The following is a 60,948-nucleotide window of genomic DNA, read 5'->3' on the forward strand; positions in this document are numbered from 1 at the left end:
AGGAAATATGCCAAGTAGAAACATTGAATGGTTGATTCCTCGCTTATATAATCGAATTCCAAATTATTATTTTTTCAACTTCAAGTTCTTTTCTCGTCTTGCATAAAAAATTTCTTTGTTCTTATTAGAAAAGGCTCCCTTGCGATAAGGTTTTACGCATAGAGTTAGCTGCTTTCCTTATCTCCGTTGCTCTTAGTTCGTCTAGTGCATGTTGACACCTAATTTTGGCTCGACGTGCTTAAAATTAACATTTTGGGGGGCCCTGATTCGTTAAAGAGCACGAAATACATTTTTACATATTTTTATATTTTTTGACAATTTATTGATGATTATCCTTATTTTAGGAAAATTTTCAATTTATTGTCATTTTACAAGAATCATTATTTTGCACATGTACAGCGTAATATGACCATTTTTTTTGTGCAATTAATTGTTTCTTAATTTTATAGCAATACATTTTTTTTATCCTATACATTACTATTTATATTTTTATACTTACATTATTATTTATATATGTATTAATCAACTATATTTTAGTACAGCCCGACAGTATAAAAAAAAATCGGAGTAATTAATTTTTAAACGCAGAGTAAAATTTGATAAAGTCAAGGTCTCATCATTTAAAAAAAAAAAAAAAAAAAAAAAGTTGATTGAGGTGATGGGTTGGGGACAAAAGGGTATGGCTTCATCATTATTTTTTGGACAAAAAAGAGGGTTTGTTCACATTTTAAGGGAAAGTGGGGGTTGATTTAATCTTGGGATCCAACGCACACTTCCACACACTACACGCTCCAAACACTTCAACACTCAGATTTTGTTTCCCTCTCTTTTGAAAACCCTAAACATTTTTCTCCCTCCCCCACTTCCAACAGCCGCAGCCGCCACATCACGCCGGAGCTCCGAGCTCCGGCGACGCACCCAACTACACCACCATCTTCCTCCCATCGCACAGCCCCCTTTCGTCACCCTCACCGCCCCTCGACGCCGGAGCTCCAAGCTCCGGCGAACGTCTCCACCACCAGCCACGCTCCACCAGCCCACTCCGCTCCCCCACCTCACTGCCCTTTGCTTCTCTCGCCACACCACCACGACACCTCCCCATTTTCTCTACACAGAGATAGCTTCCATTTTCCGCTAAAAAAAAAAAAAACCACCAAGGAGTGAAATTCTCCTGCTTTATCTAGATGCATCTTGACTTTTGAGATTGCCCATGTTAGTGTTTTCTCCCTGTTTTATTTGGATTGATATAGTACTTCCTGGTCATGTTCGAGTAGAATAACCTATGTGTTGTATTGAACATATTAGTTGGTATTTTTATTTTGTTGGCTTTAGTTGGTATCTGGCTTGTCACTGTTTATCATAACACTTTATTAGCCTTCTCTGCATTGGCTATCAAAGAGCCTATGAGTATTGGACTGGAAAATCTGTTTACCAACTTTACTTTTTGAGAAGCGTGAATGTATTAGGCATTTGGAATTTCACTCTACTTCAGAAGGAAGAAAAGTAAGATCAGTGCAATTTGAGGCTATCCATAATGTTATCAAGGATCTGTCTTTGAATTTGTTGAAATGGCCGATGAAGAAATTTCCGTCGATTTCCAAGGCCTTCCATGTACAAAGACGGGTTTTTTATTTTAAGTTTATTCATTATTTCTTTAATTCTTCCGATAGTTATTTATTCTCTTACTAACATTTTTTATTAAGTCTCATGCAGGTATCTGAAGTTATTTTTTGAAAGATGACACTCAAAAGAAGTTCAAGTAGCTTCTTAAATTCTTTGTTTATATTTTTTTTTACATTCTTAAATTATGCAAGCATAAAATATAGTGAAACTTTACTTTTTAGGGTGTAGGCTAGTGGTATTTATTTATGATTTGCTTAGGTGATTTAAATTTTATGTGTTTTAGATAAATTAATATTAGACAGTTATTATTTTTGTAGTTAATATTCTTATAGTTATCATGTTTCGCTAGAGTTTTAATTTAGTAGTTTAGCACACTTAAGTAAATAAATAGGGTAATTTGCCTCAATATTTAGGTTTTAAAATGTACTCTCATAATTAATTGATTAGGTGTACATACTTAGCTAGTTAAATTAGTTAACACACCTTGCGTGCAGAATAATTTCATGTCCATTCCTTACACCTTTTCACATACTCAAGCTCTTAAGTTGTAGATAACCTTTTTAAATAATTGTTTATATCACATATGTTTAACTTTTTTTTTTTCATTCAAAAGCAAATCGTTCATTGTTAAGTAAATACCTTTATAATGTATTCATTTAAAGCTAAAATTTTTAGTCACTGTAATTGCGCACTTTATTTACTTGTAAATTATCACGTAATACGAATTTTTATACATATGTAAATACTTACACCTTTCACTACATAAACATTCATGTTAGTTATTCTTAGTCTAAATTCTATTAATTTTTGTAAATAATAATCAAGCCTTTTACACATCCCTCGTATAGTTAAATTGGTCCAGTCGGGAACCACATTTGTGGATTCTTAAGGATGCCTAACACCTTCCCTTCGGAATAATTTGAACCCTTACCTAGAATTTCACTTATTTTCGTAGATCATGTTAAGCTGCATATATTAATAATTTATAGGTACCCTAGTATACCTTAAATGCTAGGTGGCGACTCTATACATAATTAACTATTTCAGAGCTCCATAAGTTGTGCTTTGTTTAGCCTTTGGTAAAAATGGGGTGCAACAGTGCATGCTTTCTAATTGCTTTCTTTTCCCTTGGTCTAGGCATGCATGAGTATTTTGCTTTTTTTTTATGTTGCTTGCCCTTAGTTCTTCTAGCGCTTTTCGATTGGGAAGACCTATCTCTAACTAAATGCCAAGCTAGTTGAATCCTTTGCATAAGTCAAACAAGTTCTACCAAATCCAAGATCTAAAAAAGAGCTTTCTTGTTCTAATAGTTGTCAAGCTAAATTGGACACTCTTCGTACCGACCAATGTATAATGGGGGTCTCATAACATTCATGTCAAATTGAATTTGAAACTGAATATTAATTTATTTCAATTCATAAATCTCTAAAGCACTTGATTATGATGAGACACAAATTAGTTCTTAGAATAGTTGCTATGGAAATTTTGGTGAACTTGACGTTTTCTAGAACGTTAATAAATTAACGAATGATGAGTTCAAAGAGGATCACCTGGAAGAGAAACACCTTATAAAAAAGTCGGGGGCTAGACTTACAGTATTAAGTTATGGATTCATTGGAACACAGTATCTTTGGCTCGGAAATAGTTAATTTCGAACCTAATAAATTAAATGAATTTTACGACAATTTTGAATTAGAACAGATAAATTTCAAATCCTGGATCGTTTTGTACCTATGATAAGCTATATAGACCTATATTAAGTTTTGCTAGCTTTCGAGAGATTGGACCAAAAAGAAGCCTATGATGTAGCTTATTTTAAGCCTAAGGGGCAAGAAATGAAGAGAGTTATCGTGAATATAAAATACTACCATGAGATATATCATCTTCTATAATTAAGAGGCTATATTACCAAAATTCTATATGAAAGGATTGGATAGTAAATTTATATTCCCCGTTAGTGTCACACGTTTATAGTAAAATGATTATATGGTTGTATAAGAATATCCAAATGACAAATTATTTGACTTATTGGAAACAATATTTTGAGACTTAGAATCTTTAGATATCGTGATCAAACTCTTTTGTTATAAAGCGTCATACCATTTTGTATATGGGTCATGTTCATTCATATGTATGTCTTGTCCTTTATGTAACAATATTAAGTGACCTAACATATATGAGTCAACATATATTTACAGAAATAACATATCATCAATAGAAATCAATGTAAAGTACATGTAGTACTCACCATCATTGAAACAAAAGAAGCATAAAAAAGCACAACACTTATATTAAGAATTTAAAATGCATGTTTTTGTCCCATGCTTCGATAAATATCATTATTTGGAGATGATTAACACGAGGCACTAGCTGAGTTATCTGCGTCCTCTGATAGGGATTGTGATGATGATGAAGCTTCATTTTTCAACAGCTCCAAATAAGGATTCATGTTAAATTAGCAGCATTTAATCAAGCTTCAAACTTGGTTACATCATCTACACTTAATTTGTCGATGGATTCCCGTCACTTTTTGTCTAGTCTCATTTACATATTTCATCAATAAAAAGATAGAATAAAATCACATGCCCAATTAATAACAAGGTAAACGGTAAAATGACTTAACAAGCTATCCAATTGAAGCATCACATTACCAATAATATTTCATAGAGGTGAACTAATAAGCTAGTTCAAATTAAATTATCTTGTGAAATAGCGAAGAATTGTTTTCTATATTAATTGGAATTAAGTAATTCCTTTTATGGTGGTTGATAGTAAAGATATCCTAATAATAAAAAAAGTTATCAATTCCATGCAATTATGTTAATTCATTAGATCAAGAAACCGTATTTTAATCACAAATTTATTATTAAAATTTTGATAGGATATCGTAAAAGTTCTTAATCTTCGAATATACAAGTAGAATGAAGAAAAACTAATATTAAAAAGGTAAGTAAAGACATATACTTCTTAAAAACTTTTTACTTTTAAATCATACGAAGAAAAAATAATTGCTGGGAAAAAATGTGATCTGTTTAAAACTATGCCCCGGGAATTTTTTATAAAATTTACATTTACTTTCATTTTCTAGGTTGTGCAAATATGTATTTAACTTGTTGAAAAGGTGCGTGATACTTCAATTTTATGTTTGGGGGTTGAAGAAATAGTTTGGAGTGGTTGCGTAATGTCATTGGAGAGGATAATCTAAGTAGAACATGACCAAATTAAGAAAATGTACAGCTCTTATATATATAGATGAAAATTATTTTTTATGTATATATATACAGTAGATGTTGAACCCCTTTGGCTTCTTCGTTTGTCTGTTTTTTTATATTTTTGAACCTTTTAGTTAAAATCCTGATTCCGCCACTGCTCTTAATATAGGAAGTATTTGGCTATGATTGCGGATTTTTTTTTATATACCTCGAAATCTAGTTCCCAACATTAAATGGTTTTTTATTTGAATGTTACTACAATAGTTATCGCCATGTCTTCTATTTCATTCATTCTCCTAGGCTTCCCCGCGACTCCAACTAGAGGTTTATACCGAATGATCATTTCCAACAAGGACACTTGTAGCTTATTTGTCCAAATTTTCAAAATATTTGTCAGAAGTTATTTTCGAAAAAGTACTTTGAAAAGTAGCTATTTATAAAGAACTGTTGCCAATATTGAACAATAATTTGTGTTTGATCAAGGTTCCAAAAGTTTTTTTGGGAAAACTATTCCTTTTACCTTCTGAAAAATAGTTTTTGCTACTACTCAAAAGCAATTATTTTTTTCTTGAAATCTTGACCAAAAACCTTTTTTTTCTAAAATAAGCGCTTTTAAGCACTTTTGACTTTCCAGAAATTTGGCCAAACAAACTATTAGTATAAAATGATATATACCCATGTTAATTTACTCCAAGTAAGCATTGCGCATTTATAATAAAATGATTATACGATCGTATAGGTATATCCAACTGACGAACTGTTTTAACTATTTGAAATAAGACTTGAGACCTAAAATTCTCCTTTAAATATAATGATCAAACTCTTTCGTCATAAAGAGTTAAACCATTTTGTATTTGAGTCATTTTCCTTCACACATATCTCTTGCCTTTATTTTTTCACATAACCATTTTGACATGACGTGCTTCCAATATGATCCAAGACACATTGAGAGGTCGGCATGTTGAAGAACATAAACTATAAATTCATAAAACAATATTAAGAGATCTAACATGTAGAAGCAACAAATACTGATACACATCAAGGTATATAATACAAATTCATAATACAATATTAAGAGGTCTAACATGTAGGAGACAACAAATACTAATAGACATTAATATCTTTAATAGAAATCAGTGCAAAGTACTTGTAGTCCATACCATCATTGAAGTAAAATAACAAAAACGAAAACATAAAAGCACACATAAATAATATAAGTTTAAAGAATCTTCCTATTGCATAGGGCTTCGATAAATAATATTATCCAAAGATGATTTATTCACGAAGCACTAGTAGTCGGATCCTGTGGTGGGGGCTGTGAGGAGGATGAAGCTCCATTTTCTAGCTGCAACTCAGCGATATTTAACCAAATTTCAAAGTTGATCATATCATCTGCACTGAACTGGTCAGGGGACTCCCACCATCCTTTATCTCTAGTCTTATTCATTTGTTCTAAGGAAAACATTTTGTTTTTTGCAGCCTTTTCTCTTGTATCAAATTCAAGAAGCCTATCGTTGTTTTGATTTATATTGTTACGTGCATTTGCAGCAACGAGTTTCTCACCTTCACTTAATTCTATTGTGGGATTCATAAAACGATCGATAACTGCTTTAGGAGTTGGAGAAATAAAAGAAAATGGTTTACCAGCAGGGGAAGAAAGAACTATTCCCATGTCGACATCACATTCTCTAACAATTTCACTTGCTTTTTTATATAAGCTTTTACGACGTTTAGAGAATGTGGAATATAGGTCGGCTTCTTTTTCTATTTTCGCTAATGGAATTTTTTTACGCCCAGCAGTCTGCTTACCCTCCATGCTAGAATACAATAACTAATTTATTGATCAACTGATTTTAAGAAATGTGATTTACAAAAAAGAACGGTATATCATCAGTATTTATACTCATAGATTGATTTTTTACTTTTTTTTAAGTGGTAATTGAATTTCTAGCCAAATATTGCAATGGAAAGTAATCTTTCCTTCAAATTGAAAGTTTAGTTGAACATTTAAATTGACTTGATACCCAAAATAGGAGTTTTAAGTAAGTAACATCAACGAATCTGAAATTTAAAGTTAAATAGGTAAAAATTTAACACAATAAATGAACTTTACCAATTAGTAATCAATGTGAATATAACCTGATGGAACAATAGTTACGTGTCAAAATCTTTCAATTCTTTTACAGTAACCAAATCAAATTCTACATTTGCACAAATAGAAACAAATTAAATATACCATTTAACTTGAAAAGGAAAATGTATTAATATACTTTAAGTTTTAAACATAAATAGATCCTTCACATGAATTAACATTTATATAATTTGGAATGACCTTGAATTTAATTAAAAATTTAACTTGAGTATTAAATGTTTTAATGAATAACTATAATGAAAATTAGACTTTCACATTAAAAGTAAGCAAATTTACAATTTAACTTGCACAAGAAAGTATTTTAACGTGCTTACTGAAATGAGAGAAAAAAAATCAGATTTTATGATTAACATTTTTTTGGAAATGCATTAACATCAATTTAGAAGTTGAATCTTAACTTGAAAATAATAATAATAATAATAATAATAATATATATATATATATATATATATATATATATATATATATATATATATATATATATATAACGAACTAATCCGTTTAATTTTGTATCAACAATGCAGATATGAAGAGAAAAATCTTGATAGTTTTCATCATTAATAAGATAGAATAAAATCACATGCCAAATGGAATATCAAAGGATTAACAATAGATTAACTATATTATTGCACTAAAATTTTCTTGTTTGTCAATTTCATAAAGAATTAATAATTGGGAAATCGCATTAACCACTTTCAATTAAATAGTTATGCAATCATGTAAAATTTTCCATTCAAAAATCATAAAATCAACCTAGTTAAATATCCCTTCTATCACGCAAAATAAAAATAAACTAAAAACATCACACTACCAATAATATTTTATAGAGGTGAATTTATAAGCTAGTTTGAATAAAATTACTAATATAATGGTCAAGACAATTATTTTCTGCACTAATGGGAACTAAACATTTAAAAATCCCTCTATATTGATTGATAATTTTAAATGTATCTTAATTTTATTTTTATTATTGTAAATTCCATGCAAACATGTTAATTCACTGGATCTAGAAACCGTATAAAATCACAAATCTATTAGTTAAAATTTTGATACGATATTGAAAACGGTTTTAATCCTAGAATGCAAGCGAAATAAACTAAAACTAACATTAAGAAGGTAAATAAAAGAATTGTAAATATGTACATATGGATAAATAATTACAATGGAATGTGCGCACACACACACTTGAGATTAAGAAGATATTTTGACCTTCACGATCTATAAAGTAAAAAAATAAATCAGTGAACTTGGTAGAGAATGTGACATCGACATTGGAATATTTCTTTCTTCGCCAACTGGTAGTCCATTTTATTTTGTTTCATCCAATGACCAATGAAGTCGTTGATCTTTTTATGAAACCTATTGTAGAATTAGGTGAAAGTGTCGAACTCGTTGCTTCACATGCATGGAATCATGTTGACCAATGCAGTGATAGTGATAGGCTTAAAGAGTTTGACACAAGAAAATAAGTTACAACCTGTCAAATGCTTTTATTAGAACAAGTCATTGAGATTAGACAGATAGGTTGGTGGGAATCCGTCGACAAATTCAGTAAAAGTGACGTAACCAAGTTTGAAGCTTTATGATCTTATCATCACTTTCTTGTCTGCAAATATGAATGGCTACCAAAAACCAAGTAAATAAATTTAAAGATAAACAAAATGTGCAAATATAGAGATTTAACCGATAAAAATAACTTTGTGCTCTTGAATAATGCGATTTTAGTTCATTCTTTTAGAGAAAGACGCAACTTTTATAGTGCAGATACACAACAAATCAATGATCAATTTGCGGACGAATATATATATATATATATCAATATGAAAGATAATTAATGATCAATTTGCGGACAGCTATATATCTAAAATATTAAAAAGAATATAATGTATCTAATATTGGATTACAAAAGCGTCAACCTAATTATCTTTCATATTGATATTCTTGATGGACTCATGAAGTAACTTAGTATAGTGCAATACTAATAAGTTTGCTATCTTATCGTGATCATGAAATGGCCTCGTTGGATTTACAAAGTTTTATTATTAGCTTAGTTTATAGTTTTTTTCTAAATTTTTATTACTTATGGATTTTAGTCTTTCAGAGATGCTTTATTTTAGTATAATCTATATGTCACGTCCGAAAAATGAGATGAGACATTAGGTATCAAGTACCGTCAGTTCTCACTGAGTGAACCAATGTCATGTGAATTCTACTTTTTGAGACTTATCCACATGCAACATGTTATTAACCGTTCCTTTTTAATAAGAGATAAGACATACAAAGTCAGTCACACGCTTGAACTATGCGGGGTCTTATTAGCCCCTAAACTATTTTTTCGTATTTTTTAGCCCCTTAATTAATGACTAGGTAAAGAAAACAAGCCAAAAAGGTGGGATCTTGTGTCTTTTATTCCATTTTATACTCTCAGACTCAAAATCGTCTGGACCCTCTTCCATCTCTCAACCCCTTCGTTCTTTCACAGTTATTCGGTCAAAATCTCTTCTTTTACTTTTTTTTATTTATTTTGTGAATCAATATTACCCACTTGTATACTCAAGTTTATATTTTTATTTGTAGTTTTAATTTCGTGAAAACTTGAAGAGGTCCGAGGATTATTTGATGTTACATAATTGAGTAGTCGACCTAAAACTGAAAGAAATAGAGAGTTAAATTTATAATAAATAAGCTTACCTCTTTAAACGAACAGGAATGTCTAACAACAGTGAAAATGTTGAGCTTCAATGCTCCTTGCCAATGGATAAAATGAGAGGGGGAGGGGACCTTTTTTACAAAGACGATATTAGCTTTTGGTTTGGCTTTGGACCCTTACGTGCTAAATATAGGTTTTAAGTTGGTTTATACACACTCTTATAACGTGCATTGACCTTCCAGCCAAAGTCATTACTGAAGGGGGCAAAAAGAATTTAAAAAAAAGGTAAGTTCGAGGGGTTCATAGGACATGGACCCTCACATAATTTAGATGTGTAACTGACAATTTCACTATAATTTAAGTGTATTTTCATGCCGTAAATCCCTTTTTAAAGCGGTAATCTCTTTACAAAAACATAACATGAAGTAAAGCTTCTTTTTTAAATAAAGCATCAACATAGGCAATGGTTCTTAATGGCCTAACATCATCATCATCATCATTAAGTATGACATAAATATAACTCATTCACAATACCATGTGAGTATTGAGTACTCATCATTCAAAATACAACTAAAGAATCATATGTAGAGCCTATATGACATTACGAATGAAAAAAAAAAGTACGGGCTTAGTCCGACTATAAAAAAGAGTAGGAGTATCTTACATGCTCCCATGCAGTGGCGGAGCTAAGTAGTCTCCAGGGGTTCATCCGAACCCCCTCGGCCGAAAAATTACACTATATTTACAAGGTTAAAATTATATTTTTATATATATATAGTAGATGTTGAACCCCCTTGACTTCTTCGTGTATTTATTTCTTTATTATATATTTGAACCCCCAGACGAAAATCCTGGCTCCGCCATTGCTTCCACGATCAAAAAAATGTGCTCACCAAAATAAAGGACGCATGCAACATAAAAATGGAGCCTGAGTACTTTATAAATACTCAATATGCACTATAGTCAAACCACCTCATGATGGGGAAGAGTTATATAAAAACATTTTGCATGCATGGGTGAATTCATTTAAACATTTCATGAATTAAACCTTTCAATTCAATCGTAAAGACTTTCATTATATAGCACAAGAACTTTTATATTGCATAATCTTTATACCAAGTCCAATCAGTACGTCATTCGATAACTCATTTTATTTACAACATACAGTGATAGAATACGCCAAGATACCATCCACGAAGGCTGGCATAGGGGCGCGGATTTAGAGGGTGTCAAGGGTGTTTACCCGAATGCACTCGGCAAAAAATTACATCGTATATATAGAGTAGATTTTCCGTGTCTACTTACATATATTAACTTTCGAATATCTTGAACAAACGAAAAATGTTAGCTCGAGTGGTCTAGGGTATTCAAAATTGTCTCTAACGTCCTATAAGGACAATATTATTTTTTATATTTAGCTTTTATTATTTTTACCGAATCACCTGAGTGAAAATCATGGATCCGTCACTGATGGCGTACATCCCCGACCAGCTAAGCAAAATACATCAAGAATCCAAGTTGACCGATATTTCTCCCGACAGGCTAGGCCAGCTACAAGTAATAGACAAGGAGTTTTTTTTTTTTTCATAATTTATGGCCTTCGGCTGACACCCTTTCATTTACACCAACAATACCACCAAAAGATCGATTATAAATTATCATCAAACCTTTCATATAACGCAATTAAAAGCCATAATGCAACATGAAAATATCATTTAGCTCATATGAAGAACATAAGTTATAATATACCCGGTGTCAGGGGCGGAGCTAGCCCTTCGGGTGTGGGTTCGGTCGAGCCTAGTAGCTTTCGTCCGAACCATATATATATATATATATATATATATATATATATATATTAAACTTTTTGTCAAGTATGTACAAAGTATTAATTTAGAGCCCTGTAACTTTAAAGAAATTATAACTCCGAACCCACAAGCTTCAAATCCTGGCTTCGCCTCTACCCGATATAATCCCACAAGTGGCGTTTGAGGAGCAAATTAGCTTGTCCCTCACACGCATGAAATCTCGTTCAAATCATTATTTCGAAGTCATGGAGTATATATGAAAACTCATAAAATAATTTATGTCCAATATTCCTCGACTTCGCTCTATAATAACTTATGTATACTCCAAATACTCAACAACGAGCCAAATGTGTTCAAAATATCATAATTCAATTAATAAATAACAAATCACATTGAGAATATTCAACATAACCCATCTAATGCCAAGGTTTGGCTACAAACCACTTAATCATCCGATTCTTCTCTAAATTCATATTTCAAGTCCAACAATTCGGTTTATATCATTAATTATTCTATTGAAGTTAGTGAGGTTACTCAACTAACCAAATTCACTATTCATTTTCTTCTCCGTTTAACACTAAATTCAACAATACTCATTTCATGAACTTGTATAATACTCCAATCAAATGGTACTTTCTACATGAGTAGCTAGACTAATCATCTAGTATTTTGACGGAATCTGAAAGAATAATTCTAGGAAATTACTGCTCTTAATCTGGAGATACTAGTAATAAATCGAGAACTCACCATCGTTAGAAATTAATACAACGATATTGTAGAAACGGCATTTTAACTAAACTATCCTTAATTAATAAGAATCTTACTTACTTATTGTCTTGAGTAAATAGGGATAAATTTGAAAAACTAAAGTTAATTTCTTTTTGATTATGTAAGTGACCGACACTTATTTTGAATCAAAATAAAAAGGTTAAGTGAACACTTATTTTGAACCCTAGGGAGTAATATGGTAACAGAGTTTGATAAAACAATACTCGTAAATATTCATTTTAGAATATCTTAAATGAATGAACAAAAAAAGTATATGGATAAAAACTTACTCAAACTCAGTGTTTACACCAAACCAATGGATATATGACATGTATATGAGTATATACAACTATCTCTTAACCATGATTAACTAATTAATGTATGTATTCACTTCATTACATCACTTAATCATGGTAAATTACATTGATTTAGTGTAAACACCGGGTATGAATAAGTATTACCGTCCATTTTGTAGCCTTTGTGCCAATGACACGATTTAATTTGCATGTTCAGCTCTTGTAATTGTATAGGGGCGGCTAATTGACAGTAAACTAGTTTTGTACTAATAACTGTAGTTTTATTGGCTGTGAGCTGTGACAGATCATTAATCTTTTTGTGGTTATCACTTCTATTAGTTATAAAAAATTAGACATAAGAATGTCCTCGGGTTTTGGGAATGAAAGGTAGAGAGCAGTTTCCATTTTTATGGAACCTACTGTGTTTGAATAAACCATCTAGTATTTTACCTCCCAAATAGCTTTGAGTTATCTAGTTTTCTTCTCAATTTATGTGTTCCATTACAACGAACAACATGTTGCCTGTGGCAGGTATTGGAGGGTGATTGTTGGGTAACGCCAATAACCTGTCTAAGGTGAGGTCTGATGATGGACCGAGAATGACCCAGGTCGGAGTTATGGTCGAACATGACGCTTGCTTCGTGAGTTTGGTATAAAAATAAGAATACGCCATTGCTATCAATTGTAACGTTTGGCAAGAGTGCTTAATTCTAATAACGCAATGCCAATATGAATTAGTCAGACCCAATGTGAATACCAAACACGACGTGAGAAACCAAAACCAAAAATAAATCTGTAAGAATGTTGATCGTGAAGGGAAGAGCTTTGAGGAGTGTGGCATGACCAATGTTGAGAACACAAAAGGCGAGTCCGGAACTTTTGTAACCCAAAAAAAAAAATTGGAACCAAACTAACCCATTAAAAAAAAAAAAAAAACCAAACTAGGCTTCACACACAGATTCTGTACGTGAAACCCTTGTCTAAAAACCCGACCCAACCTTTATTCTTTCTCTTCTCTTTCTCAAAAATTAAGGTTTTTTGCGTACTTTGACCGAAGATTAGTCACGTTTCAAAACACCGGAATATAAATATTTTATATAGAACTTAATATTTTTTTATTGTACAATAATATCGGCACATTACATCAAGTATACATATACATTTTGATTGTCGTTTTAGGGGTTGTAAAGTGCTCCGAAGTACGTTTGAAAACTTGTTATATTTAGGTTTAAGTGCCATATTTTATAGGGTGCGGATTCTTTTATGTCTTTTTTATTTTGTTATTGTATTGTGTAATCCGCAATTTTTGAATGTGCAAAAATAAATATAATATTTAAAAATAATTCATCCAATACGAGAGGTTCATAATAATTGAAAAATATTTCATTCCATTAGCAACGAAATACATCATTAAATTACAATAGACTTAAAAAAAAACAAGTTCTAGACACTCTTCTACTTCCAGATGTGCTGCCACCACGAGAGTTTTGCCCACATGAACGCTTATCATGCCCAAATTGCTTACATGTCGAGCACTTGCGAGAGTAAGTCTTTTCGCTAACATCCATTTGATTGTGATAACGGGTTAGCTTGTTTTTCCCCAATTTACGGACATGGTTCTTGTTCGCAATCATAGAAAACGGCGCGGGTGGCCAATAAGCTTGATCACCAAGGGGACGGAATTGGCCCGAATATGCTTTAAGGTATTTTACGACCTTATATTCCTCCGCCACATAATCATTTACATTTCTAGCCATTCTCTCAAAGCACCTGACTGCATGAGATGGCATGTGGTACGTTTGCCACTTACCACAAGTGCATGATTATGTACGCTCAGTAACGATATGTTTGTTTCCTCCTTTATCGTCGCAATAACCCGTTCTAACTTCATACACTCGTTGAACGACGTCATACTCAGTCATTTGGTGACCCTCTGCCTTTCTTCTATAGTGCTCCATTTTTTTGTAGGGCTTTGGCATCCATGTTCCCTCGTCAGCTAATATAGCTATAGCATGCCTTGTCCTATCCGCAAATCGCTCCACGACCTGCCTGAAAGTTAGTCTTACCATTGCGGTGACAGGTAGTCCTCGAGCAGATTTGAGGAGTCCATTGAAAGACTCCGAGCTGTTCGTTGTGAGCATGCCCCATCTCCTTCCTCCATCAGCATAAAGAGTCCATTTTTCAACTTCTAATTTCATCAACCAAACATATGCCTCTTCACTCACTTTCCTTAGCAGCTCCATTTTTGCAGCCCATTTTCTTTGTTGATGCTGCATCGCAGCCCCCCACGTCAATTTATTTACAGTGCCATTTCCAAACTTTGTTTGCAAATTAGCCTTTAAGTGCCTTAAGCAATATCGATGGTAAGCATGTGGAGGCTGCCACCCTTCCAGAGTACGCATATTGTGCAATATGCCTTTATGACGATCTGATAGGACACATATGCCGTGACGACCCTTAATAACATGAGTTTGTAGATGAGTCAAGAACATCCCCCATGTCTCGTTGCTCTCGTTGGCGGCAATTGCGAAAGCAAGAGGGAATATTGACCCATTAGCATCCATACCTACTGCAATTAGGAGCTTAATGTCATATCGGCCATACACATGGGTCCCATCTATCGATATCACATTCTTGCAGTGAGCAAAACCATCAATACTTGGTTTGAATGCCCAAAACATGAAGTCGAAAATTCTGCCCTCTAAAAGCCGCCACTGTACAACAGTGTCAGGCTTAGCATGTTGTAGAGCCGCCATATACCCCGGCAATGCCTAAAAAGAGGATTCCCAAGTTCCAAAGATCGTTTCAAAAGCACGTCGACACCCGAGAAATCCCTTTCTCTTGCTTATTATTTTACCATATTTTGAATGGACCATGCCAATACAAGTTTCGATAGGCATCCTGCATAAGTTTAAACAAACAACATTTAGCAATGATATTTTAATTGCTATGAGATATATAATGTAAACGATCAAATAAATTACCTTGGAGTTTCCTCAATGTGTTTAAGTAACACATAAGCAATCATGTTTATATCTAGATTACAATGATCTGCTCAACTTTGTCCCATATCACAAGTGTGCTTCGGGTGGAATTTTGTGATTTCCCACAGACCATCCGGCTTAGCATTTCCCCGAAGCAACCACCGACAGCCTTGAGTATATCGCCTACAAATCAGCCTCTATACCGATCTGTTTGAGTCATCAACCTTAAACTCCCTCATACCCTGTACACAATACATTCTGACAACCCGTTGCAACATCTTTTTTTATGTGAACTGCATTCCCTTTGCAATGACGCATTCATCAGTCATGGAATTTTTTGTTCAATCCACGTTTTTTGGTGACTTTGATAATCATCTCTTGTGAAGACAAATGCATCCTCACGACCTTGGAGACTGTCAAGATATGGAATATAGTCAGAATGCCATTGCATTGAGCTGTCAGGAATTGGGTTTTCAGCTATCGGAAGTGGTACGTGCTGTTGAGTTGGTTCTGGTTGGTTTTGGGGACTACAATGCGTATCTTCATCCCCTTCACTATCTTCATCATCGGTTACCTCTGCATTATTAGTTGGTTCATCGCCATCACTCTCTGATGTATCCATATAACTTGGACAATCAGCGCCATCTAAGAAAGGCCTCCTCCTACGCGATAAAAAGCATATGTTAAATTTCAAATTCACAAATATATATATATAGCATCTAGGTGATGAATCTACACATACTGATTATGATCATGGTGTGGAGAATGATCAACTCCACCAAACTGAGAGGACTGCCTTTCATCCACAGTTGGTACCACTGGCGAGTTTTGATAATAATTGTCACACCCCATTTTAACCGCGGAGAGTTAAAGTTAGAAGTATGACGTATTGGTGATTCCTGTTTTTGTTTGTGTTTTAAGGAGTCGCCAATACGTCATACTTCTAACTTTAACTCTTCGCGGTTAAAATGGGGTGTGACAGCCTAGCGACTCTGCTGGGGACGTGGTGTGCGGCGGTGAGCGGCGGAGAGGAAAAGAAAAAGGAGGAGAGGGAATGAGGTTAAAGAGAGAGAGGGAGGCGGAAAGAAAGAGAAAGAGGAAGGGGTTAGGTTTAGGGGGGAATTGGACCGGGTCGGGTAAAATTTGTTGGGCTGGATCGGGTAGATTTAGGTAATGGGCTGGTAGGGAAATAATGTGGGCTGATTTGTTTGGGTAGGGAAATAATGTGGGCTGATTTGTTTGGGTAGGGAAATAATAGATTGGTCCGAAAAATGTGTGTCCTTCCATCTTTATTTTAATTGTTCTTGGGCTTTTAACTAAATAACAAGTACAATGATAATTAGTGATTAATATGTAGAAAATAAAGGATTTAACAAAGTGTTGTCTTTTAATTAATTTAACGAGTTTCAAACCCAAAAAATGAAACGATGACTAACCGTTTAAAATTTGTGATAAAGTAATGCTAATAATGTTGAAAATAAAAGTAATGATATTAATAGTAGTAGCAATAAAATATTGTGAAAAAAAATAAAGTATTTAGCTCGTCAGTAAATTTAAAAACCCGAGTAAATTAAATAAAAGAGGGACAAAATTGGGTGTCAACAGATGCCCCTCTTCGACCGGAGATGATGTAAGAATTTTCGGGCGAAGAAGTTGACGTAGTAGCCAATTTTGTTCCGACCGACAAACATGAATTTTAGAAAATATGGGTTAAGAGAATTGGTGGAAAATATTATGAAGGCAGAAGGAATTGTGGTCGAACCTGTTGAGCGAATGTTATTTATGGATTTATAACTTTGCAAGGGTTGGGGACAGGTGACGAGAATGGAACATATGTTTATAGCCTCCTAATTATAAATGTGGTGCACAACACACCTATAAATAGGACTCTACTAGACAAGATGTAAATTCTTCAAAAAATAATGCCCCAGTGTTGAGTTATGGAGACACTGGGGATGTAGAAAGGAATATGAGATTGTGAAAAGAGTAGATTTAGTAGAGTTTTAGCGGAGGATGTGAAAGAGAAATTAACCTACGTATCACGTATTTGTGGACATAGGCGGAATTGAGTTCGAGAGTAGATCCGCGACCTTTGCTTGTGAGTTTGATATTCCTCTTCAGCAAATTTGCCCCAGTTCACTGCGTAAGATAAAGTTCCACGTTGTGTTGCGTCTATGCAGGTTGTACTTTCTGCCGAAACTGAAATTCATGTCAAAATTAGTAATAAAGTTGAAAGCGTAAAATTATAAAGAGTGTAAATGATAGTAAATATGAGTGCGGGAATGAAGATGAAGCCGTGTGGCCAATGTTGTCTCTGGTTGTCTTCAGAGACTTGAATGAATGCACGATGTTTATGTTGAATATCTCCAGTTGTATTTGAAGACTTTAAATGATAATAAGGCCTCCGACTGTCTTCCGGGACTCGATGATAAATGATATCTGCGGAATTTAAGGTAAAGCCGTTAAAATAGGTAAAGTAGATGATGAAATAAAGAAATAGAGTAAGGAGTAAGTATGTAGCCGTTTGGCTTATGCAGGTGAGGCCGTGTAGCCATGCGATGTCTCCGGTTGTATTCGAGACTTGATGATATGTCTCCGGTTGTCTTCGGAGGCTTAATGATACGTCTTCGGTTGTATTCGGGGACTTGATGCTATGTCTCCGGTTGTCTTCGGGGACTTGATGATATGTCTCCGGTTGTCTTCGGGGACTTGATGCTATGTCTCCGGTTGTCTTCGGGGACTTGATGCTACGTCTCCGGTTGTTTTCGGGAACTTGATGATAGGTCTCCGGTTGTCTTCGGGGACTTGATGCTATGTCTCCGGTTGTCTTCGGGGACTTGATGCTATGTCTCCGGTTGTCTTCGGGGACTTGATGCTACGTCTCCGGTTGTCTTCGGAGGCTTAATGATACATATGCCGTGTGAGGCATTTAAAGAAATGATATCCTATTAAAGGCGGACGAGCCTAAAATGTCCTATTTTAGGGTGGACGAACCCAAGCATGTCTCCGGTTGTTTTCGAGGACATGATGCATATGCCGTGTGAGACATTTAAAGAAATGATATCCTATTAAAGGCGGACGAGCCTAAAGTGTCCTATTAAAGGCGGACAATCCTAAAGTGTCCTATTAAAGGCGGACGAGCCTAAAGTGTCCTATTAAAGGCGGACGGGCCTAAAGTGTCCTATTAAAGGCAGACAATCCTAGAGTGTCCTATTAAAGGCGGACGAGCCTAAATGATGTGCGTTTGCGAACAATGATGTTGTCCCTTTATCGGGCATTTGAAAGTAATAATGCAATGCGATGCGGTGCCCTTGCAGTGCGGGCATTTGAAAGCAGCAGTGCATATGCAGTGCGATGCTTTTGAAGAAATGATGTCCTATTAAAGGCGGACGAGCCTAAAATGTATAGTTATTCTCGGGGTGTGATATTGATGCCTCCAGCGGTCTTGGGAGATGCCTTCAGCTGTCTTTGGAAACTTAACAATGATTCCTGCAAAGTTCAGAGTAAAATGGTTAAAGTTGGTAAAGTATATGATAAAATAATTGATAAAGTATGGAGTAAAGTGGTGGAATAGCCGTCTGGCTCATGATGTTGATGGTATCGTGACAGGACAAATTTAGGACACGTAATCCTGATTTAATTCGCCTTCAATCTCGTCAACCTACAAAAACAGGTGTATAAAGTTATAAAATTATTTTGATAAAAAATAAATTAAAAGATAAGGTTGGAAGTAAAGCCGTATGGTTTTTGAGGCGAGGCCACAATGGCCCTGATTGATAGACTTGACTGTTGATCTCGCGATTTTAAGTTCCTGCACTCAAAGAAAAAATCTTAGTTTGGGAGGGGGAAGTTGATTCGTGTTGACTCGAAGCTTGACGTTGTTGGCTGCTCCATTCGTCTTATTTGTTTGGATCTTGTGACCTCCGTTCAAACCTTGGTAGATGAACAGTAGTGAAAATGATTGAAAGAAAGTGTTTCATTCAAAAAGTGTATATGTAAGTGTATATATAAGGAAAGATATATATGTAAGTATATGTATATAAGGAAATATATATGTGTAAATATATGTATGTAAGTTGTAAAATATTTCTACCAACTTCAGATTGTGACACTTCTAAAGTAATTGGTCTATAATACTTCCTATCTGGTAGCCTCAATCTTGTCGATGCCCAACCGTTCTTTTATCTATATATTTTCAAAATATGCCCCAGTTTTGGGTTCAGAAGGGTATGTTAAATTTATGTTGTGGTGTGACCGAACCTTGTATAGGTTGCCTACGTATCCCTCCAAGGGAATCAGGTCGGAACGTAGTTCGTATATATAAACGGTAAAAGGTTTGTTGGATCTGTATGTTGATAGTATACGAATCCCGCCGAGGGAATCAGGCCCTGTGTAATGATTTTATTTTTTTTAGATTTTCTGTTGTAGCGCAACCGAACCCTATGTAGGCTGCCTACGTATCCCGCCCCGGGAATCAGGTCGGAACGTAGTTCGTACGCATGCAAAATCTTTTGATTTTTTTTTTTTAAAAGCAACCGAACCCTATGTGGGATGCCTACGTATCCCGCCGAGGGAATCAGGTCAGCGTAGTTCGCAAGCATGCAAAAATGGGAAAAACTCTAACCTAGTATGACCGAGTCCCTATGTGGGCTGCCTACGTATCCACCAAGGAATCAGGTCAAGCGTAGTTCGTAAAACATAAAATGGTCTGAAGTTTTCTAATAAAGGGACCGAACCCGATGTGGATTGCCTACGTATCCCACCAAGGGAATCAGGTCAGCGTAGTTCTGTTATATAAACGGTAAAAGGTTTGTTGGATTTTTATCTAGGTGCGACGGATCTGTATGTTGATAGTCTACGAATCCTGCCAAGGGAATCAGGCCCTATGTGGTTTTCTTTGTGTAATAATTTTTTAGATTTTCTGTTATAGCGCAACCGAACCCTATGTGGGCTTCCTACGTATCCCACCTCGGGAATCAGTTCGGCGTAGTTCTGTTATGTAAATGGTAAAAGTTTGTCAAATTTCTACTTAAATATGACTGACCCGGTGATTCCTATCAAATTTCGCAAGCATGCAAAAATGGGAAAAACTCTAACCTAGTATGACCGAGTCCCTATGTGGGCTGCCTACGTATCCACCAAGGAATCAGGTCAAGCGTAGTTCGTAAAACATAAAATGGTCTGAAGTTTTCTAATAAAGGGACCGAACCCGATGTGGACTGTCAAATTTCTACTTAAGTATGACGTATTGGTGATTCCTGTTTTTGTTTGTGTTTTAAAGAGTCGCCAATACGTCATACTTCTAACTTTAACTCTCCGCGGTTAAAATGGGGTGTGACAGCCTGGCGACTCTGTTGGGGACGTGGTGTGCGGCGGTGAGCGGCGGAGAGGAAAAGAAAAAGGAGGAGAGGGAATGAGGTTAAAGAGAGAGAGAGAGGCGGAAAGAAAGAGAAAAGAAAGAGAAAGAGGAAGGGGTTAGGTTTAGGGGGGAATTGGACCGGGTCGGGTAAAATTTGTTGGGCTGGATCGGGTAGATTTAGGTAATGGGCTGGTAGGGAAATAATGTGGGCTGATTTGTTTGGATAGGGAAATAATGTGGGCTGATTTGTTTGGGTAGGGAAATAATAGATTGGTCCGAAAAATGTGTGTCCTTCCATCTTTATTTTAATTGTTCTTGGGCTTTTAACTAAATAACAAGTACAATGATAATTAGTGATTAATATGTAGAAAATAAAGGATTTAACAAAGTGTTGTCTTTTAATTAATTTAACGAGTTTCAAACCCAAAAAATGAAACGATGACTAACCGTTTAAAATTTGTGATAAAGTAATGCTAATAATGTTGAAAATAAAAGTAATGATATTAATAGTAGTAGCAATAAAATATTGTGAAAAAAAATAAAGTATTTAGCTCGTCAGTAAATTTAAAAACCCGAGTAAATTAAATAAAAGAGGGACAAAATTGGGTGTCAACAATAATCAGCTGCACCGAACTGGGAATTATTATAATAATTAGCTTCACTGAACTGAGAATTATTATAATAATCCACTCCACTGTGCTGAGAGTTCTGATAATAATGACTTGATCCACTAAATTGAGATGACTGTCCAATATTACTCGTATCAGGTCTATAACCCCTACAAAGATTTAAAAATTGTTATTTACCAATACATATAATAAACACGTGCCACTGCACAAAATAATAATATAAGAATGCATATTTACCAAGTTTGATTATATTGTTGGGTAAGATTTTCCAGCGGCACCTGGCCACTCAAAATACCCCCGTAAGAACTAAAATCTCCATACGTGTTAGCTTGACTGAGTTGTTGTTGCGGGACCTCTCTGGGTATCTTTTCAACATACATCTCCAGAACATTAAGGGCGACTAAATGTTTTAATTCTTCTGGCGCATTCAAATAATCCTTTAAAGAGTCATCATCATTGATACAATGCCTACCATAACGCACTATACCATTGGAAACTGATTTTGGATATCTGCCTGTTATAGAGATTTCATACTCATCTGGACTAATCTTTATTTTTTCACATATTTAAGTGACTAGTGATTCATAAGACATTTCAAGTGGACATTTAACATGAACGTTTGATCTTTTATTATAACGAACTGTACTATTGTCATCAAAGATAATACCATCCCAATGTATTGAAACCTTAACTGGTGGAATATCTTGAGCCATTTTTTGTATGACTTAAGATAGGTTTTTTTGAATGAATTTAAGAGACTTAAACTTATGAAATGGATGAGTTTTTACCTCGTCCAACAATCTTCTTAAATAGATTCATATTCACCCCTACTGCGCACAAGAACATTGCGTAATATGAATTTAATTCAAATAAACGGTCAAAAATTCACATTGTGTTGTCCAATCGGTCCTTTAGGTGTCATAAAAAAGCTGAAATTGGCATGCATGATGTGTTGTCAAATCATGTCCTATTGCGCACAAGAACATTGCGTAATATGAATTTAATTCAAATAAACAGTCAAAAATTCACATTGTGTTGTCCAATCGGTCCTTTAGGTGTCATAAAAAATCTGAAATTGGCATGCATGATGTGTTGTCAAATCATGTCCTATTGCGCACAAGAACATTGCGTAATATGAATTTAATTCAAATAAACGGTCAAAAATTCACATTATGTTGTCCAATCGGTCCTTTAGGTGTCATAAAAAAACTGAAATTGGCATGCATGATGTGTTGTCAAATCATGTCCTATTGCGCACAAGAACATTGTGTAATATGAATTTAATTCAAATAAACGGTCAAAAATTCACATTGTGTTGTCCAATCGGTCCTTTAGGTGTCATAAAAAAACTAAAATTGGCATGCATGATGTGTTGTCAAATCGTGTCCTATTGCGCACAAGAACATTGCGTAATATGAATTTAATTCAAATAAACGGTCAAAAATTCAGCATTGTGTTGTCCAATCGGTCCTTTAGGTGTCATAAAAAAACTGAAATTGGCATGCATGATGTGTAGTCAAATCATGTCCTATTGCGCACAAGAACATTGCGTAATATGAATTTAATCCAAATAAACGGTCAAAAATTCAGCATTGTGTTGTCCAATCGATCCTTTAGGTGTCACAAAAAAAGCTGAAATTGGCATGCATGATGTATTGTCAAATCATGTCCTATTGCGCACAAGAACATTGCGTAATATGAATTTAATTCAAATAAACGGTCAAAAAATGTAGTACTATATATATCATGATTGACAAACAACTAGTATTCACTTTAAAACGAGTTATCATGACATTCTACAACCAATTTGGAAATTTTGATTCTATTACATGTTTTACTCCAGCAAAAATATTTGAATCAATGGGTAGGACATGCGAACTAGATGATGATAATTTTCATTACTCAAATAACCCTAACAAAAGATTCAATCAAGAATCCAATAAAACAATGAGAGAGGAGTGGAATTGGCGTGTTAGAGAGGCTGAAGCACCGGAGCAAAAGTTAGCTTCAATAGGGCTTAAACGCCCAAAAAAACGTGTTATGTCAATGCCTCGCGGAACTCCACAAGAGTTTAATTTTGCTCTTAATCGTTTTCGCGAAGAGAACAATCGGATGCAAATACATTACCATAGGGTAGAATATGGTATACAGGGTAGCACAAGATTTAGATCCAAGCGGGATTCGAACTGTGAAATATCCGATGAAGATCAATATTTTTCTTATAATAAGGTAAGTAGGTAGGGTCATAAAGACCCTCCCCCCCCCCCCCCCTCCTTCCCCCCCGAGGGTACTTGGGGGTTTGCAACTATATAAGTATCCCTTTCTTTTGTTATTAGACTACACCATATTTAATGTCGAGTAGTAGAAACTCAGCTTGGTCTTTACTCCTTCCAAAAGAACCAAATAGCAGTGATGATGAGAGTTCAACTCATAGCAGTTTTTCGAGTGATACCGGTGATTTCAAACTAGACGAGCTAAATCCGCACCTTCTTGTAGAGCGTAATGATGATTTCTGCAGTGTGAAATATTCAAATCCGCGGGAATATTATTGCGGCTTACGCCGAGAATGGTCACATCGGATTGCCGAATCAGAACGTCTTGTTTGTGACTTGGAAAATCTCAACGCTCCAATCCCAACAAGGTACTCACTAACCATGCCTCGAGTAGGTCCAGCAACTTGCGAGATGGCCGTACAAAGGATTAGAAAAGAAAACAACAGAATGCTGGCAAGACGTTATAGATTTTACATGCTAAAGTTGGCTGAAGAACAAGCATCATCAACCGGTAGAGAACTAACATCTCCTGAAAAAATATGTGTGTTAAGAGACCGCCAATATCGTTCTGAGGATGATATCGAGGACTTCTATTCTGATGACGATTAGGGTCTATTTAGGCTCGCTGTCTTAGATTATGAGTCATTTAAGTTTCGGACTAAGGTTGTTAATTTGTATTTTTATTTTATGATGAAGTCATCAATTTGAATTAGTTTGGCATGTTTTTAATTTGCTTTTATTGTTAAAGTCTATTATTAATTGACAATTTAACAAAGAAACACAACTAAATTAGTACATAAAGGGTGCGGATTACATTATAGGGGAAAAAGGTACAACTAGTAAAAAACATAATCCATAGAAATATTAAACTTAATAAACAAAATACATATAAATAATGAACAACAACAACATAGCACAAATAATCTTCCACAATTTAAGTTTTTCTTTCAAAGCTATTTTCTCATGTTGAGCCTCTCTAAATTTAGCCTTCAGCAAATTTCATTTTTTTTCGGAATCGGTGAGCAACACCTCCAAACCTTCAATTTTTTCTTCAGCTTCCACAAGCTTAAATTGCGAGTCCAACTTAGCGGTATCTCTAGAGATACGTGAAGTCGCGGTATCTCTATCCAAAACTGAATTTTTAAACTTCGCCGCCACCGTTTTATCCACGTGAATGCTATCTTCCCACTGAAAGTATTTGCAACCGCCCATATCCTATAAACATTACAAGAAAATCAGTTTTTTAAAGTAAAATACATGAATAACGCGAAAAGAAAAAAAACACTAAAAAATGTAAAAACACTTACTTCGGGCACTTTACAACGCCAAAAACGGTAACCCGAATTATCTTGCGTCTTTGATGTTTTTAGTTTACAGTAATAACTGCATTCGCAAATATTGGGTTGTATAGCAAACATTGAAGTTTCAAAACTTTGAGACATATTTTTGAAAGTGCAAAAGTGTGTTGAAAGGGTGAAGATGGAGAAAATGAAAGAGAAGAGAAAGAATAAAGGTTGGGTCGGGTTTTTAGGCAAGGGTTTCACGCACAGAATCTGTGCGTGAAAGGACCAAACTTAAAAAGTTACAGTTTGGTCCTTTCACGCACAGATTATGGATTAGTTTGGTTCCAAATTTTTTTTTTTTGGGTTACAAAAGTGTCAGTCTCCTATCCACAAAAGGCACGAGGAACGATGCTAGAGAGGGCTTGGAGTGTTGCACTATTTTCCATCGGGGTAAAAAGGAGGGATATAACTAGAAATTACCTTGGTACAATTATTACTTTTATTTGACTAAGAAATACAACAAAAATGGAAGTAAATAATTTGATTTTTGAAACACGTCTCATGTATTTCAACTCTTCCTTTTACCCCCAAGTACACTTAATCAAGGCAAACAGGATGTTTGCAACATCATTGGAATGTAAATTTCCATCTCCACTCTGAGACAAGCTACCTAAATGAGGCTCTTTGATACAGGCAAGAAACTCGACGTGCCATAAGAATCAGAGATGATTTCCACTGATCTTACCTGATGAGAAGTCATAGGAGCTTCATGGAGTCATGCATCGTTCAGTCTTTGCTTCAGAATCAGCACTCAATGGAAAACAAAGAACGAAAATAAATTGTAATGAACCAATGGTGAGATGCGTTTATCGTGCACCATACCGGAAGGGCTGCAAATAGCACTTGATGATCAATGTCAAACATCGAAAATGGAAATGAAGTTCAAAAGTACACGGACTTACACATTTTTGTCCATGTACCCGAGTTCTTCAGCCAGACACTTTTTAAGCCAATGTTATAATAACTTCTAGCCTCGAGACATGACAACCAATCAGACGGAAAGAATCATAGTCCACCAAGGCAAATATGTAAGCTCAGCCAGTAGCAGAGGCAGAATTTTCATCGAGGGGATTCTTTATCTACTATATATACATAAGAAAAAAATCTAACCTTATATATACGAATGAACCCCATTCCGCCCCTCTAACTCTGCCCCCGAGCTTAGCATAGCTGGATGAAGGGGAAGAAGGATACTACTCTCCTTCCCCGAGGTCAACATGGATGCTGTTTAGAATATGCATCTCAAGAAATAAGGGGGCAACGATTTACTCCTAAAGTTTCCACAGAGCAAATGCTCATTATGAATCATAAACCTTGTGCAAGTTAGCAAAATTTGCTGTTAAGTAATACAAGATGTTCCAGAGATTAACAAAAGCAAAGCTAGGATGAATATACTCCAGTTGACAATGCAATTTGTTTTCTAAAAACCTAACCGAGAAAGACTAGTAATTGGTCCAACTCCTACAGTCCGTGGCATACAAGATTCCCTTCTCTTCATTATCACGAAATGAACCATTGAAAACTTCCTGCCATTCCCGTCTCTTCGGTTCTTTTTCTCCTTGTCCAAGTTGAGGGGATAAAACATATGCAATGAACTGCTGAATATGGCACACCTTGCTGTTAGTCTTGGAGTTTCTGATGGGTCGCTGTCAGTATTGGAGTTTGACTGGACTAGCATAAACATTTTTTTTGCCAATGATAACATAAGACTAGCATAAACATATCGATATAAAGTAAAATAAAAGACGGAATTTCAGACAAACATATACAGCCTGGAAATGAAGAGAAAACAAAGAACTTTCTGTAAACTGTAAAGTATAAAACTTTTCAAGAAAATGTAGAAGCATTATTCAAGTCAATTGGAAAAAAAGACAACATGCACATGGCAATTGAAGAAAAAGTTAAAAACCATGAAGAGTCTTTCTAATCTTGTTCATAATTGACAACTTGAAAGTTCACATCTACTCTATGAACAGTTTTCATTTTTCTGTTTAACTAAGAATACCAAAAATCACAGCCACAAAATTCCTTAGTTTCTATTTTTCTCGAAGATTCAGAAAAGAAATTTATTTTCCTTTCAAGAAGACAATCAATAGAAAGAATCCACCTCAGAAAATCTTTGCCCGTCGCCGTCTTAATTAGTAAACAAATCTGACCCCTTCAATAATCTGCAGCAAAAAATGCATACATGAACAGCATAAGCAAGAAACAATTTTCAAACTATTGAAAAGAATATAGTACTTAGTAGCGTTTGGACATGAATTAAGTGCTATTTGAAAAAGAAAAAAAAAACACTCCCTCCGTTTCAATTTATTTGTCCGGTTTTGACTTGGCATGGAGTTTAAGAAAGTAAAGAAGATTTTTTACTCTTGTGATCTTAAACATGCCACGTGGAAAGTTGGAATTGAAGAGTTGCCAAAAAAAGAAAGAGGCATTCTTTTTTGACCGGACTAAAAAGGAAAGCAAGACAAACAAATTGAAACGGAGGAAGTTGATGTTGAAAAGTGGCATTTGGAAGTTGAAGTTGTGTTTGGACATACATTTTACTTGAAAAAAAGTTGAAGTTTTTGTAGAATGGAAAAAAATTTCATTTTAAAAACTGGTCAAATTAATTTGAGAAACTCATCTTCAACAACTTACCAAAAAGTCATTCTAATGTGTAACAAACATTATCTTGAAAATAGTTTTTGAAAAAAAAAAAAAGGAATCATGTCCAAACGCACCCTTAGTCAAATTAGGCTTACCGTCATGTTTCTTCATTAGATTCCTTGCAAACAGCAAGCATATGAGTAGAAACCCCACTCCAGCTATCCCTCCTACTATTATTGCCACCGTCCTCCCAACATTTTGCCCTAACCCTACAATAATTATTAAATGCAGATGTCTTTACTATATAATTGTTGACAACAAATCGAAAGAAATGGCTGGCAAATCTAAGGTGGACAAAGTTACGATTTATCTAAGGAAAAAAAAAGGTCCTGTTGCATCACAAGGAGCAATTGTGACAAATAGCCATTTAAGAATAATCACTTAGTAAAAGAGACAGTCTATCTATTTGAAAGATCATTTAAGGTAGTTGAAATAACTGACGTTCGGATGGTTCGATCGAGTAAAGGAGAATGTCTATACATAAAGAATAAAAAGTTTTATTCTAGTCCCGCTTCTTGCTCTTCCGATTCAGAAAGACTTATTGAAAATCGCCTGTCAGATTGGTGCTAAGAGTAGTTTGATAAAATCAACTTAATAGCACGAGTGATTCAAACCTTTTATCATCTATAGAACTAGTATATGAGGCAGACAGCTCAAAAGTCCAATAATACAAAAGTCTATTAGCTTTACTATGTTTTAGACTTGCAAAACCATAAGCAATTGTCAGTTCAGTAGAATGGCTAGTTCAGCAAAACAATTAGGAAATATTGCATCTAGGAGCCTGTTTGGATGGGCTTATGCCTATAAGCTGTTTGCAGCTTATAAGCTAAAAAAAATAAGTTGGGGTAGTCTAACTTATTTTTTTTGGCTTATAAGCTGTTTTCAGCTTATAAGCTGCTTTAGATAAGCTAAGTCAAATGGGCCCAATTATTTTTTTGAGCTTATTTTAAGCACAAAATGACTTTAAGCTGGCCAGCCAAACACTCAAAAAAGCTGAAAACAGCTTATAAGCAACTTATAAGCCAATCCAAACGGGCTCTAGACCTATGTTGCTTGGACTTTCCAAAAAATGCAGTCACATGTCTGATCCTCCAAAAATGCACTTTTGGAGGATCTGACACGCACCCCACGACGTTTTTGAAGAGTCCAAGCACATAGAGCTAGCTAGCTAGCTGGACAAGTATTAACCAAAATAGCCGCCAATCCAACCGCTTAAACTATAAATAGCCGGGAGATTGTTAAATATATGTATAATCCATGTACAATATGTGCATAACCCTGTACAATCAGTGTATAATCTATGTATACTGACTAGGAAAAGTATTTAGTGAACCCAGTGGGCTATTTATGTAAAGATCTCAAGGTTATACATCAGTATAACTAATACCTGAAGATGAAGACGGGGACCAATCTGAAGATGACGGTGATGTTTTTGGGACCCCGCCTGGTGAATTACTATAACTAATAAAACATTTGTGCAGAAAGATTTGGCCAGAAACAGAGCTACCACATTCCACCTGAGCTTTTTGGACAGCATTCTTCACACAATCAGCACAATCAGATGAGCCAATATCCCCTTCACATTGCCCCAAAGCATAAACAGACTGATAGCTTGTAGTGTAGAAGCCATTGCTACTGGCCATTCCATTTTCCAATGTGGAAAGAACAGTATCCCGTCTTTCCTCAAACCCACTACCTGACATTATGTTCGACACGGATCATAAATATATACATATATGAAAAAGAAAATACTAAATTTTGAATGTGTAATGTTAAAAGTGTAATAGCTACGCTGGTAAATACGAGAAAGATTGAACTCGTAAAATTCAAATGTTGAATCCGACACAACTACCTGGCAGTGGTGGATGTAGGGTACAAGTAAATATATATATATATATATAACTAAAAATTCAAAAACCCATCATTTGAAAAGTGTAACGGTTCAGCCGTAAAAACCTCCGCTACCAATACTAAATTTTGAATTCAACACAGCTACCTACAGTGATGTATGCATGTAGGGTATAAATAACATGTTCGACCTAAACCAGTATTTTCAACATAGAGCACATATATATATATATATATATTTGAATGAAAAAATCACTAGACATTCAAAAAATATTAATTTGTAAGAGATAATGGTCAAAAACACACCTGAACTATCGCTTCTTTGCGAGTTTCACACCCCAACTATCGGTTGTTCCCTTTTCCTATATGAACTATCACCATCTATGTATTAAAACACACCTCAACTATTAGTTGTTCCCTTTTCCTGCCTGAAGACCCTAAACCCTGATCAGGTAGTTGAATCAAACACAGCTACCTAGCAATGGTGGATGTAGAGGTTTTAGCCAAAATTGTCCCTTATCTATTTTTGTCATTTAAATATAACCCTGAGCATCTTTAGTCTCTTAAGTTTGCTAAAGTGGAGCACTTCTGGTCCAACTAACAGAATGGACTTAAAAACAGGCTTACTAGCTATTACCACATAACTTATCTATAAGTATTGGCAAACCACTCACACATTTATAGCAATCAACATTAGAAAGGTCACCTCTACATTGAAAATGACCACACCCCCACACACACACACAAAAAAAACACACTACAACATTAAAGATTGAACCCATAAAATTTAATTCTGAATCCGACATGGCTATCTAACAGCGGAGGATGTGGAGTTTTGCGCCAAAATTGTCCCTTATCTATGTGAGTAGGCCTATTTTGGTCCCTTAAATATAACCCTGACCATCTTTAATCCTTTAAGTTTACTAAAGTGGAGCAATTTTGGTCCAACTAACAAAATGGACTTAAAAACTAACGGTGACTACCAAAAACCGACCGACTTTCAGACCGGCTGACTCGGTCGGTTTGATAACTACTATGTTCTAGCAGTGGTGGATGTAGAGTTTTTAGCCAAAATTGTCTCTTATCTACGGAAATAGGTCAATTTTTGTCCCTTAACTATAACCTTAAGCATCTTTAGTCTCTTAAGTTAGCTAAAGTAGAACACATTTGGTCCAACTAACATAATATACTTAAAAACTAACGGCGACTACCAAAAACCGACCTACTCAGTCAATTTAATAACTAGCATGTTCGACCTACACCAGTATTTTCGACACAGAGTATAAATATACATGAAAAAAATCACTAAAAAGAAGAGTAGCCTGTAAGGGCCAGACCACTAAGGGTCTATTGTACGCAGCCCGTGATCTCCTGGTCACGTGACAACAACTTTACTAGTTACGCCAAGGCTCCGCTTCACATGAAAATATCACTAAAAATTCAAACAATATTAAAAATTTAAATCTTGAATCCGCCTATGGTACCTGGAGCATTTTTTCCATTACAAGTCTTGTACAGCATTTCCATTCCAGAGATTTGAGGAAAACCAGCAACTTCATAAAGCATATAACAACCAAAAAGCTGAATTCTTGCAGCAACAGGTTTGTTTCTACATAACTTATCTATAAGTATTGGCAAACCACTAACACATTTATAACAATCAATATTAGTAAGATCACCTCTACATTGAAAAAGACCACTAATTGTAGACCCCCCATTACCAGTACTAGTTTTATAAAACTTAGACTTTGAAGATTGTGAAACAAGTGTACCAAAAAGTGATGAAAGTGCTTGTGAGTAAACACCAGATGGATCTGATAAATCTTGTTTAGCACAACCTTTGTATACTAATTTTGTGTAATCTGATGATGATTTAACTTGTGGGGTTAGCTTGAAAATAGTTAATGTGACTAAAAAAAGTGAGAATATGCAAAATGGCTTTGTGGGCAACACCATTTTGTGGATTCTTGATGGATTATTATTCCATTGTTTTGGTGGTTTTTTTTTTTTGAGGTTTTTGGTAAAGTGAAATGAGAAATGTTGAAGGGTTTTGTTTGCTGTTATATTTTATTTTTCTTCTGAAAAAAAAGGTGGTCTTGGTGGTGCACTTCCTCGTTTGTTGTGCAGATAGAGGTTATCTCTAATAGTACAGTAGAAGAAAAAGATGATCAGTTGTCAGTAGTACTATTGTGCTTTAGGAAATATAGTAAGTAGTACTCTTTATGAAAAGGTGGAGTTATTATTATATTAGAAAATAGTTAGCATGCGTTTGGTCAGGAAAATCAAATATTTTTCATTTTATTTGGAATTTTAAAGTAGGAATTGAAAATAAAATTGTATTTGGTTATAGTTTTGCAGAGAATGTTTAGTTGTTTGAATGTACCATAAAGTGAAAAAAGTGAAAAAAAAAATGAAAATATGATTTTAGTAGGCGTTTGGCCATCAAAATCAAATATTTTTCACTTTATTTGAAATTTTAGAGTTGGAGTTGAAGATAGAGTCGTGTTTGGTTATAGTTTTTGTAAAGAATATTTGGTTGTTTGAATGTTTTGAAAGTGAAAAAAGTAAAAATAGGTTTTTGTTGTTTTTAAATTCCAAATACAACTTCAAGTTGTATTTGGAATTTTCATGGTCAACGCCGATTTTCAAATAAAGTGAAAATGTGAAAAAATTTCAAGTGAAGTTATAATTGGAATTTTTATGGTCAAACGATGATTTTCAAACAAAATGAAAAAGAACAAATCTTAAAAGAAAGGTGAAATTTTTTCATGGTCAAACGGGTCGTTAGTCTTTTTCAAGGAAAAGTGATACTCACTCTGTTTTATAATGTAAGCAGAATTTGATTAAACAGAAAATCAAGGAAAAGGAAAAAGAAATTAAAAGTTATGGTGTTAACACAGTTATAGATATTTCTATAGTTATAAAAGTGCATTATTATGATAAAAAGGACTAAAAATTTTAAATAGTCACTTTTTTTTTTTTTTTGCGCAGATGGAGGTTATCTCTACTAGTACACGGGAGATGGAAAAAAAATGATCGATTGTTAGTAGTACTATTATACTTTAGGAAATACTGTTGTCCTTTGTATGAAAAAGTGGTAATTATTTTATTAGAATTAGTCCTTTTTAAGGAAAAATGATGCTCCATGCTCCCTATGGTTTCTTATGTATAATAGTGTTTGATTAGACATGATAACATGAAACTTAAAAGAAATTAAAAAAAAATATGGGGTTAAAAATATTAGAAATATTTATGCAGTTATAAAAACTTGTTATTATGGGTCACTAGCCGTAAGACTTAATGAATTTATTTATGTACACGTACTTTCTTTATTAGTTAGCTAATATCTAAGGTTAAAACAGAATCAGACCTTTAAATTTATAAATCGATAGTATTGTCATAAAGAAAGCTCGTTAAGTCATCAGGAAAGTTGTTACCTTCTCAAACAAAAATCATTAGGAAAGTGCTTACTCAAGGATAAAGGTTAAAATTATGTAATTCTGCAGTTAGAGAAAATTAATTTGAGCAATTTACATCCGCCGATCTAATAGGAAACGACGTAACATAGGAAGTAATTTAAAGTCCACATAATATAAAAGCGACATTTCTTTTCTAAAATAAATTAGAAAGGAAAGATTGTCACCTGAAAGGTAAAATAAGGAATAATTATTATATTAAGAAGCTCAATACAGTATATTTTAATAATTGAAGAGAATGAGAACAAAATATTGTACTAATAAAAACAAACAAAAAACAACTCATAGGGTGGAAGAAATATTCCCTAGGTATGAGAGAGGTGAGAGTAGGGGAAGAGAGAATTTACTGCACAAGTTTGACCAAAGTGCACACACTTATTGAACAACCTTATTAAATTCCAATATTTGAAATTTGAATATCTTTGGGTATATTTGACTCTTATGTTGAAAGACTATATATTTGCCACGTATATCCATTAATGGAGTTCAGGAGTTCAACCGACATCATGTGCAGTACTTTACAAGCAAGAACAACATAAATTATTTAATCATTTATTAGAAAATTTTAAACAATTTGAGCAAGTGGTAAAGAACCACATGAGAATTGGGGAAAAAATAATTTCTTAAAAAAAACCACATGAGAAGATCTCTGTCATGTGATAACCTGCAAGATGGACTGCATTAAGTTAGAAATAAACAAGATTAAAAGATTTGCTTATAATTTAAGATATTATGCTTGTAAGATTTGTTTTTGTTATCTACTTGTTTTTTTTTTTTTAAAGCCCATAGATTGTAAGTGATCTGAACCTATTCAGAGCGAGCCTCCTATAGAGGCAAGTGAAGTTGGATAGCCATTGATGGGCAACTATCGTCAGCGGTTCGAAAAGGACTCAGTTGTTTGTTAGTACTCTGATTACTTGGGTTTGGGACCTTTCACTCTGTTTTATTATATACGCTTGGCGAAAAGAATGTCTTTTTTTTATCCAACAAGGATATGGATTCTATATGAACCAATAGATCGTGACAAGTCGATACTACTAGCAAATGACTTTCTCTTTCATTGCATTGATCAATGACGATAGATGCCCCTCCACGGTCCCACGAAGATCTATACGTACTTGTTTAGTATTCGGTCTGCGTGCCTAGAGGCAGCTCAAACAAAGAAGAGTCTAGTCCGATCTGAATTTAGGCGCGGTTCGTGCCATCTGCTGCTAGGACTTGATTCTTCCCATATCCCTTTACTTTGTTCTCAATTACTCATCAAATAGCACTCATTTGTATGCAATGACAATGTAATGAAATTTATATTATCGCATATCGACGTAATTTTACTCGTTGTAACAGATTATTTATTATGTTTCTACAAGTATTTCAGCTTTAGTCCTATTAATTATCATTACGTTTTTTTTCACTCATAAAAAATGGAAAGGCAGAAGCGTCAGCTAGTCAGTTTCAGACTATTTAACTTTCCAATGATGATTCAATATTAATGACCTCATTCAATCTTTTCTTTTTTAAGTCCTCGCTATCACAGGCTATAGCTTATCAATCCACGCCGATCATAATAGTTACATGCAATTGGCTTTAAAGTGACCTGATAACACTAAAAAAAAAAACTCTTAATATATAGTAACAATTAAATACACTTGAGTAGTTTTTTCGTTTTTGAAAAATAGTTCTCAAGAACCAATGACTCTTTAACCTAACATGGGTGTCAAGTAGCTAAAAGATCAACTTTTGTTGTATATTTTTCTGGCCAGGATCTATATCAGTTGTTTCAACTATCACTTAAATATTATAATCAAGATTTAATACTTAATAACATTACATAAATAATTCTTTAAATGTCATATACTTCACCTTTTACGGTTATCATATGTCATCAACACTTTAGGTTTGAACAAAATTGAAAAATAACATACGAAACCATAGAGTAACATTTCTAAGGAAAAAACTTTTTAAGATTTTAAAAACTTAAAGGAAAACACTTCTAAAGATATTCCAACCAGCTTTCCTAAAATTAAAACATTTTAAAGATTTTTTTTTTTCACAAGTTGAGTGCACGTGCACCTACTGTCTGTTCATTAATTTCACATTTAATATGTAAAAGATTTAAAGTAAATAACGGTGCAATTCAATGTCTTCAAATTTTGAATCAGTCTTTGCTACTCAATTTGCTGGATCAAAACTCTAATCGAGCTAAATTGTACCTTTTAAACAAAAATTCTCACTCGATGTTTGATACTCGTTTTGAAATTCGATTAATTGATTTGTGTAACACGTTTTCTATCTTAAGCGGCTCATAATCACGACTTGAACTGAAATTTCTAATTCGGGATGGAAGAATACTAATTACCATTTAACCACTTAAAACATGCACAATTTTGAGGAAAATCGCTTATAAAAGGTTAGGCTCCACTTACCTTGCGTAGAGCGCATAGTTAAATTTAGGAGTCCGTCAATCCTCTTTTATTTTTCAAAATTAAAATCTTTTACACACTGTTTCTTTTAAATTTTTGTTTTTTTTTTTAAATAAAGCAAGCAAAACACAATATTTTTTTGTTATAACGGGGACATGATCAGTAAGGATCCATATAGCAGATCCCAATTTGTTTAGGATTGAGATGTAATTGTTATTTATAAGCAGATAATGCGATTTATCTTCGTGAAATTTTTGTTAGGCTTAATACACCATCAACTTGTCAGTAAATTTCACTTAAGAGCCGTTCGGACATGATTTGAAATCCAAATCATGCCTTTTTGTATGATTTGGGATTTAATCTCATGACATGAAACCATGAGATGAAATCGCATGTCCAAACACTGATTTCATCTCATGGTTTCAAATCGCATGTCCAAACGCCTACTTAGACATTTGAACTATAATGTGTTCCAATTGAGCACCTAAACACTTGATAAAGTATTCTTATTAGATAATTTTTACTCATATTTTGAAGAAGTTTATACGCGTGTTCATAAACACTCATTAAGTAAGTAAGTTGTTCATATATAATAAGTCTTCTCCTTTAATTGTACATATCAGCATCAATTGAAACATGCATGAGCTTTTACGACTTATTTATGCTAATTCATATAATTAAAAAGATGTGACATATTTTAAATGGTTAACTTGTGTACGTAATGAGCCCTCGAGGACACATGTAAAAGCTTTTTTAATTTTTTGAGTCGGAAACGTCTAATAGTAACACTTTATCATGCATTGAAGTGCTCATCAAAACAGGCCACAGTTTAAATGTCTAAATAAAATTTACTACACTTTAAAAGGTTGTCAATATATTTAGCCTTTTTGTTACATTTAAGGAGGTGATATCTTAGGTGATACAATATAAAACCATCTATAAAAGAAAATTCTAAAATTTATTAAACGCATATATTTAAATGTATAATAATAAACTAATGGAAAGATCATCAAAAATTTAAATTGGGTCATTTGCACGAATGTCCCTATGTTGGGCTGGTGTTTAATTTTGCGCCTCACATCGCTGGTTTTTAATTTTTGCTCTTCGGTATTTTAAGCTATAAAATAATAGCAGAAAATATCCTGATATCAAAAAATAAGAAAAATTCAGCCTACATTTATGACCTAATTTCACAAGACATAAGTTAATTTCACAAGACATAAGCTTGCAGAGCTTTTGCCTTGTCTAACATACGTTTTGTAAAAATTAAATTATTCGACATAAGTTATGTAAGTTATCCGGCATAACTTATGTCGTATCTAATTCGGCCGACATATTTTTATATTTTTGCATCACAGTATAGCACAAATTATACCTTACGAGGCATACTATACAAATTATACCAGATATTTTTGGCCCAACAAAAATATCTAACCATCAACAAGCTCACCAAAAACGAATCACCACCATTGATCTCATCAAATCTCAACCGTCCATTCCTCCTTCTACTCACATTCATTCCCTACCATTCTCTTCCCCAGTCAGCCTCTCTTTTCCAGTTTTCTCTTACAAACCCTCACTCTCTCTTCTCCCACACACACACTCAAAATTTACAATTATATATATATATATACACATCTTATATACAAAGAGAGAAAAATAGTGAGGGAAAGAGAAACTAATGGATTCAGATCAAGGAAAGCTGTTTATTGGTGGGATATCATGGGAAACATCATAGGAAAAGCTTAAGGAGTATTTTCAAGGGTATGGTGATGTTTTACAAACTGTAGTAATGAGAGATAAGATTACTGGGAAGCCTAGAGGTTTTGGGTTTGTTGTATTTGCAGATCCTAATATTCTTGATAGGGTTCTTCAAGACACTCATGTAATTGATGGCCGTACGGTAAGATTTTTTTATTTTTTAATGTTTTTCCTCTATTTTAACTTCTGGGTGTCGTTTATTTTTTGGTTGATTTTGTGATTCATTGCTGTTCATTTACTGATGTGACACTGAAATGACTCAATAAAATAAGTGGCCTAAAGCTAAATCATCATAAGAGTGATTCATTGCTGTTCATTTACTGATGTGACACTGAGTTGACTCAATAAAATTAGTGGCCTAAAGCTAAATCATCATAAGAGTGATTCATTGTTGTTCATTTACTGATTTGACACTGAGATGACTCAATAAAATTAGTGGCCTAAAGCTAAATCATCATAAGAGGGAATAAAATTAGTGGCCTAAAGCTAAATCATAATAAGAGGGATTGACCTACATATAATGCATATTAGTAACAGATACACACACATTTTTTTGTATGCATATATATACATCGTATATACAGAGAGAGGAAAGTAGTGAGGGAGAGAGAAACTTTTAGATTCAGATCAAGGAAAGCTATTTATTGGTGGGATATCATGGGAAACATCAGAGGAAAAGCTGATAGAGTATTTTTAAGGGTATGGCGACGTTTTACAAACTGTAGTAATGAGGAATAAAATTACTGGTAAACCTTGAGGTTTTGGGTTTGTTGTATTTGTAGATCCTAGTATTCTTGATAGGGATCTTCAAGACACTCATGTAATTGATGGCCTTACGGTGATATTTTTCATGCTTTATTCTGTTTTTGTTCTATTTTAGCTTCTGTGTGTTGTTTATTTGTAGGGTTGACTCAATAAAATTAGTGGTCTAAAGCCAAACCTAAGTATAATGTATAAAGTTCATATTATTAAGAACTGATGTTCACCCACTCCCAAACAGATACACACTCAAAAATTTAAATTTACATTTTTTTGTTATACCCATATACATCTTATATTGAGAAAAATTAGAGAGGGAGAGAGAAAAACTCATGGATTCAGATCAAGGAAAGTTGTTTATTGGTGAGATATCATGGGAAACATCAGAAGAGAAGTTGAAGTAGTATTTTCCAAGGTATGGTGATGTTTTACAATCTGTAGTAATGAGGGATAAGATTACCGGGAAACCTAGAGGCTTTGGGTTTGTCGTTTGCGGATCCTAATATTCTTGATAGGGTTCCTCACAGTGTTGTCAAAGGCGCGCTTAAAGTGCGCTTATGCCCTAAAGCGAGGCTCAAAACATGTTGAGCGCTTCGCCTCGCTTTATGTGCGCTTCAGTGTCATCATCAAGGCTCTAAGACATACTTTTCCTCGCCAATGAGCCTCTTGATGAGGTGACACTAGATAATTGATATTTCACTTTATCGTAATGTTTTTATAATTTCTTTGTCCATATATTTGTTATTCATGCTTATTGCTATTAGTCTTGGACTATACATATATATATTTGTATGTACGCACCATTGCGCCTTTTTTCATTAAAGCCCACGCTTTATTTGTGCTTTGCGCTTAAAGCCCCAGGTGACCTTAGAGCTTTTTTGCGTTTTTCGCTTTTGATAACACAGACCAAAATGCCCTGATAGAGACCAGTGAATTTTCACTTCTTTTGTGATCTTTTTGCATCTTCTTAATTACTTCATTTAAAAAAAAAATTAATTCTGCTCATGTACTTCTTGAAGTCAGAAAAGTAAAATAAGCTATTCACCCGTTAAAAACATCTAACAATTCCATTCTTCAAGCAATTTTCTGTGTGTAAGAAACTTCTTGGATCCATTTTGAGTAAATGATAAGCAGGAATTTTGCAAATACTAAAGTATTAAAAAACTTAATGTGACAAGTGCCTTTCTGTTTATTATGTCCAAACCTAAAGACACTACCAGCTGCAAGATCAATGACTAATTACGATGCTCATGAGTAGCGAGTTTCTATCTAGCTAAAGGGGATCAGTAAGTCACACCAGTGTTGTCAAAGGCGCGCTTAAGCCCTGAAGCGAGGCTCAAAACATGTTGAGCGCTTCGCCTCGCTTTATGTGCGCTTCAGTGTCATCATCAAGACTCTAAGACATACTTTTTCTTGCCAATAAGCCTCTCTTAAAGACGTGACACAAGATAATTGATATTTCATTTTATCGTAATGTTTTTACAATTTCTTTGTCCAAATATTTTTTATTCATGCTTATTTTTTTTTGGTAAAGTTTTATTCATGCTTATTATTATTAGTCTTGGACTAAACATATATATATTTGTATTTTTGCACCATTGCGCCTTTTTTCATTAAAGCCCACACTTTATTTGCGCTTTGCGCTTAAAGCCCAGGCAGACCTTAGAGCTTTTTTGCGCTTTTCGCTTTTGATAACACTGGTTCGTCAAGACCCTGATGCAATTGATCGCCTTACGGTGAGATGTTTCGTGCTTTATTTCTGTTTTTGATCCTGTTTTAGCTTATGGGTGTTGTTTATTTTTAGGTGTGATTCAATAAAATTAGTGGCCTAAAACCAAATCATAATAAAAAGCCCCAAGTATAATGCATAAAATTCATATTAATAAGAACTAATGTTCATCACTCCCAAACAAATATATACCTATATACGTCTCATATATAGAGAGAAAAAGTAGAGAGCGAGGCAAGGGAGAGAAACTTATGGATTCAGATCGAGGAAAGTTGTTTATTGGTGGAATATCATGGGAAACATCAGAGGAATAGCTTAAGGAGTATTTTCAAGGGTATGGTGATGTTTTACAGACTGTAGTGAGGGATAAGATTACTGGAAAGCCTAGAGGATTTGGGTTTGTTATATTTGCAGATATATTCTTGATAGGGGGTCGTACGGTGAGATTTTTCATGCTTTATTATTTCTTTTTGGTTATTCGTGGGTTTTTAGATTTTGTGCTTGCGGTGTTTTGGTTAAGTTTGTTGGTTTTGTGACTTTTCTTGGCATTTTATGCATACAAGGGTGGCTCAATAAAATTGGTGGCCTAAAGTCAAATGATAATTATAAGCCTAAGTATAATGCATAAGATTCATATTACTAATGACTAATGTTCACTCACTCCCAAACAGATAAACACACTCAAAAGTTTACATTTTTTTTTTTTGCTTATACATATATATACACATCTGTATAAAGAAAGATAGAAGTAGTGAGTGAGAGAGAAAAACTCATGGATTCAGATCAAGGAAAGTTGTTTATTGGTGTGATATCACCACCAAAATCCAGTGATTTTCCTCTTTTACGTTGATAGGAATTAGTACGTTGTCAACAGTATACCATGGTACATTAGCCAACGGCCTGTGCCCGTTAATGTACTCACATAGTTCATCTTCCTTACTGGCAACACATGTGGATGAATCAGGGTTTTCCCAAGATGTGTAAATTTCAGCAAGAAAAAACAGTTGACAGTAGTGAATCTATAATTGTGATACTTCCCCTTCTTGCGTAGGTAGTAGAAAATAACATCAATATGCTGTAAAAACATCAATTCAGTGACTATAATCAATAAAACTATTGCTGTATATATATTAAATATAGTGAAATATACTCTTAAATATAGCAAAAATACAATTCGGTATACTTAATCAGTACTATGCTCAACTAATAAATTAATGTCTCTATATTAAATATAGTGCCAATATAATGATGAAAATATTTTTAAAATACAATACACTCTTAATGTAAGTACAAAATTGTGATATATATATATATATATATGTGTGTCAAATATAGTAAAAAATATACTCTAGATACATCACACTGTAATTCTATTATAAAACATAAAAAACTTAGATAACAAGCAGAAAGACATCAAACCTCATCAGTCCAAATTTGCCCATCCATAGATAACAAGTTTTTGTCGGATACAACTGTAACGCCTAAATGTAACCGAAGTTCGGCATCCGCAGGATCCAGTCCTTCCTTGTTCTTTCTGTAATGATTTTCCTTTGGTTTCCTGTATATCAACAATGGAAAGAACATACGTTAAGATTATTAAGAATTGATTTCTGGAAAACTAAAAAAATAAGTTGTGAAAATAATTACTTTTTGTCGTGCGATTTCAACAGATCCTTCTCCAGCCACTTTTGATATTCTTGAAGAAACGAAGTATCTAACGGGGCATTGATAGGGTGCTCAACAAATGGGTGTTTTTTCTGATAAATGCAAGGACTGATATTTTTGGCAGAAGAACCCGCTGAGCTGAAATTAGGACAGTAAGGGGACAGGTTGTATTTGCTTGGTTTCCTTTCTCGGGCAGCCCCTGGATGGACAATGATTTGTTTTTCAGGGTTTGAAAGCTGTGCAATCTCACCACTTGAGCTTTGACCCGCATTTGGTTGTACAGGAACTTGTTGTCCAGTTTCATCACTTGAACTGTGGCCAACGATCGGTTGTACTCCAACTTGTTGTTCAGTTTCATTACCATTGTATTTGAAATAAATGGTAAAGTTCTGTGTTTTGGCCTTAGAGAATTTGCACTGATCACTGGGCTAGATTGTGTCTCTGATGAAAACGATTTTGTTTATGATAACTCAAAACCGAATAGGCTTATGGTTGAATATTTTGGTAGAAAATGAGGAGAACCAACTGTCAGTTAAAAGACACGAGCTTATTGAGCGTTTCAACAAGACAGTTTGGGATGATAAAGGGGATGACGCAGTCAAGATGGCAATATTGTATTTCATAAATACGTGGGTACATTGTGGTGAGCCAAACTCAACAAACATACCAAGGATCCATTTTGATGTTGTGGAGGACGGGAGATATAATGAGTATCCTTGGGGTAAAGATTCGTTTAGAGAGTTGGTCGTAAGCATCAGGCAGAAATATGCTGGTTTTAAGAAATATTATAGGATTCATGGGTTGCCACTTGCTATGCAAGTCTGGTTGTATGAATGTTGCTCAAAAGTCCCGTCCACCATTGCAATTAAGACGGGGAATTTGATTCCTAGAATTTTGAACTGGCGGACTACGGAAGGAAAATCAGAATTCAAGAGATTGATGGATGACATGTTCAGAGATGACAAAAACCCGGTAAACCAGTTTTTTTACAAACTGAACAGTTATATTTCTTTGTGTCCTTTACCATTTAACTGGTTTAATATGTTTGTTTTTCATGGTATATTTTGACTATATTTATGAAGTAAGTCATTTGTGATCAATATATTTTGACTATATTTTCCTCATATTTTAGTATGTTACCAATGTAGATATATATGGTAATGTAGTTTCTATATTTTGTTGTTCACAGTCTTGTAGATTTGAGGAAGTTGTGCCAACACCCCATGAGTTGGAAACTCTTAATTTGCCTCCTGTTGCACATGATATACCAGACGTCAAACATGGAGTTGATGGTGTACATTGTATTGATTTGGTAGACGATGATTTTAGTACCACACCACCGCATATGTCCAGTGGCAAACAACAACAAAGGAGTGCCAATTCTGATTCTCCGCGATGCAAGAAACGGACACAGTTTCCCGTTTCTGTTTCTCCTTCCAGGAAACAACCATCACGGAAGGAATCTCGGATAAAAGGGACAAGGAAACCAGATGCACTTACAGGACCCGGAACAAATGAGTTTAAACTGATAAGGGAAGAGATTCAGATTTTCAAGAAAGAAGTAGGCATTTTGTTTTCAATATGTTTTTGTTACTTCATATTGCTTGTGTCAAGTAATTAACAATTCTAATTCTATTTTTTGTGTTTCAAAACTGTAGGTGTTTTACTACATGGATAACAACTTCAAAAAGTTGTCAGATGAAATAAAGGGCAATCAAACACCAGATAAGGTAAAAATCAAAACTAAAAGTTATGTTCATTAAATACATTGCAGGCATTAACAAGCCGGTTTCCTTTTTTATTAATAAGATTTTTTTTTTGAAGCTCGCTGATAGTAAAGCCCCGTCACATCAACATGATGCTTGCATACAACACTCACATGAGAAAACCAACGTCATCGTTCTGATAAAGGCACACCAACTATCAACGACGTAGTCGAAGACAACACGATAAAAATGGAAATTATTAACTTTTTAAGTTATTTTGATATATTTATTGGAAGACTTTATATTTTTTTTTGGAAAATTTTAAAGGCCGGAGACATAATGTTGCAAGCTGACTTACATACTGATGGTGGGATTTCTCAAGGCAATCAAAGTGGCGGTGCAGTAAAGTTTTCAGCCAAAGAGAATTAAGGTGGTGGTGCAACTTCCGCGCAGAGGAGTCATCCAGTGGTACTCATTTTTTCTTTCACTTTGCTATATTTGCAGTATATTTTTCAAAGTAAAAATATTTGGAATTTTAGTTGTGTTTAGTATTACCTATAGTGTATTTACATATATATTTTTCACATAGTCATTTGTTAGTAGTGTCTGCGTACACTTTACCCTCCCCAGACCTCACATTGTGGGATTCAACTGGGTATGTTGTGTTTGTTAGTAGTGTCCCATTTGCTGTATCTATTTGTGCTATTTTTATATATAATAGTAGTGCTATATTTGTTTTGGATTGATATTTAATAGTTGTTTTTCATATATATTTTGCCTATATTTTAATTGTATTTTGATTATTTTGTTCAAGGTTACTTATTCTGGTTTCTGTTGACTATATTTTAGATATATTTTGTCTATATTTATATGAAACCTTTAACTTTTATAGCAGTGCTGTATATGTGTATTTGTTTTACTGATGCCTTTAAATTTATTTGAACCATGTTTTTATTGTTTTAGGTTGAGGCAGTTGGGTTGCCAATTAATGATCCGGTTTCTGTTGTTGATGTGGATAAAGAAACCGGAGTTAAAAGTGATGCACAAACAGATGGAGTGCCCATAACACCAATCCATTTAAAATTTGATGTAAGTACTGAAATATGGCTTATAAGTGCCAATCATATATCGTTTTGATAAGCAATAATTGACAAACACCAGTCGTTTTTTATTTCAGGAATCTCAGAGAACCGGTGATATGAAGAATGCTAATGCTGAATTTACCGCATCAGAGGAAATGATAGCGGACTTGCTAGTCAACTATCCTTTAGCATTTGTTATTCCTCTCGGTCCTCCTCCAGTACCACGCGATGATCAAGCCGATTTGTCAAGTTTAAGGACCCCTCAGAATCTGGACGATAACCCGGTAACGATCTCTCAGTGGATGATTCCTGATTCTCAGATACCAATCCAACTTGGAGTACTACCAACAACTGGACAAAGTTCAACTAATGAAACTGAACAGCAAGTTGGAGTACAACCGATCGTTGGCCACAGTTCAAGTGATGAAACTGGACAACAAGTTCCTGTACAACCAAATGCGGGTCAAAGCTCAAGTGGTGAGATTGCACAGCTTTCAAACCCTGAAAAACAAATCATTGTCCATCCAGGGGCTGCCCGAGAAAGGAAACCAAGCAAATACAACCTGTCCCCTTACTGTCCTAATTTCAGCTCAGCGGGTTCTTCTGCCAAAAATATCAGTCCTTGCATTTATCAGAAAAAACACCCATTTGTTGAGCACCCTATCAATGCCCCGTTAGATACTTCGTTTCTTCAAGAATATCAAAAGTGGCTGGAGAAGGATCTGTTGAAATCGCACGACAAAAAGTAATTATTTTCACAACTTATTTTTTTAGTTTTCCAGAAATCAATTCTTAATAATCTTAACGTATGTTCTTTCCATTGTTGATATTGATGTGGCGTGATTTTACGCCACAATCGATGCTTTTTAACTATAAGTTTTACTTGTTTTTAAGCAAGTCTATGTCATTTTACGTAGTTTTTGTCATGTTTCAGGTAATACGAGGTCCCTAGAGCCTAAGTGTGGAAAACAAGCAAAAAAGTTGCAAAACTGGAATTAACTGGAAGTTCTGGAAAAATTCGTGGAAAAATACTCTGCGCGATCGCGCAGGTATCCCACGCGATCGCGCCTACGCGCGCTATTAATTATACGCGTTCGCGCTGCTAGTCCACGCGATCGCGCACACGCGCGATATTAAATCCACGCGTTCGCGCTGAAGTTGCACGCGATCGCGCTGAAGGAACCAAGTGGAGCTGACGTCATCCACGCGATCGCGCAGACACATGGCGCGATCGCGTTGAAGGATTTTCGGCAATTTTCGACCAGAACTTGAGATTTGACGATTTCTTCCATTCCAGTTCATATAAATAGAAAATTAGGGCAAAACATCAGGTATCTTTGGCAGCTCCCACAAGTTGGAGGCTAGGGTTCCTACAAAAATGTTCTCTCTTCTTTTTAATCCTTGTTGATGGAAATCTCTTGGTGACAATTAAGATTGATACTTTTGTTGTGCTTATTTATTCATTTGCATTGTTCTTAATCAAGTAAGTTTTTGCTATTTTAATTATTCTTGTTCATGAATGTTTTCAAGGGATTAGCTAACCTTTGAACTCGCCCATTTACTTTGTTTGAAACTCGGAAGAGGAAAAACGGAGTTGGGATAGGATAATTAACATGAATTTGGGGTGTTAACCCTCATCTAATGGAAGTTGACCTAGGAATAGGCAATACCACTTGTAGCCATATTCGGGTGTTCTTAATGCTCCTAATTGCTTGAGGGATCTTCAATTGGGTAGTCTAGTTAATCTTCGGAAGAAGTTAATTTAGAGTCATTATCCGAGGCTAAATAACATAAACTTGCTATTATTTACAATTCGTGAAATAGATTGGATCGTTACTTGAGAAGTAGTTTCCCTCCTTCCATTCTTGTTGCCATTGATCAATTTACTTGCTTTCTAGAGTAGAATTTATATTTCCGTATTTTATCAAAACCTTATAAAAACCACCATTGATGCGTTCGGGCATAGCTATTGTTAGTGATAATTCCTAATCTGCTTAAATCACCTACATATTGTTCTTTGTGGGATTCGACCCCGACTCATAGTTGGGTAAATTATATTTGCATACGACCGTCCCCATTCTAATTAATAGGATGGATTTGGACGTTATCAGATATGCAGGAAACCAAAGGAAAATCATTACAGAAAGAACAAGGAAGGACTGGATCCTGCGGATGCCGAACTTCGGTTACATTTAGGCGTTACAGCTGTATCCGACAAAAACTTGTTATCTATGGATGGGCAAATTTGGACTGATGAGGTTTGATGTCTTTCTGCTTGTTATCTAAGTTTTTTATGTTTTATAATAGAATTACAGTGTGATGTATCTAGAGTATATTTTTTACTATATTTGACACACACACACACATATATATATATATATATATATATATATATATATATATATATATATATATATATATATATATATATATATATATATATATATATCACAATTTTGTACTTACATTAAGAGTGTATTGTATTTTAAAAATATTTTCATCATTATATTGGCACTATATTTAATATAGAGACATTAATTTATTAGTTGAGCATAGTACTGATTAAGTATACCGAATTGTATTTTTGCTATATTTAAGAGTATATTTCACTATATTTAATATATATACAGCAATAGTTTTATTGATTATAGTCACTGAATTGATGTTTTTACAGCATATTGATGTTATTTTCTACTACCTACGCAAGAAGGGGAAGTATCACAATTATAGATTCACTACTGTCAGCTATTTTTTCTTGCTGAAATTTACACATCTTGGGAAAACCCTGATTCATCCACATGTGTCGCCAGTAAGGAAGATGAACTGTGTGAGTACATTAATGGGCACAGGCCGTTGGCTAATGTACAATGATATACTGTTGACAACGTACTAATTCCTGTCAACGTAAAAGAGGAAAATCATTGGATTTTGGTTGTGATATCATTCACTGACAGGTGTGCTCTCATCCTTTGTAAAAAGCATTCATTTTTCTACAAAATTTATATGTTTGTTTTTTTCGTATTTTTCCTTTTTACAAACAGGTGCATCTACGGATATAACTCATACCGAGCTGCAGGGCATGATGCTGTCGTTAGAGCCGGAATGAAAATGTTGGCTACTCTTGTGACACACAGTTTACAAATGACTGATTTCTATGAGAAGAAGGCGGATATAGAGTTTGCCACACATCCTTCTTACAGAAACAGAGAACAGACTGACAACTTTGACATTGTGAAGGTAGACAATCTCCCGCAACAAGCTCCCGCTAGCATGTAAGAATCTCTTCCAATAAAAAACAAAAGAAATACATCTATTTTTTCTTGGGTTTTGATCAGTAAATTTTTTGATCATTTTTTTCAGGGATTGTGGTGTGTATGTGGTAGCCTTTGCTGAATACTTGAGCTCAAGTGAAGTCATCCCAACCGAATTCGATGCAAAGTTACTCCGTATGAGATACGGTGCCCTTTTATGCGACTATGCATGGGATAAGTCAAACAACAATGCATCAAGTGATAACGAGTTGCCTTCAAGACCAATTAGACCAGTAGTTGATTACGATGCAGTTGATAAAGAGGATCTTGATTAGGCCAGCATGTCTTTTGTGTTTTTGATTTTCATGTTGAACAATAGCATAGTTGGTTGCGACTTTTGTTGTTTTTTTTTTTTTTCATTTTGGACATATCGTTTCATGTGCATTAATGTTTTTTAGGATGATTAATGTTGAACGCCACCTTATGGTTTTTATATTGTTGTTTCTTTCAAGTTTGTTATTTTTTCAATGCATAAAGTCCATTTTCATTTTCTGTGAAATGTATTCATTTAACAAAGTAGTATATCTAACCATTTAAATACAGTCGAAATATACATAAAATATAACTTAGATATATTCTATAAGTCCATTTTTAATGTACAGTGTGTTACAAAAGTTAAAATTTAATCTGAATACACTTCAAATATATATGAAATATAGTTAACAGTAAACCAGAATAAGTATTATCTACCAGATCAGACAAAATGCAACTAAAATATAACCAAAATATATACGAAATACAACTATTAAAGCATAAATCCAAAACAAAAGGTCAAATTAGTTTACACAGAGTAGACTTTCCAAATCCCATTAAACCACCAATATAGCATAACATCGAAAAACATCGGATGTTCAACCATGTGAAATACAATCATACTAGAATAATATGAATTCAAGATGAATTCATTTTTTATTTTTAACAGAAATTTAAAGTAGAATTGTCTTAACAAATAAAATCAAAATGGACTTATTTATTCTTCTTATTGAGCGGCGGATTATCACACGAACGCCTGTTATGACCAAGACGTCCACATTTACCGCAAGCATTCTTGCGTTTACCAATCATCAACTCCTGTAATGGCTTGTCCCTCTTCTTTTTTTGCCTCCCAGGGGGTCTCTTATAGATCAGTGGCATAACAACTTCATCTGATATACTTTTAGAAACATTCCTCTCGGTCTCATCGGGAATAGGATTAACCGGCACATCATATGTGTTCACAACTGTTTCTGGCTTGAATAATTCCGAACAATATGCATCAGCAGTCAAATTTTTATTCTTCAATACTGTCCATGATGAGAACACGGTATCTCATCCAGTTGGAACATCCTGCAGCTGCAAGTTTTCTTCTTCAAATCGATTATGAAACGCCTTAGTCCATCATTCACTGTGTAAACATATTCAGTTGACGCTTCAACCTGAGAACGATTTAACCAATAAACAAGCATTAACCTGAGCAGTTTTACCATATTGAGAATATAGATAAATATAGATTAGATATAGTAAAATATAGATTAAAATTTTGTATTGCAAACAAAGATACTCTCATTTGTATTGATTTGTACTCGTTGATCGACAACATCTCTTGATACCGCCTCATCAGTGTTGTGAATGTGTAGGTACCATTTTTTCTATTTGTGAAATTCCATCTACCAAACATCTTCCTCACTTCTTCAAGGAAATCAAAAATATGTAACTTTCTTGCAGCAACCAGTTTTCCATTAATACATTCAGCTATATTCGAAGTCATTGTCCATCCTCTGTTAACAGGTGAATAAAGCCTAGACCATTTATCCCTTCCAGCATCTTCTAGGTATCGTTTTACTCGAATATCAACATTCCCAATCTTCTCCATCAATTTATCGAACTCATCCTGGCTGTATGCCTACGCTAGTGAATAAAATATAGGACTCAACACCTCACTGTTTGTTGTGTATTGCTTTGTCACATTTTTCACAAATGCCATATACAAGCCAAATTAGGAATAGTAGGATACACCTTAGAAACTGCGTGTATTATGCTTTCATGTCTGTCGGACACGACACACATATTTTGCCTAACACCATAAGCTTGCTTGAACAATTCAAAGAACCACGTCCAGGACTTATTATTCTCAGAATCTATCACACCATACGCTAGTGGTAGGATATTACCTACAAAAATCAGTATATATTTATAATATATTCAACACATATTTTAACTGAATTTGATCTCACACTGTGTTTTTAGCAACATTATTTATAAAACAACAGTATATATTTACAATATATTCACCACATATTTACAGTGTATTTCAGCATATATTATTCACAAATTAACACCAGCAATATAGCCAGAGTATGTTTTTAGCAGCTTTATTTGCAAATCAATAGCATATTGTTGTATTTATATATAAAAAAAATTATAGAATAGAATTACATATACCTGCTCCATCCAAAGTACTTGCCGACACAAATGTATCATTATACGTTGATTTAAGGTGTGCACCATCCACTACAACTATTGGTCTACAACACTCGAATCCCTTTATGAATGCTTTGAGTGCTATAAACAAATACATAAACTCATTTTCTGGTGATTTATACATTTTAACAAGCGATCCAGGATACGTTTTATCAAGGATGTATATATATGCCGACAACTTCTTGTATGAATCAGCTGGGTCACCTCTGAAATCTTTTATAGCTTTCTCTCTAGCTCTCCATGCCATCATATAAGAAACATCTACGCCGAATTCATTGTTGACATCGTCTATTATATCCCCAGGTGTGACCTTCCTTTTATGGTTAGTTATTTTCGCCTTGACAACCGCTTCTCCAATAAACCAACTTGTTGCTTGTCTTTGTGAATACACCTTGTCCTTCAACGGACATGTATGTTCGTCATCGAAAAATCTAACCCTGAACATTTCAGAATCCCCAATTCTCGACGCTCTGAACTTCCATTTACATTCCGGCGACCAACATGCCAGAGTATAGCTACATAATACAATGCAAATAGTACATACTAAATCAATTAAATACAGTAGAAATATACAAAAAATATATCAGAAATATATTGCATCAAACATTTTTTAATAAACAGTGTGATAAACAAGTTAACAAATCATCTCAATATAGTACAAATATAACAAAAATACATCTGCACTTTCAGTTACCAGAATACATTTAGAAAGTCATACCTTATAGCATTCGATCTCTCTGTTTTGAAATTGAATTCGTCATCACAATTTTCAAAGTTTCCTTATCCTGGTAAATTTGATCGATAAAAACTCCTTTCACTTCCGGTTTCGAAATTACCAAATTGTTATCATTCTCAAACAAAACAACAGCCTTTCCTATGGAATCACAAACTTCCATACCATCCCGATTCTCGCTATGTCCCATTTGCAGCACATCATCTCGAATAATACGATTACCAGTTGCATCATCCTCAACATCAAAATCATGAATACTAATGCACATTGGATACATCCCCAAAACTCTGTTTTCTCTCTTAAGCTCAACGTACACACGAACTCTCATATCGTTGTGTATTTCAATTGGTTGAAAATTGCCTTCAACCGTATATTTTATTAAAATAGTTTTTCTTACAGTATCCACGCCTAATTGATTTGTAATCGTAGAAACTAACTTATCGTAATTGCAATTATCAGTGAGTACAACAACATCAATTTTGTAATTCACAAAACAGTTCTGATCATTCCAAAAACCAGAATGACGGATCAACGCAGTTACGCTTGTCATTATCCTGTTGTTTTCGAATAAAGCAATGCGTTATATTCAATTTAGCTGAAACAATAATATTTTGAATTTATGAATCTGAGTTTTCGTATATTCAAAATTTCAGAAAAGACGAAAAAATAAAAAGGTTGCAGTGAAAATATTATTACCTCAATTATGACCTCAACTTGAATTCGATATTTCAACAGATGAAATCAAATATATATTCGTCGTTCCAATCGAGCTCCGTTCACTAGTTTGATATTGTTATTTTTCAAAGATTTTTGATGAACTAGTTTTTGAACCTTTTTATTTTTGGTTAAAAATATGAATGTACTTTTTTGAATTCAAATTATTTTGAATTTGCTAGGTGTTTGAATGCGATATGGGATCAGATATGGAATGAGAGGATATTTGCGTGAATCAGGGAACAATAAAACTGATTATAATTTAAATAAATATAACACTTTCAGTTAGCTCAGCGTGTGTATTTTCGTTATATTTATACTATATTTTAGTACACCCGTCTACTAACTAAATATAGAGTCATTTAGCTACGAATTGTAAATATAGAACATGTAGTTATACATTGTTAGAAGGAGCTAAAAGTTACCTATTTGTTAAAATTTTACCAAATTATACCAGATATTTTTGGCCCACAAAAATATCTAACCATCAACAAGCTCACCAAAAACGAATCACCACCATTGATCTCATCAAATCTCAACCGTCCATTCCTCCTCCTACTCACATTCATTCCCTACCATTCTCTTCCCCAGTCAGCCTCTCTTTTCCAGTTTTCTCTTACAAACCCTCACTCTCTCTTCTCCCACACACACACACTCAAAATTTACAATATTTTTTTGTTATACATATATATATACAAAGAGAGAAAAATAGTGAGGGAAAGAGAAACTTATGGATTCAGATCAAGGAAAGCTGTTTATTGGTGGGATATCATGGGAAACATCAGAGGAAAAGCTTAAGGAGTATTTTCAAGGGTATGGTGATGTTTTACAAACTGTAGTAATGAGAGATAAGATTACTGGGAAGCCTAGAGGTTTTGGGTTTGTTGTATTTGCAGATCCTAATATTCTTGATAGGGTTCTTCAAGACACTCATGTAATTGATGGCCGCACGGTAAGATTTTTTTTTTTTTTTTTTTATGTTTTTCCTCTATTTCAACTTCTGGGTGTCGTTTTTTTTTGGTTGAGTGTGTTGATTTTGTGATTCATTGCTGTTCATTTACACAGTGAGATGACTCAATAAAATTAGTGGCCTAAAGCTAAATCATCATAAGAGTGATTCATTGCTGTTCAGTTACTGATGTGACACTGAGATGACTCAATAAAATTAGTGGCCTAAAGCTAAATCATCATAAGAGGCAATAAAATTAGTGGCCTAAAGCTAAATCATCATAAGAGTGATTCATTGCTGTTCATTTTACTGATGTGACACTGAGATGACTCAATAAAATTAGTGGCCTAAAGCTAAATCATCATAAGAGGCAATAAAATTACTGGCCTAAAGTTAAATCATCATAAGAGTGATTCATTGCTGTTCATTTACACAGTGAGATGACTCAATAAAATTAGTGGCCTAAAGCTAAATCATCATAAGAGTGATTCATTGCTGTTCAGTTACTGATGTGACACTGAGATGACTCAATAAAATTAGTGGCCTAAAGCTAAATCATCATAAGAGGCAATAAAATTAGTGGCCTAAAGCTAAATCATCATAAGAGTGATTCATTGTTGTTCATTTACTGATGTGACACTGAGATGACTCAATAAAATTAGTGGCCTAAAGCTAAATCATGATAAGTGGCAATAAAATTAGTGGCCTAAAGCTAAATCATAATAAGAGGGATTGACCTACATATAATGCATATTAGTAACAGATACACACACATTTTTTTTGTATGCATATATATATATATATATATATACATCGTATATACAGAGAGAGGAAAGTAGTGAGGGAGAGAGAAACTTTTAGATTCAGATCAAGGAAAGCTATTTATTGGTGGGATATCATGGGAAACATCAGAGGAAAAGCTGATAAGAGTATTTTTAAGGGTATGGCGACGTTTTACAAACTGTAGTAATGGGGGATAAAATTACTGGTAAACCTTGAGGTTTTGGGTTTGTTGTATTTGTAGATCCTAGTATTCTTGATAGGGATCTTCAAGACACTCATGTAATTGATGGCCGTACGGTGAGATTTTTCATGCTTTATTCTGTTTTTGTTCTATTTTAGCTTCTGTGTGTTGTTTATTTTTAGGGGTGACTCAATAAAATTAGTGGTCTAAAGCCAAACCTAAGTATAATGTATAAATTTCATATTATTAAGAACTGATGTTCACCCACTCCCAAACAGATACACACTCAAAAATTTAAATTTACATATTTTTGTTATACCTATATATATCTTATATTGAGAAAAATTAGAGAGGGAGAGAGAAAAACTCATGGATTCAGATCAAGGAAAGTTGTTTATTGGTGAGATATCATGGGAAACATCAGAAGAGAAGTTGAAGTAGTATTTTCAAGGGTATGGTGATGTTTTACAGTCTCTAGTAATGAGGGATAAGATTACAAGGAAACCTAGAGGCTTTGGGTTTGTCGTTTGCGGATCCTAATATTCTTGATAGGGTTCGTCAAGACCCTCATGCAATTGATGGCCTTACGGTGAGATTTTTCATGCTTTATTTCTGTTTTTGATCCTATTTTAGCTTATGGGTGTTGTTTATTTTTAGGTGACTCAATAAAATTAGTGGCCTAAAACCAAATCATAATAAGAAGCCCCAAGTATAATGCATAAAATTCATATTAATAAGAACTAATGTTCATCACTCCCAAACAAATATATACCCATATACGTCTCATATATAGAGAGAAAAAGTAGAGAGCGAGGCAAGGGAGAGAAACTCATGGATTCAGACTGAGGAAAGTTGTTTATTGGTGGAATATCATGGGAAACATCAGAGGAATAGCTTAAGGAATATTTTCAAGGGTATGGTGATGTTTACAGACTGTAGTGAGGGATAAGATTACTGGAAAGCCTAGAGGATTTGGGTTTGTTATATTTGCAGATCCTAATATTCTTGATAGGGGGTCGTACGGTGAGATTTTTCATGCTTTATTATTTCTTTTTGGTTATTCGTGGGTTTTTAAATTTTGTGCTTGCGGTGTTTTGGTTAAGTTTGTTGATTTTGTGACTTTTCTTGGCATTTTATGCATACAAGGGTGGCTCAATAAAATTGGTGGCCTAAAGTCAAATGATAATTATAAGCCTAAGTATAATGCATAAGATTCATATTACTAATGACTAATGTTCACTCACTCCCAAACAGATAAACACACTCAAAAGTTTACATTTTTTTTTTTTTGGTTATACATATATATACACATCTCTGTAAAGAAAGATAGAAGTAGTGAGGGAGAGAGAAAAACTCATGGATTCAGAACAAGGAAAGTTGTTTATTGGTGAGATATCATGGGAAACATCAGAAGAGAAGTTGAAGGAGTATTTTTCAAGGGTATGGTGATGTTTTACAGACTGTAGTAATGAGGGATAAGATTACCGGGAACCTAGAGGCTCTGGGTTTGTTGTGTTTGCAGATCCTAATATTCTTGATAGGGTTCTTCAAGACACTCATGTAATTGATGACCGTATGGTGAGATTTGCTTTGTTTCTGTTTTTGATCGTATTTTAGCTTCTGGGTGTTGTTTATTTTTAGGTGAGACTCAGTAAAATTAGTGGCCTAAAACCAAATCATAATAAGAAGCCCCAAGTATAATGCATAAAATTCATATTAATAAGAACTAGTGTTCACCACTCCCAAACAAATATCTGCCTATATACATCTTATATATAGAGAGAAAAAGTAGAGAGCGAGGGAAGAGAGAGAAACTTATGGATTCAGATCGAGGAAAGTTGTTTATTGGTGGAATAAAGCTTAAGTAGTATTTCCAAGGGTATGGTGATGTTTTACAGACTGTAGTAATGAGGGATAGATTACTGGGAAGCGTAGAGGCTTTGGGTTTGTTGTATTCGCAGATCCTAATATTCTCGATAGGGTTCTTAGGGATACCCATGTAATTGATGGCCGTACGGTGAGATTTTTCATGCTTTTTTTTCTTTTTGCTTATTCGTGGGTTTTTTGATTTTGTGCTTTTGGTGTTTTAGTTAAGTTTGTTGAACTTGTGATTGCTTTCTTTACATTTTATGCATTAAGGGTGGCTCAATAAAATTAGTAACGTAAAACCAAATGATAATAAGAAGCCCCAAGTATAATGCATAAGATTCATATTACTAATGGCTAATGTTCACCCACTCCCAAATAGATACACACTCAAAATTTACATTTTTTTTGTTATACATATACACATCTATATAGTTAGAGAAAAAGTAGAGATGGAGATAGAGAAACTTATGGATTCAGATCAATGGAAGTTGTTTATTGGTAGGATATCATGGGAAACATCAAAGGAGAAGCTGAAAGAGTATTTTCAAGGGTAAGGTGATGCTTTGCAAATTGTAGTAATGAGGGATAAGATTACTGGAAAGCCTAGAGGCTTTGGATTTGTTGATCCTAGTATACGTGATAGGGTTCTTCAAGACACCATGTCATTGATGGCCGTACGGTAATATTTTTCATGCTATATTTTTGTTTTTGCTCTATTTTAGTTGCTGGGTGTTGTTTACTTGTAAGCGTGACTCAATAAAATTAGTAGCCTAAAGCCAAACCATAATAAGAAGGCCTAAGTATAAAATTCATATTACTAATGTTCACCCACTCCCAAACATATACACACTCAAAAATTTACATTTTTTTGTTATACATATACACATCTATATAGTGAGAGAAAAAGTAGAGATGGAGAGAGAGAAACTTATGGATTCAGATCAAGGAAAGTTATTTATTGGTGGGATATATATCATGGGAAGCATTCGAGGAAAAGCTGAAAGAGTATTTTCAAGGGTATCGAGATGTTTTGCAAAGTGTAGTGATGAGAGATAAAGTTACTAGAAGGCCTAGAGGCTTTGGGTTTGTTGCATTTGTAGAACCTAATATTCTTGATAGGGTTCTCCAGGACACTCATGTAATTGATGGTCGTACGGTATGATATTTCAGGCTTTATTTATGTGTTTGCTCTATTTTAGCTTCCGGGTGTGTTTATTTTTAGGGGTGACTCAATAAAATTAGTGGCCTAAAACCAAATCATAATAAGAAGCCCCAAGTATAATGCATAAAATTCATATTAATAAGAAGGAAAAATGCACTAAAACAAACTTGAACTATGGTTGAATTTGCAGTAACACACTCCATCTTTGTGGGGGTCCTATTACCACCCTAGACTTATTTAAAGCGGAATTACTACCGTGTTACGGACCGTAGTAATGAAGGATAAAATTACTGGGAAGCCAAGAGGATTTGGGTTTGTTGTATTTGCGGATCCTAATGTTCTTGATAGGGTTCTTCAAGATGCTCATGTAATTGATGGCCGTACGCTGAGATTTTTTGTGCTTTATTTTTGTTAAGTGTGCTGATTTTGTGATTTTTGGGCATTTTGTAATGTGAGATTCAAATTTAGGATATTTATTTGGGCCTATTATCAATATTAGAATTAAACTTCTTATGCACGAATTGTGTACATAATATTATGCTATCATGTTACTTAAAAAGCACATCCTAAGTTCCTTCCTATAGCAATCATGAATTGGAATGTGCATTTTAATTGTGTTTTTTCTCTATTTTAGCTTCTGGGTGTTGTTTATTTTTCTGATTTTCCCCCTTTTTTTGGTTTTGGTTTTTGAGATATTTGTGCTTGTGGAGTTTGGTTAAGTGTGCTGAGTTTGTGATTGTTCTGGGCATTTACTGATGCGACATTTCCAATTTATGATGTGTTTTTGCCTATATAATCATGAAGTGACATTTCTCCTTTCTTTGTGGCTTCTGGGTGTTGTTTATTTTTCTGATTTTCCTGGTTCTTGGTTTTTGAGATTTTGTGCTTGTGGAGTTTTGGTTAAGGGATCGTTTGGTAGGTTGTCTAAGAATAGTACTGAATAGGGTGTATTAGTAATGCTGAGATTATTTTTGATGGACTGTTTGGTTTGCTGTACTAAATAAGATGCATTGCATAATTCAGATATGTTCTTAGTTTGATTGTGTTCCCTGGATACTAAAGTCAAATTTTTTGACCCTTACGTCACTTCATTTCTTGAGCTGGTTTATGCCTATAAAATTTTTCTCTATGATTTCATTATCTTCTTCTGGTTGTGCTTTTGTATTTATCAAGTTATCCTGATACTTAAATTTAAGTCTGCATCTTTTAAATTGTGGTTTTCTATAAGTAATAGTTTCTCTCGAGTCAATTTTGTGTGTAGACAAATTCTCCTGATATTTAAAGTAAAGTCTGCATCTTTTATATTGTGGTTTTCTTTAAATGATACTTACTCTTGAATCAATTTTGTGAGTAGACAATGCATCTTTTATATTGCGGTGCTCTGCATATGTGCTGTGATTTTGCTATAATGTGTGTTGCTGTTGTGACTTTGGAAGCTAGAGTTATGTGACCAAATTCCTTCCGTTGATCAAGCCATGCACTTTGATGCAAGGGGTGGCTATTTTCAATTATGCCCTTTTCATGTTTTTGAGCTACATTTCATGATATTATTATACTTCTAAAAGTTGATATTTATACAATGTGGTGAATAGAGTAGTAAAACGTAAAGTTATACAATGGGTGGTCTTGCAGATAGAGATACACTTTTCTTCTTTATGTTGATAGAGTGCAGGTTGGTTTATTTAGTCAGTATGGCCTCTTTAGTACTGAGATTGAGAATAGATACTGGTTTCTCACAATAAATTCTGCAGTGATACTGATTAGAGCAACACTATGGTTGATATTAGGCTGGTGTTTTACCTTGCCATTTCAAAAAAAAAAAAAAAAGGGTTGATGTTCCCTTCTTCCTGGATTAGAGAACTATATAACAATGTGGTGAATAGAGCTGTGAATTTGCAAGATTCTCGAGACTCGAATTAAATAACTTGTTATACAACTTGCTTGGGATTGATGCATAGTAGCAGCAGTAGTAGTTGTAGTCTATGTTGCTCGGACTCGGGTGTGCGGGTCTAAAGGTCGAATTCTTCATCACATAAACTTTAGGATTCGGGGGTATGGATCCGAGTCCGGATGTGGGTGCTGGGATACGTTCAATAAATGTATATTACGACATACAAAAGTATATATCTCGGTTAGTTAAAGTTATCGGACTAAGACTAATAAAACTTCATTCTTTATAAACACCATTATTGTATTCTTATCTCGTGTAATAGAAAAGCATTCTCATACTCTATATATGACCAAATCCGGTCCTTAAAAAACTTTATATATGACCAAATCCGGTGTGGATCGCACACCCACACCCATGTCGTGTCGATAGGGGTGCGTCAGGGATATTGAAGAGCCCGTGCAACATAGGTTGTAGTACAATTTCTTGCTTCTGCTGCATAGTGGTCACTTTTGCATATACGCAGATAGTTCTGCTATGTGGTGTGTCACTGTTGTGCCTTCCGAAGCTGGAATTGTGCAGCAAAGTTTGTTTCATTATCAAGCCATGCACTTGATGCAATTAGATGGGGAAGTGAGATGATTGTTTCCTCCTTCTCAATGTTTTTGACACCGTCATGGTATATCTGACTTGCTGAGAAAAATGTTGTAAAATGTGGTGCATAGAGTAGTAAATATTGAGATTTTCATATTAAATTACGTGCTATGCAGTGTGTGGACTTGTAGTCTGTATATATATATGAGTTTTTCTTCTTTCTGTTGATAGCTGGTAGGCAGGTTTATTTTAGTCCTAATGTCTTCTTTTAGTACATTTCAGATGATAATTTTAGGTCCTTTAGTAGAGCTTTCCCCCAAGTAATAACCTAGTCGATGGAAAATTTCACTTAAATTTTAGGCACCTTTTTTATAACAAAATCTGTCCTTTGAGTTTATCTTATTTGCATCTAAATTTGTTCTTCCTTTATTTAGCTTAATGACATTTTTTTTGTATAGGTTGAGGCAAAGAGGGCCTTGTCCAGAGAGGAACAACAACAGGGTTCAAAATCTGGAAACATGAGTAGTGGTAGAAGTTTTGGAGGCGGTGGAAATAACAGGACGAAGAAAATATTTGTTGGGGGATTACCTCCTACTCTTACCGAGGATGGCTTCAGAACTTACTTTGAAACTTACGGTAATATCACTGATGTAGCAATTATGTATGATCAACAGACCAACCGACCTCGTGGGTTTGGCTTCATTTCATTCGATTCTGAAGACGCAGTAGATAGGGTTTTACACAAGACATATCATGATCTCAGTGGGAAACAAGTCGAAGTAAAACGTGCTCTTCCTAAAGATTCTAATTCTGGTTTTGGTGGTCGTTCTATGGGTGACAATCCGAGTTCTTATGATAGAATGGATACCAACAGATACATGCAGTCACAAAACACTGGAGGTGGTGGGTACCCACCTTATGGTTCCTCTGGATTTGGTGGGGCCCATCCAGGTTACGGTTATGGATCATCCAATAATGGCATGGGTGGTTATGGTGGTTATGGAAGTTATGGTGGAGCCATCAATCCTGGATATGGCGGTCCTGCAGTTGCTGCCTTCGGAAATCCAAATGTGCCAGCCGGCGGACCAAGAAGCTCGTGGGGCTCTCAGGGTCCTTCTGGATATGGGAATATGGGCTACGGTGGAGGTGGGCCCGCTAATGGAGGATCTTCTGCTGGTCAGACTCCAACTGGAGCCACGGGATACGGAAATCAAGGTTATGGTTATGGGGGCTATGGTGGAAGTGATAGTGCTTATGGAGGTGGTGCATCGGGAGACATGCAATCAGGTGCTGGGGGTTACATGGGCGGTGGCTATGGCGATGCTAGTGGAAATTCTGGCTATGGAAATTCGACATTGAGGTCCGACACCTCACAAGGTTCTGTTAATTATGGTGCTCAAGTTGGATATGGTGGTGGTTATGGTGGTGCTCCAACTCGGCAAGCTCAACAGCACTGATCATAATGCTTGACAGTTAACTCTTGCAAGCATTACGTGTTAAATGGGATTGGTTGGATTGCTTGAATTTTAGTAGTTTGCAGTTCTTATTTTCTAGTTTACAATAAGTAATTGTCAGTAGTATTGCCTGTTTCGTAATATTTTCTGTTAACTGTAGTTTTAATTTGGCTTGCTTATGGTTATTTTGCTAGCTTCTAATGCATTTCGTCTCGTATTCTGCACGATTAGCTTATGTTGAGCTTATGTGAGTTAGCTATTGATTGTGTATTGCTTTAAACCCATTTCTCCCTTCCCAAGCAGGATACGTGATGCTAGTTTCTCGTCGCTTGATAGTAGTTAGAAGAGAAATGAACTCTTTTGGTTTCCCATTTGACATGAGTTGGACAAAGATTTGGTGATGCTTGTTAGTAGGAGTGCAGCTGTAGCCTATCTGGGTAGATCACTTGGTAATGGGTAGCAATAATTGTAGTGGTAGTTGAATTTTGAGAATGTCATAATCATTTCCCCCTGTATTTGACCTTGTGTTGTACAGGAGGAGATGCCCGAGTACTAAAGTCTGATGACATCCCACACTGTCAAATCCGACCTTTGTGCTGGGGATCGTGTTTAGTGCGCAAAAGAACTTACCGTGGAATTTAGCTTGCTTAACTTGTGCATT

The 60,948-nt window shown here is 34.6% G+C and overlaps 4 protein-coding genes across 11 annotated transcripts; 2 read left to right on the top strand and 2 right to left on the bottom strand.

The window, feature by feature from the left end:
• Positions 1–6,114: 6,114 nt before the first annotated feature.
• Positions 6,115–6,651, bottom strand: LOC132620269 (agamous-like MADS-box protein AGL61). The gene has a single exon (XM_060334943.1). The coding sequence runs from the start codon at positions 6,649–6,651 to the stop codon at positions 6,115–6,117; it is 537 nt and encodes a 178-aa protein (XP_060190926.1).
• A 19,707-nt stretch (positions 6,652–26,358) lies between these two features.
• LOC132618173 (plasmodesmata-located protein 2-like) lies at positions 26,359–31,763 on the bottom strand. 5 transcript variants are annotated; one of them, XR_009574013.1, is made up of 5 exons: positions 31,076–31,763; positions 29,131–29,439; positions 27,839–27,952; positions 27,202–27,262; positions 26,359–26,689 (listed from the first exon to the last, which is right to left on the bottom strand). XR_009574013.1 is itself a non-coding variant. In XM_060333232.1 (4 exons), exons 1-4 carry the CDS (start codon positions 31,545–31,547, stop codon positions 27,255–27,257), a joined length of 903 nt encoding a protein of 300 aa, XP_060189215.1. In that variant the 5' UTR covers positions 31,548–31,763; the 3' UTR covers positions 26,976–27,254. The 5 variants fall into 5 exon arrangements, 1 of the variants encoding a protein (XP_060189215.1); XR_009574014.1 differs by having other exon boundaries at positions 26,359–26,692; XR_009574011.1 differs by having other exon boundaries at positions 26,359–26,760.
• A 5,306-nt stretch (positions 31,764–37,069) lies between these two features.
• Positions 37,070–60,492, top strand: LOC132620486 (heterogeneous nuclear ribonucleoprotein 1-like). 2 transcript variants are annotated; one of them, XM_060335162.1, is made up of 2 exons: positions 37,070–37,390; positions 59,292–60,492. In XM_060335162.1, exons 1-2 carry the CDS (start codon positions 37,280–37,282, stop codon positions 60,288–60,290), a joined length of 1,110 nt encoding a protein of 369 aa, XP_060191145.1. In that variant the 5' UTR covers positions 37,070–37,279; the 3' UTR covers positions 60,291–60,492. The 2 variants fall into 2 exon arrangements, with proteins under 2 accessions (XP_060191145.1, XP_060191144.1); XM_060335161.1 differs by lacking the exon at positions 37,070–37,390 and adding an exon at positions 51,982–52,359.
• Positions 41,739–47,983, top strand: LOC132619187 (uncharacterized). 3 transcript variants are annotated; one of them, XM_060334145.1, is made up of 10 exons: positions 41,756–42,373; positions 42,591–42,962; positions 43,060–43,131; positions 43,226–43,575; positions 44,071–44,196; positions 44,285–44,934; positions 46,309–46,447; positions 46,864–47,143; positions 47,231–47,461; positions 47,550–47,983. In XM_060334145.1, the coding sequence occupies exons 6-8, from the start codon at positions 44,306–44,308 to the stop codon at positions 47,080–47,082; spliced, it is 987 nt and encodes a 328-aa protein (XP_060190128.1). In that variant the 5' UTR covers positions 41,756–42,373; positions 42,591–42,962; positions 43,060–43,131; positions 43,226–43,575; positions 44,071–44,196; positions 44,285–44,305; the 3' UTR covers positions 47,083–47,143; positions 47,231–47,461; positions 47,550–47,983. The 3 variants fall into 3 exon arrangements, with proteins under 3 accessions (XP_060190127.1, XP_060190128.1, XP_060190129.1); XM_060334146.1 differs by lacking the exons at positions 47,231–47,461; positions 47,550–47,983 and having other exon boundaries at positions 47,000–47,139; XM_060334144.1 differs by lacking the exons at positions 46,309–46,447; positions 46,864–47,143; positions 47,231–47,461; positions 47,550–47,983 and having other exon boundaries at positions 41,739–42,373; positions 44,285–44,307.
• Positions 60,493–60,948: the final 456 nt, after the last annotated feature.

Source organism: Lycium barbarum, chromosome 11 (genome assembly GCF_019175385.1).
Source record: "Lycium barbarum isolate Lr01 chromosome 11, ASM1917538v2, whole genome shotgun sequence".
Lineage (NCBI taxonomy): Eukaryota > Viridiplantae > Streptophyta > Magnoliopsida > Solanales > Solanaceae > Lycium > Lycium barbarum.

Coding starts and splice junctions, on each gene's coding strand:
- LOC132619187 (XM_060334144.1), top strand. CDS start 41,846: ATGAAAACGATTTTGTTTATGATAACTCAAAACCGAATAGGCTTATGG. Junction 42,374..42,590: donor TCAGAGATGACAAAAACCCG/GTAAACCAGTTT, acceptor TGTTGTTCACAG/TCTTGTAGATTTGAGGAAGT. Junction 42,963..43,059: donor TTCAGATTTTCAAGAAAGAA/GTAGGCATTTTG, acceptor TCAAAACTGTAG/GTGTTTTACTACATGGATAA.
- LOC132620486 (XM_060335161.1), top strand. CDS start 52,138: ATGGATTCAGATCAAGGAAAGCTGTTTATTGGTGGGATATCATGGGAA. Junction 52,360..59,291: donor ATGTAATTGATGGCCGCACG/GTAAGATTTTTT, acceptor TTTTTTGTATAG/GTTGAGGCAAAGAGGGCCTT.
- LOC132618173 (XM_060333232.1), bottom strand. CDS start 31,547: ATGGTGTTGCCCACAAAGCCATTTTGCATATTCTCACTTTTTTTAGTC. Junction 29,440..31,075: donor TAATGGAAAAAATGCTCCAG/GTACCATAGGCG, acceptor ACATAATGTCAG/GTAGTGGGTTTGAGGAAAGA. Junction 27,953..29,130: donor GTCCCCGTCTTCATCTTCAG/GTATTAGTTATA, acceptor TAATTATTGTAG/GGTTAGGGCAAAATGTTGGG.
- LOC132620269 (XM_060334943.1), bottom strand. CDS start 6,651: ATGGAGGGTAAGCAGACTGCTGGGCGTAAAAAAATTCCATTAGCGAAA.